Genomic DNA, 72,089 nt, shown 5'->3' on the forward strand with positions numbered 1-72,089 from the left:
CAGCAAGCTGCTGTTTTCTGGATAAAATGAAGAAGACAATACCTGAGTAGTGTTTTGACAAGCATCAGTTATAAATCCGGACAATCAACTGAAGAGTCCTCAGACCAAACGTAAATCCTAAGAATCAAGACAAACCAGTACAAAGCAGAAACATGAGGCAAGAATCTAAATACACACGCAAAAAAAGACCCCATACGTTTGCATTGATTAAACAGGAGTAATATTCAGTATTTTTGTGATGCGTGAAGAGAGTTTCACTGAAACAAATCTACTCGGTGAAGATGTTCCCATTTAAACCCGTGCTACACAACAGCGCCCTGTAAAGTACCGCGTCTACAAGCAGCGGGAGGGAAATACGACACATAGGGTGTTAAAATGTTGGGTTCTTTTTACCACCCAGCTGTCACTTTCATGGATGCTGTTTTTAAACACAACACACTGCGACCAAACTTTCTCACTTGGTTAGCTTTAAGGCTGTAACATTACTTGGTGAGGGTTAGGGTTAGAACACGATTATGGTTAGGGATGAAATACACTCTTTACGATGCGACTGTCACCCTCATGGACGCCATCTTTACACTTCACATGCAGTTTCCTTTAGGACAATTAGAGGTCATACAATCTTCAAAATGGGGACGTTTTGGGGAGGATGACACTGTCGATACTGGTCTGTTTTTCAAATGTTCTTTTTTTACTGAAGAAAAAATACCAAACAATTATACAGCAAGTCCAAACTTACAGTAAAACCTGGATCACCACGGAGCTTTTTGGTGTTCAAAGCAGATGGAAATGATTCTGTTGTCTCAGAAATCATGGCCTCAGGTCTCAAATTTTGCTCACATGATAGAAAAATCAAGCGAGTCAGACTTGAATTTGGAACTTTGACTTTTTTTTTTTTTTTTTACATCCATTGTGTTGATTTTTTTGCTGGCAGAAGACTGATTTGGTGTCGGTACCCCTGCCATAATAACTGTTGAATCATATCCCTGATTTCATATAAGAGATGCAGACAATGGGACCCTGTGATGTGGGTTTCCACCATGTTGGATTTGTTACTCTGAAAATCTAACTCTCAAACAGTCTCAAAAAATGGATTTTTGTCATTCCCAGCCAAATTGAAAACTGCAAAGAAAAGTGACAACATATCTAATCAACAATATGATCAATGAAAATCAAACATGGTGCATAAGGATCCTCTCATTCCTTGACTTTTCCCCACCTCATGTCCTCTCTCCTGCTGCAAGTGATTGGGATATTGATCTCAGAGCTACAAGCAGGGATGGACAGATCTATTCTACGTTTACACATTATGTTCCATCGTAACCTGAATTAAATGTAAATGTATGTTTTCACGAACCCCGATAATCCTCATCGAACAAACAAACTATGAACGCATGATGCTGCTTTGCCTCGCACCAGTTTAAAAAGACAGCTCTGAAGAAAGGACACCTCATTTAATTAAATTCCTCTCGACTCGCCTTCAGCTCACATCTCAGGTGGCGTAGACAAAGACATGAGGAGAGGAAGTACAAGCTAAGAAATGAGAGAAGGGGATTGGCTCTGAGCCCTGTGTTTTTATTTTGTTTTATTTATTTTACCAGGAAGGTGCCATTGATCTCTTCTTCCAGAGAAGAGGAGATCTACAAACACAGAGGAAGATGCATCCTAAGCCGTACTAATAGTATGAAAGCGCTTCAGTGTCACTCTGAGTAGATGAATAAAAGCTGATTAATAAGTAAATGCTGAAATTTACATGACATCAAATAGTTTTTTTCCTTTGCCTAGACATCTGTGTTACCAGACTTCATGAGAGGAAGCTGCTGAGACGCAGGTCTCAAGCTAAATGAATTTCCTCTGACTCTTTGGTCTGAAAATTGCCAGTTCAGTGTAAAAATGTTCAGAAGACGTGTGCCATATCCTACCTGAAAAAGGAGACCCGGGAAATTTTTTATCTTTTCTTTGTTAAAATTTAAGGCGTGCTCCTCCACATTGCTGCTTTAAAGTGGTGATTAAGAAAAAAACATTAGCAGCAGGAAAGTGGAACTTCTCACAAGAAGACAGTTTCTTCAATCAAGCTGACGTCTAGCCTGAAAATCATACATTTAATAAAGTACTGTGGGTATTTCTGCATCAGTCTTTAAGTTGGATCTACCCTATAAACTCCAGACTGATGTTTGCGATTAGAAACCCACACGAGCACAGCATTTAGAAACGACAACTCCTCTCTGAAAGCAGTATTCGGGGACACATTTAAGTTCAATAATGGTGGTTTTATTGCAAACAAAAGAATAAACGACAACCTACCACCCGTTCATCTCGGATTCCTGTGAGACATCAATCATTCAAAGAACAACATGAAATTAATTGGTCACAAACTCTCCAGAACAAATAGAAAATGCAGTGAAAACAGGATCGCTGTACACATCACCGTCAGACAAAGAGCCACTCGCACGCTCATTGGATAAACTAATACTCTGTGAAAATTACAGACCTCATACAAAAAAATAAGAATTTTTTTCCCAATGATAATAAAAAAAGCCAGCATATTTACAAGACAATAATATTTTCTATGAATCTGGCTCGCCTAAATTCCCAGTGAAACGTCGCTTTATTACAATTTTCTCAGTAACCAACTTGTTACACGTGTCCTTTCAAAGTGTACAAGGCATGATAATCAACCTTTTGTCTATTCTAGAGCTTTGATAACAGCAAATCTTAAATATGAAGATGGACTTCACGTCAAAAGGGCACACCTGCCCTTCTTTTTAATGATATTAATACCCTTTGTGTCAAGGTCTTCAGCAAAGTGTCCGCTTTTAAAGTTTCTGTGCAATGCTCAGCCCATTTAAGGCACCAGCTATTCAGTAGGGGAGTCCAAAACAAACTGTACACGAACAACCGAGAGAACAGCTAATCCCACGCTAATCCCGTCCATAATATGTACATGTATATAAACATTAATGATGGGAAATAATGAGCGTTGCTGGCAGCAAATAGCTGGACACGCAGCCAGTTTGTGAGTGACCATCAAAAAGGACAAAGAACATCAGTTCAGCTCGTTTTGCTTTTATCAAACAGTCAAAAATGAAACCGAGGCTGATGAAAAGATCATATTTAAAGCAGGTTTGCACAGAGCAACTTTAACAAAAAAGAAACTGAAGCTGTCATCTAGGAGTAAACCATATTTGAAAAAAAAAAATTTTAAAAATGCAGACACGACGTGCTGTATATCAGAGTCCAAGCACTTCTGCTGCCAAATGTGATGAAGAAGGATATAAAAGTTGATTAAAAAGCTGAAGCTTTGAGGTGAGGACTGCTCTTTGAATGTGGGCTGCAGTGGCAGATGTGTGGCGACCGGGTGTGTGTGAGTGAGTGTGCGGCGATGAGGGTGAGAGCGAGCTAAAGAGATTAAAGCAGTTTATTCTAAGACATCTAAACCTTTGACTAAAGCCGTGGCATGAGAAAATGAGGGTGGAGAAGTGCACCCAAGATCTATAAAACCCCCCCCCAATAAGAAAGGAGACCTCAAAGTCGAACCGGCCTCCTGCCCTGATCTGAGTGTAATACCCATGTAAGATATTTTTTTTGGCGACAAACACCCTGACTGACTAAAGGGGGACGCTTCCAAAAGGGGTGAGTTTTCCCTTTCACGCGAGACTGAGCAAAGGCCACTTTGATCCATGCATCATTCCTGAGGAAACTAAACAAAGCACTAAGTGGAAAAGTGCGAGGTCAAATCAAGCAGGGAGAGATGAGATCACTGATGATGTCAACTCTTTTGTTTCAACTTAATTTCGCTGGATTTGTTGTTTGTGGGGAAAGGAAAAAAATATATACATATATCTATGCCTTGGGGAGCCATTACACAGACAGCTCTGGCCTACATGGTTCAGATTTTCTTCACTCGTGGAATTGAGTTTCTTGTTTCCATGATCACTGCGGATCCTCAGAGGAGCCAAACCCCAACATTATAGCCAGTTCAGCAGTGATGTCAGCTGCTCGCACGGTTTCCAGCTTTATGAATAATTTGACTTTACAACTAAGACAGAGGGATCGTTTCGATGTCGATCCTTCTCCGTTTGTTGCTTATTTACGATCGCGAGCGACAGTGGAGCCTCCAACCGGTTGCAGTGAAACTGTCGGTGGTTTACGGAGCCACATAATATGCGATGATGACAGCTGCTGTAGTCCCATCTGGTATTCATAACACGTTACTTTGATGTCATGTTATAAAAACCTATAATGACCAATTGGTGTTGGTCTCACAGACAGAAATCAGAGCATACTGAGGAGGGAAGATGGAAAAGACAGCAACACAGCCTGTTATCATGGCAAAGGCAAGAGGGCCGAAGCCTGGCAGGCGTTCTTTACGTTCACTGACAACTGTAATCACAGAGCTGTGCTCTGAACTGCATGAATGTGACTGGATCAACACATTCTGATACAGATAATAGTGGACTTGGTTTAGGTTCTTATCAAACCTCAGTTTTACTTACAGTTAAGATGGAGCCCGTCAAACTGTTTCAACATCCACTGCACGCAAAACTGGTGTGTTGGCATAGCTACACATCTGGCTCGAGTCAACATGCCTTTCATTTCCACGTCGTCAATTGATAAGGGAGAATCCAAGCTCTTCTGCTACAGAATTCAATCAAAGAGCTGTTAGTGAAGCTGGAAAATGAGTAAAACAAGCTGACAGTTCAATCTGAGATCAGGTGAAGACAACATTCACTTTCTACTTTTTCTTATCCAGTCGTAATTTTTCGCCGCGCATCTTTCCCAACGTTTACTGCGTCCTGCGGTTGTGTTGAAAACGATGTGAGCGGTTGGCATTAAATCAGACCAAACTTTATCTAAGCAACCTGAGTTTGCGGGCTTTTTGCATTTGTGACACAGAAAATTCATCTGGTCTGAAAGCTCACTGACTGTAGCCATTTGTGAAGAAAAACCTGCGTTACAACTTTGGGAACAGAGATATGTGTAAAATATGTGTACTAGTGAAGCTGAGTGGAAACGTGCTTCTAAAGGGAGGGACCCCTCTTAGGTGGCATGTTTACAGCTTCATGACTGATTTACAGGAGATACTGTGATTTGGCAAAAGCCACAGAAGAAATGTACCAAAAAGTTTACACGAGGCAGTGTTTTTATGAAATGAGCTCCCATTAATCAGCTGGCTTTCCCTTGGTAAAATGCCCGTGCCATTCTCCCTTTTAATCTTGTGACTTTCCCTTTCACTTAATGATACTTTTGTATTTGAAAAGCATGCAGTACAATACTGGTTGAAATACTGGTTGCAGCCATGATGAACATTTCATTTGTGTAAAACTGCTCAAAGCAATCAAGAAAACCATCTCTCAAATGCCCCGGACGCTGTGAGATTTTATAGCAACAGAGCTCAGTCAGTCAGGAGTATAAATACTTCAATAAAGAGAACGCCTGTCACCTGTGAAAAAGACAGGTGCAAACACAAACAAGCAGAAAACAGAACCTCATTCACATCAGCTGAAACACCACTGTATGCCACGGCAAACATGATAATATCACTGAGGCGTTCCAACTTATTTGTAGCTCTTAGAAACGCTACAAAAGTGTAATACAATCCACAAACACATCCTTAAGGTTAAGTGGTTACAATCGAGGCTGAGCAGTATTGTTCAAAGAGCCCATTGTGAAACTGAGCTCAGAAATGTCATTTATGCTTTAGAAACTGAAATGACACATCCTTTAGTGAAATATCTGTCACTTCTGACTTATTCTCAGTGAGTCAGTTGTCCATGTTTTTCTTTTTCTATTTCTTTCTTTGCTCAAACATACCACTCTCTGCGTGAAATCACAGATCCGTCCATGTGGGACACATAGTCGCTGTCTGTACCATTGTCAAAGCAGTCCTCCGGGAGGTAGGGGGAGCCGTTGTTCACAATGGGGCTGTGCACCGGAGGCCCGCAGGGATGCATGTTTTGGGTGTTGTAGTGATCTGGGTAGTAGTTTCCCTCCTTGATGCCCCTGTGGATGTCCCCCCTGTCAGCCCAGTCGTCCCGCTCCTTCCGTTCTGGGGTGTAGTCGGGGTAAATGATGTCCCCACCCAGTTTGGGTTTTAGCTCCTGGCTGCCTTTGCTCATTTTGTCCCCGTAGACCTCCTGCAGCTCATGAGGCTGCAGTACATCCAGCTGAGACTCCTTCTGCATGTCAGAGGGCCCCAGGTACTGTTTGGTGTAGTAGTCCCCTCTGAAGGTCCTGCGCTGGCGCATAAAACAAGCACCACCCAGGATCAGCAGGAGGATGAGGAACAGAACTCCACCCACTGCCCCGCCAACTATAGTGCCCAGGCTGCTGTCAGGGATGGAAGCCAGGGTGGGGGAGGTGAACAAGGCTCTCCGCTGATCCACAGCAGTGCCGGTTCCGGAGGTGTCGTGGAGGAGGGAAGCAGTGGTGCTGGGGGCTGTAGTGGTGGGGGGAGGATCTGTAGAGTGATGAAAACATTTGAATCAGATAGGACACACAGCAAATGGAGTGAGGAGTCAAAACTACGAGGACTTTACTTTATGTTCTGTAAAAGCTGACAAATCAAGTGTGAATCTTCTTTGGATTCATTTCTTAAAACAGGGAAGAGTTGGAGCAGAAAGATTGTCCAAATCTACTGGAAGACTGTAGAGCAATGAGGGACAAATGAGAGGCAGGGAGAGGTTAAAAGTGTATCATGTCAACATGTGTGAGCATGACAGGGAGATAGAAAGAGATAGGTGGACATGCACTTATGAGCATCTGAGGGAGAGTGATTAGCTCTTGCCCTCTTCTTTCTAAGCCCTGCTGTGGGGAAGTCATGTGAGAAGATGAAACGCTGCATGATCGATGTGAGGTTCCTGCATCTGATTTGTCCTCCGGTGGACGGCTCTTGTGATAGCAGTCAGAGCTGGAGAGAAAAGGGCTGCCAGGAGCTCAAGGTCAGGGTGAGTGCCTCCATGTTGACCTGCAGCCTCAGGGACTGGGAGCAGCCTGATAACACTAGTCAATATGTCTAAAGGCACATGAAAAGCTTGATGACACAGCAGTACATTTGGTGGTTTGCATCACCAAAAGGATTTTAGTAACTTGTCAAAACCCAAATCCCTGTAGAGCTATAATGATTTCCACAATTGGGTGAGTAAGACTCTAATTACCTGAAATTATACAGCGTGTGAGCCTGAATGATCAGGAATAAGTATGAGGCAAAAGCATGAGAGAAGACAATAGTTTGGTTAACTGATATACTTGCAGTTACGTTCTTTGTCAGAAAACATTAATCCCACCCTGAAGTGGGACAGTGTAACCTCGTGTAGGTTATGAGTATCTGAAAATGTGTAGCTGATCATCTGAGAGAGGAGCGGCAAAAGAAAAGAAATCACGAGCTTGCAGAGACAACTGGGAATGTGTAACATCAACACCAAACAGGGGGGATGGAGCAGTACTGAGCTCAACCTGGTCATCTCCACAGGGGAGAGAGGCAAGAGGCCGCATGCCCAAGACTTAATATTTGACAAGAGAAGTAAGATAATTGCTGAGTGCTAGTCCATCCTGGACAGGATGTCAGCAGTGCTTTCATTCGAAGCAGGACTCCAACAGCAGAGCTGTACACAGATGGAGCCTGACAGGCTGTTTTGGGACTCCTCCAGCTCTTTCCTCTCAACAGTGAGAAACCAAAAGGACTGTGTGTGTGTGTGTGTGTGTGTGTGTGTGTGTGTGTGTGTGTGTGTGTGTGTGTGTGTGTGTCCAAAAGCAGCACTTGCTTTGTTTGGAAAAGGATTAAAAGGAGTGGAGAAGAAATGAAAATAGAAAGAGATGCAGAGTTCTCAGGATCCACACCCCGGCTTTACAATAATGAACTTGAGCAGGGAAAGCACAGACAGTCAGAGGTGGCAGACAGGAGCAGCTCAGTTTACTGCATGTTTTCTGATTTATATCAGAGGATCAACAGCTTCTAATCCAAATGCAGGAGGAGCCTGGGTGATGAATCAACAAAGCCTCTTCTTCTTCATAGTTTAATCTATGAGTTTGTTGAATTTAGCTAAACAGTTTGTTCACATTTTGTGCACCACTGCAGGAAAGAGTGCATTTTACTGCTGAGGAGCAGTTTTCCTCACAGAAATTCAGTGTGCTACAAACCTGTGGAAAAAAGGGTTACAATGTGTGCCTTGAAACCGCAACAAAGCACAGAAAAGGGCTACATGGATGCATGCTTTGCTGAATTAGCAGGGGCAAACGGCTTCTTCCTTATCTAAGATATCTAATGTTGCCAAAACCACAACATTGGAAACTTTTGGTACCAATACTCTGTATCTGCAATCCACGCTCCTCTGTTGCCAGGAATGTGTGAAAGTGGATCTGGGCAGGGACATTTATATTTATATTGAGGGTAATCTCTGCTAGAAGTCCTGATCTGTGGCCTGATTTGCTTAGAATACAATCTTACAAGAGAAGGACTTCATGAATACAAACACACTCTCCATTTTGTGTTGAGTTTTAAAGGGAAGTTATTTTATTGACAAGATGGTTAAGAATCTAACAAGATCTTGTGAAACTGGGTGAAAAAGTCAAATTTACCTTGTACGAAGAAGGTCACCTCCTGACTGCGGAGACCAATGTCATTCATCACTTCACAGCGATAGATTGCAGAGTCATTGCGCTCGAGAGGGCGGCTGAAAGCAAGGCTATTGTTTGAGATCACAACACCCTGAGGCATCAATCCATCCAGCCTGAACAGAAATGAGACATGACAGATATCAGAGTGCAAAATGTAACAGATCACTCTGTAAAAGAGTTTCTGCATCACATCACCACACTATGGTTGTTTTCAATGCATTTTGCAAAAAATCCATAACTTGTAATGACATTACTGCTTTGTTAGTTTAGTTTGCCTGTTGCAGCCATTATCTGATGACATGACTGATAATCTGAGCTCTTCCATCAGTCGAGAGAGAGCGAAAAGTTTCTATTTAAACACAAGGTTTCAAGGTCTGGGCAACATCAACTGAAAATGGAAATAAAGGTTTATTTGTCCAGACTTTACTGGTATCATCAGCCCAAATGTCACCATATTTCTTGCTTACAAAACATGATGATGACAAAAAGCTGCCATGGGCCAGTGTTGCTCTGATGCATGAACTGTTTGGAATCTTTTATTTATAGCAGGGAGTCCTCCCAAATGGTGCAGCAGCACATTCAAGAGCTCCAGTGTCCAGACTCCGAAGTTACTGGAGGTAATTTATAGACACAAGCTTCTTCACTTTGCTGCTCCATTTAAATTTATTCAAACCCAGTTAAGATCGACTCAAGAGAGCCAAGCTTTTTTCTAATATTAGTTTCTCAAACATGCTCCTTTTGCTGTGTTAATAATAAACAAATGTGCATACAAATAGACTCATCATCACTCTTTTAGGCATCTTTCAAAATACTGGCATAAATTGTTTTAACAGCCAGCAAAGTCACATGATTGTACGACAGCTTCTTCAATGGTGCAGATCCTGTTACGAGACATTAACCAATAACTACGTCAGGACAAATATTAGGAGTTTTTTCCAAGTTTAAAGGATATGTGAATAAACTCATTATAGTCAGTTACAACTGAGGGCAGACTAAGTTTTTCCTAAGCAGTAACCGGGACACCTCTTTCATGATTTCAGCAACATGCCAGTGATTTCAAACGTAAAAAGGAAAATTTGAAGTTTTCATCTCTGAATGAATAATTCTAAATAGCTTTCTCTGATTACTTTTTGGATAAAATTACAACCATGTGGTTTAATATTTACGGTGATAGTTACACTATCTAGTGTTCACTGGCAAATAACAATCAAGTTGAGATAAAAGGAGACAATTCCTAAAGAAAACATGTTTAAGCCACCTCTGCATTTGCTTTAGTAATCAGCAGTAAAGGCTGCTGCACAGTCTAGTCTAGAGTATGAATGTGTGGTACATGTGACTAGTTTGAAGATCATCATTAAGAACAGTTTGGCAGCAGAGAGACACAATGAACCAAAGTCCACAAATGCTGAGATGACAGTTTTGGATTCAGCCTTGTGCAAAGATCAACAAAAAAAACACATTATTCAGAGCAAAAAGAACTTTTGAAATTCATGTTAGTTCAACCAAAATTGTACATCAGAATTCACAAAACATGACTAACACACCTAGATAATGAGGTTGCTGATCAAATCACCCGCATGTGTATAAATGGTCAACAAATATAGTTGGTCAAATAGTCCACGCATGTTTCAAAGTTCACACCTTTTTTCATCTTGTTTTTAAAAAGTTTAAGTGTATGTTAATACAGTCAAATAGTTTGTTTTGTCAGACTGGTGAATGCATCAGAAATTGTGACAGAAAAGCTGACCAATAAGATTAGCCGCCAACTGACGGTCACTGAAAGCATTTCCAGGCTGTCGCTCTGCTCTAATAAAATCCAGATTTTATAACATGCAAGACTAAGTGTGTGTAGTTAAATCAGCTATACTGACAGAAAGTCAGAAGTGGTAGAATATCCAACTTTTTCCCCCCACACAGATATACTTCATTCAATAAGTCGATTCCTCTGCTGCACTTGTATACTGGGACAAGGAGGATGTATTAATAAAAATGGCCGAATTGAACTCTAACTGCAGCTTGACTTAACTGTGCATGTAACCGAACTGAATGACTGCTGAGGGTCGGGGTTACTGACCTGATCCATGTGAAGCGGCGGGCAGGTGGGTTGGCTTTGGCACCACAGGTGAATTTCACATTTGCTTGACCCACATACCAATTTTTGTCAGTTCCTTCAATTGATACTATTGGTGCAACTGTAAAACAAAACACAAGATTTTAATATTAAAATGCACAGAATTTACAATGAACACAATTTTCAGAATAATCCTTTTTTTTTTTAATAAAACTGAACATGGCATGATCATTCCTGGTCATTTAATTCTTAATCTTGGGTACCTACAGATTAGCTTCGTACCCATCTTAATTAAAACAGTTTGTAATCATATTAGAACAAGGGAGAGCTCTATCTAGGGGAAAGCTTTTTATTGAGAACAAGAGGATTTGAAGGGAAGTATCTTCTGATTGGCCGGATGCCCGTAGGCTTGCCCAGATGTTGGTGACTCCTGAACACACACTACAGAAAGCTTCAACTTGTAAACAAAGGAGAAACTTGTAAACGCCACGTAAACGCTATACGTATTCGAGCCAGAATCAAATTCTGAATGTGAAAGAGAGCAGCACGGTGAACCCATGATGGTACAAAATGCGTTTGTAAGCCTAAAGCCAACTCCATAAAGACATTTACCCGTTTCACTCGCTGCTTGAGGTTCACACTCATGTCCTTTTAGTATTGAAATAGCCCCAACTTTTAATTTTCATGCTGGTTCTTGTTCGTAAAACTATCGTTAGCGAACAAATCCAAGCATTATCACGACTGTGGTGCTGTCCAGGGAAAAACTGGTTTCCTCAACATTTCAATATCTCCAAAACAAAAGCAAAGTCCTGTGCTCTGAGACGTAGTGGTGTAATCACTTGTTTCTTAAGGCGTAAAAACGTCTGATATTAAAATGGTCTTGGTGATGCACCCTCTGGCTGGGCCGCAGTGCCTAGAGGAATTTAGCATGAAAGGAAATCCTGCCTTTGACTCACTGTGACGTATGTGTGCATATTTGTAGAAAAAAAGTCTTGCTAATGAGAATTTGAGACCAATGGATAAAATGAGTTCCTTCCACATGAAAAACTAGTGCCTTCTTTTTGGAGTTTTGGGTGACATTTAAGGTGATAGTACATCATTTAAGCCTTCAGATAAGCCATAAAGGATGAAACAGCCTGGACTTTGGGACCTTTAAAGGTACTATTCTTTTTTTTCTTTTACCTCCTACAACAGGTGTTCTATTTCATTTTTTCCAAAAAGTATAAGACTTCATAATAAGTCACTGTGTTCCAGCACCCTGATGACAAAGGAACGTTTCCAGGAGGAACAAAGCATGTATTACAAGCACAGAAGCGATGAAAGGCGAAAGAAGGCTGTGCAGGACAGTAACAGGGTACAGGATCTGTTGGTCAAATCGAGCCAGAGAACAAACAAATGAGTCTGTGTTGGTCGGAAGTAAGAAAATGACAAACTCGCTCAGGCTGTAGACGAACTGCCGCTAATAATAAACTCTACTTGCCTCACCGTGTGTAATAACACATGACAAACACTGACTCATATCAAATTTTTCATTTTGATTTCTCTGGAGGACAAATGAGGAACTCATTACTGCACACAGAAAGATGCCTCGGCTCACTGTTCGCTGACCCGTTTCACACAGTTCAATGTTGAAATTGTGCTTCTTTTGCACTTAAAATCCCTTGCCTCTGCATTTGACATGATTTATTGAACTAGAGAGACTCTTTCTTCCTTTATTAACCGTGTTTTTGTGTGTCTCCATCCGTTGCCTCCAGCAGCCTTCCGCTACTACCGTTGCTGTTAAGGCGAGATCAATATGTCATAAAATACCTTCATTAGCCCGCACTGTCACACAGAAAACACTTACTAACGTACTGCTAGCTGAGTTAGTATCATCAGTGATTAAGACATTAAGAGGACTCCTGAATTGCCCCTTCATGAGTGAGGAAGAAAAAGGCAGCCAGCAGGCTATTCACAAACTAAAATAGCAGTGTGGGCTGATATAAAAAATATTCACTGCGACATTTCAGGTTTCACAATTAAAGCTATAATAAACATTTAGTCATATATTTAAATCCAGATAATTCAAGTTTTCCTTTAAGTCAGTTTTTAAGAATGACTTCTCAAATAAAAGACAGTTGAGGTTTTTCAACTTAGCACTTACACTGAATGTTTAGCGTGTAGGGTATGCGGAACTCTGTTTGTAGAGCCTGATGGCGCACCACACAGGTAAGCGTCTTCCCCTGGGCGTAGCTCTGAGGCTTCCACATGTAGTGCACATTTACGGAGGTGGTGCCGTTGGACTCGTCCTGACTCTGCCTCTCAGATCGCCCATACAGCTCCGTATCCCAGAAAACCTCAGCAGCGGGGCGTCCACGCTCTGCTATGCAGGTCGCCACCAGTGACTCGTTCCCACCATCCAGCAGAGCTGTGGGGCCCGCTGACACGTACACCTTTGGCTCCACTGGTTACAGGAGAGTGAAGAGGAGGAGGTGGAGGAGGAGGAGGAGGAGGGGAAGAGATTATAGAATGGAGAAGAGATGACAAAATGTATATTGATCTTTTTGTGTATATGTATGAATAAATAATGTCCAGGGGTCTCAGTATACTTAACTGCCAAAAGAGCACAAATTGACTTCTTTCATTTCACCTACATGCATTAAAAATGTATGAACTATTCTATGGAGTCATATGGGATACTTTCAGTGGAGAGCTCTTTACTGTTTGGGCCAAACAGAGATGTGCTTGGGAAAAGCTAAAACACAGCAGCAGCAGCACTATTGGTCTTACTGCATGGTTCTAGTAGTCATATACAAATGATTTTAGAAAAAAGATTGCAGAATGTGACTTCGCAGACAACTCTATACGGTGTTTATATTCGACTTTGTTGTACTGGATGACGAGGAGTCGAGTCACTTTACAGTTCTCAGCGCTTCAGAGCGGGGCTAATGTTACACCAGCTCCCTGAGAACGACTGGAGGTTTAGACGTAACAAGGATTTTTTTCAACAGAGAGGCAAAACAGATCCATGTCATTCATTCATGAGAGATGTGACCAGAATAATGCAACCTCTGCCTGTTGTGCAAAGAGGCAAAGCTGTTTATCTTACGGTGCTATGGAAAAAAAACAAAAAACATAACAAGCATTGACAGTTTATGGGAGGAGGACACACTTACTGCAATGGTGACAGTTTTAAAGGTGATACATGGGCGCACTTGCGTACAAGGCAATCATCTTTAAGACATCTGTCATCCTCGTCCTCCCCGACCATGCAGGAGGTCCAACAACACATTTAAATAACTACTGGCACCCTCCTCTTTCCAAAAATAACCCACCATCTCGTGTACCCTTTGCAGGGGCGTGGACGTCATTCTCAGCGCCCCACCTCACATTCTTCACTCACTTCTCTCTGCCCCTCCTCGCACGGCTCTTTAAAAACAGTAGCTGCTCTATATTGGGAGTCGAGCCGGCTCGAAAGTCAGAATAACTAACTCGGATAGACGTGTTAATTTAGAGTTGCTATGAAAAAGGGAGGGGCACCGTTTGGAAGAGTGGAAATGTGCGAGGAGGAAATGGGTAACGATTTCCCTTCAACAAACTGGCTGCATTGGCCCTTTCTGGCCCACGAATTCACACAGAACACTGACGTCAGAGTGGAAATCTCTGCAGAACATGATTTAACTGGACTTTCAGTGGCCATTAATCACCTTTTGGACATTTTTGTTCTGTGATATTTTGCAGCCAAAAAGTAAAAACAGGTACTTTTCCTTTTTAAAGACTTCATTTGGTATCGTTATTTGACGAGATGAAAGTCTGCAAGTAAACAAAATCTATAGCAACATGAAAGTAAAACACGCTTTACAGAGTCTGGGAAAGTCCAGAATCATTTTAATAGACTGAAAGCAGAAATGAAACCGTTGGCACTCTTCAGATTTTAAGGAACTTAAAACCTTAGCACTACGGGGCTAATCTCCCCAGTTAATAACTCAATGAAAGACTTGGTCAGATTATTGAGACATCTCCAAATGAATGCTGTTGTGGTCATATCAAATTCTTGGAGCTTACAGTGTAAGACTCTAAAGTCGTTTCTTATCAGTGAAATCTAACTTGTAAACTTCAGTGCCATCATGTTTTTTGTTTTTATTAAGTCATTTTCCCTGTAGATTTCCATGACCTGTCAGCAGCTGAAAACAAAGGGTCACTGTAACTCATTCACTTTGTGTAATATTTTCTTCCTCTGGTGCCTTCCTTCTGCTTACATGTGAGGATCTACTTACTGGAACACTGTTTCTTATGTGTTTTCCTGTCAGTTATTGTTGACAAAGATCCAAATAAAAGAAAGCAGGTCAGATTATATACAGTATATATGTATATATATATATATATATAATATATATATATATATAAATATTGTGTTTGTGTGTCTCGTGATACTGTTCACATTCTACATATTTACATGATGACAGCAATCTCTGAAATTCTGCCAATGATCACGGCACCTGTTCATCATTACAACCTGTTTCGTGACTTTGGTCTATTTTTCATGGGCTGGGATGTTACTTCAGTCGATTTAAAAGGAATGAAAGCAGTCATGTGCTTTTCATTATCTTCAAAGAAGAAACTTGATTCAAATTAGGAACCTTGATTGATATCATTTAAAAGAAAAGAAGCTGAAAAGAAGCAAAACACTATGTAAATCTAATATTTTAAAGAATACAAAGATTTTTTCTTATTATTACTAGCTCTTAATCTTAATTTAGAGGACTTACTGAAACAGTTTGAATGGTTTAACATTGAAAAATGATTTATCTTTTCAGTCGGTACAATGATCTGTTTAAGCTCCTGTTTCTCAGAGACGTCTGAAGGTGCATCCAAACTAGCTGATATTGTGAGATGTCTGGCAGGAACAGTCAGTCAGAAGAAGACGGAAAGAAGCCTTAAGTATGATATGCCTAAATCAAAATATTATACACATTTAAGCAAAATGCCATAACTCCTCTGAGTGCAGTGGCTGGGTCACAGCCTCCTTGTTACGCTCACAGTCCATAGTCCTTTATGATTTAAAAAAGAAAAAAAGAAAGCCTTGTTAAAAGATAACGAGGCCGTTTGAGAAAATAAACCTGCTGACAATAAGTCTTGTAATTGCTTTGCTATTTCTCTAACAAAAACACCCTGTGGTACATGATGTGTATCAGATGGCAAAAAATATATACTTTTACCATCGTCACACTTTAATTACATCTGAATTGTGAAGTAGGTGTGTTTGCATATGGGTGTGCATGTGTTTGTATGAGCCAAAAAACCAAAAGCCAGAGAAGCTGTTCAGAGGAGACAGTAAGGTGTAATTGAACTCTGTGAGGTCCCAGACACTGTGGCTGTTGCAGCAGCACTTAATGTACCACTCATTAGACATCAGACTCCTCCTGTCTCTGGAGGAAGACAAGAAGCTGCTGTCTACAGTGCAATCTCCTACTCGCAGCACTGGTTCCCATTTAGAGCTTGAAACATATGCTGATCATTGAGAAAGCTCCTCACATCAGAGAAAAGGCCTTGTTATGTCCTTATATTTATGTACACATGGTGTAATTAGAAATTAGTTTGGGTCAAACAATGGCCTCCTTGATAATAAGTTACTAGACTTTTAACAGTCATAAATGATGCTTTTGTGTCTCAGATACATGGGCCGGGGGGGGGGGGGGGGGGGGGGGGGGTGTACAGCTCCTAAAGCACCTCCTCTTTCTACATTCTTCATTAGGGATGGAGATAAAACAGCACGGGGTAAGCATGTCGATCAAAAGTAGCAATTTAAAAAAAGAACATCTTTGTAAAGCATGGTTTGGATTTTTTTTTTCTTTATTATGGTAGATAATTATTATTTATCTTGATATTCTAAATTGTTTGAGGAGAAGCGAAGCAAATATTTGATACGGCCTTAATGCCACGATCCCAGAAAATGTCATTTGTTACACTTTGTAAACTACATTTGGAATAACCTAAAGTATGATTTCATAATTTACTGTAAGATGTAAAGAAGGACAATTATCAACAATCATCATCAGCGTTGAGGAAAAGAGCTGCAGATTGTAGTTTTAAGGCCACTTCTACATCTGAAACCTTTTCAAACAACTTGGTAAATTGCAACTCAGTGTTATGAGATTCACTCTGCATCACACCCTGCAATTAAGTTGTTGTTGCATAGCAACTATGTTGCATCAAGCTGGGACAGTCTGAACTCCCTGCATGCAGTTTACAAGAGACAGAAGATCTCATGGAAACCCAATGGAACATTTAAATGAGCGTTTCTAAGAAGTAGTGATAAAGTTTGGCCAAATTTAAACATGTCAAAGTGCTTTTTTTTTAAGTAATTCTATAATGAATCAGATAAGTGAGACCACACCACAGCAGCTTCTCTACAGCTGCAGACTCCTGCAGGGACTTAAGTGTACATGGCACCTTTCCAGGTTGTTGTTTAGATGTTAGGTGGCTTCAGGGAGCAGTTTGTTTCTCCAGAGCAACATTTAGTGGCCACTTAAGCTTTGCTTAATCACAACAAACAATGCCCTCCTTTGAAAAGTGAGATTTAAGGACAATATGACAAACAACTCTGTAAAGGAAAGAAGACGTAAAAGTTCTACTTTACCTAGTACATTTACAAAGGTTGATGCTTGTGTATTTCCCAGAGGAAATGTTGCCACTTTGCAGGTGTAAGACCCAATATCTGCAAATCCAACTCCTTCAAGAGTAATGGTGGCATCCCGTATTGAAGGGGAAACAAATGAGATGCGCTTTCCGTAATCTGCCGAGTATGACGTTCCATACACGGGATTGAACACTGCCAGGGTAATGGTGCCCGAAGGAAGACGACGTTCCCACGAGCTCTGAGTGAGACTCAGGTTGGAGCTCACTTCTATTCTGCAGCCAAGAGTGATGTTCTTTCCCAGCACTGCATTCACTTTCTCAGGAACAACCACCTGGTTACTGCTTACACCTGCTGAGAGAAAGGGACAAAGACTGGACTCAGATAAAAGAGAAGAAAAGTGCGACATCCTTGTTGCAGCTGTAATTAAACTGGAATATTTTATGACTCGTGTTTTAGTGCTGATGAAAGAGAGATTAGCTTTTATTTCTCTGGTGTGAAGCAGTGGCAGAAAACATGAAAACATGTTTTTCCTGTACACTGTGAGAAATTTTACCACAAAGAACAAGACCTGCTATCACTGGGGGAAAAAAACACTTCACTGCACCTGAGAGAGGGATGAATGTGGAGAAAATTTTAGCTTTTGTGGAGCACTCATCGGTATTAAAACTGGGAAACAGGACGTTAGCATCCACTAACAGGGCACATTATATCTACCTGTAAAGAGAGACAATTCACCAATTACACATACCAACTATATCTTTTCTTCCCATGGTAGCAGCAGCAGTCATTTATTTGTTACATTTTTTTTTCTCTGAGGTTGAAATAAGACCATATTTCCTCTGGGTTCCTCTGTGTGTTCTGCTTTTCTTCTTAATAAGCAACACACTTTCACCACAGGACCCTCCGACTGTTCCTTTTGCTAATTATCAGAGCACCTTTTAAACTAGCAAGAAAAGAAAAAAAACATCCCTGGAAGGAGATGAAACAAAATAAGCAACTGGATGTTTTTTAACTCCTGCTTTTTATGAGGCCTCTAATTTGACTCAAGGCCCACCGCAGGTTTTTTGAATTTCTTAAAACATGTAAATCTGGCTTTGAACATTAATAGCAATTTGAATGTTGTAGCTTAAACACATGAGGAGTATGTGGCAAGTTATGTGACTGTGTGTTCATATGACATGTATGTAGTGATCTGTATAAGTGGGTAAAGAAAAACAATTTTTTTTATCTCCTGTGACTCTAAAATGACATAAAAATACCAGAATTTGATTTTTGTTTGTTGGTGGCACAGTGGTCAGCACTGACTTGAGAACTGATTCTGAATCAAATCACAGCATGAATCAGAATGGGGTCACGTGACACCAAAGACGCACACTCCCAGTAATACACACATGCTACGTGGTTGTAGCACAACAAACAAAAACGTCCAGTTCTGTGTGAGCGAATGCCGTATCTTGGAAGACTAACCTGAAATAAATCCTAAATTACAGGTTGCTACTCCTGCTCGGAGTGAAAACAAAAATCTTTCCAAGGCTGTTTTTGTCTTCTTCTTTTCTTTTTTTTCCTGAGAAAATCATTGATATGACTCATTGATAGAAACACAACTGTTTATTTTTAAGAGTCTGTGCAACAGATTTACAACCGTGTTCCAGACTGAAGGGCAGAGTAGATCCAGTTTAAGCTTTATGAATGAAAGTTTACTTTAAAGAAAAATGTTGATTTCATTCAAAATATTCAAACAGTACATCTCAGTTTTCTCAACATGATGTCAGGTCATGAGTAAAATATATTTGGGAGCCATAAAGTTCCACTTTGTACAGAGTCTCGGATGTGTATGGAGTAAAGCTTATAAAAGTGGTCCACTGACTGGTATTTCAAGTCTTTGGCACAAATATGAGTGGTAAACCACAGCAATGCTATCATGGTTTGTGAGCAATATAGCCAAGAAGGCCGAAGCTCCCTATGCTCCATTACGTCCCCTGTAATTTACACACACACACACACACACACACACACATGCAGAATCTCTCTCTTCCAAAATGAGAAAAAAAAGTGTATGACCATGTGTGGAAGAGTCAAACCTTCTGTTTGGATAGCTGCTCAAGCTTAAGTATGTGGAGCATTGTGTTGTGAAGTGCTCAAATATCAAAACTGGATTGTCCCGTTTGTTTTTTTTTCTCTCTGCTGATGCACGTTTTCAAGATATTTTACCGATGTTTCTTTGCTGTGTATCAAAGCCATTAACCCATTACCATTTACACACTGACCTAAACTTTCCTTATTTGCAATCCACTTGAAAAGACATTTGGAAAAGCCACTTAGGATTATTATACTATTTCATCATTATAATTTCGACAACCACTTATTTCTTTTTTTTCCACCTTTGATTCATGACCTGGTCTAAAAAAAGCTGGTGGTATTATGATGTGCTTTGCAGTGCATGTGTTACCCTGTGTTTGCATTGCTTTCAGTGCATTGGTGTGGGGGAGTATGGGGGTCAGGGCCGTGTGGGTTTTACGTTCTTCACTTCAGTCATCTGAGCTGACACGACAGCTGTTTGTTGTCTCAACTTAGTTGTTTTGGTCAGAAAGAAAATACGACTAAACTATACTACAATGGCAAAAGCTACACAGTGATATAAAGATTTACAATCCATCTATAACTGGAACAAGAACATTTAAGGCTGTGTGATGAATAACGCTGCATGGCACAGGTTGCCTGAGTAGTATACCAACATGGTTGGCATGCTTCACATTGTATAGATGTTTGCAGACACGTGTCTTAGGCTAGACTTCTCGTCAACATGCTCTGCATACTGAAGCTACCTGACACGCCGCTCCAACTGCCACCATACGTCGCGTGTCTACCTCAGTGTGTCAGCTTTCAGGCCTGTCAAAGCATACAAAGAAACTAGACTCCATCCATGCTATGTTCTGTTTGTTTTACAGTAAAGCATTTGGAAATAAGGAGGAGAAGGGAGAGAAAGGGGGAGGAGGGTTGTGTAAAGAGGACTCCACCCTTACCATTGCAGACGGGGGTGAGTGGGGGGACAGATGGCCTCTGCATGGGATACCTACAACTAGGAGGAGAGTGGGGAAACTTGGCACTGGTAGCTGCAAGCATGAAGAACACAGCCAGGCCTCCAGAACTAGAGCACCGTGACATATTATCTAAAATACTGCAGGCAAATGAAATATAAGCAGGGCGTGAAACAAAGCTGTCCCACAGTTTCATCAGAGGAACAGACATAATGCTGCAGAGCAGAGGCACCGCTCAGGAGTGTCACAATATCTATTAGTGGTTATCCATCTTACCCTGTAGACAGAAAGGTTAGGATTTTTTTTTTGGAACGTTTTTTTCCTGGCTACCATAATGTCACTTTTGATGCTTATCCTCCAGAAAAGGAAGAGCCCTAATCTAAAAAAATCTGATATGACCGACAAGAAGTAGGCTGCACTTTTGCCCCCTTTTCATTGAGAAACACAAGGAAAGAATGAACTCATGGGAAGGAAATGCTTGCTCTTTGAAGAAATGTTTCATATTTGTTTCTTTCCCTTCTGACATCACTAATTGCGACAAGCTGCTCGAGAGACGCAATGGTAAATCAAAACCTTCCTTTTTGCCTGGCAACTGGCGCAAACATTCCACATTTGCCATTTGATGAGCCAAAATCTCCACCTACCCAGACCTGACCCAGCTTTGGCCCTGACCTCCCCAGGAGAGGTCGTCTCCTGGCTTAGGATCCTCCTAACGAAGCCTGCAGTGCGTGTCAGGGCCGTGAGAGACAAGAGAGACCACGGCCAGAAACATTAACAAGCAGTAACAAAATAGACAATATGTCATGTTCATGTAGACAAACTCCATGCATAGATTATCATGTCAAACAGCACTCACGAGGGAACTGATCTGAAGACCTCACAGGAGAAGAATGCAGACATGAGATCTGTGCAGGACTGAGTGTGGTTTAGGACTAAAGCAAGAGGAAACTGAGTTTAACAGAGGATGTATGAGGACACATTGCAAAAAACTGGGCAGGTATTGAGAAAGGAAAGAAATTAGATGGGCAAAACAGTCTGGAGTAACTGTGAAAACTACAAAAAAGGATATCAACATGCTATGTACTGAAACTATTTAAACATATTAGGGCTACAAAATACTGGAAAAACTGTCCTTCCATTCTCTTTTTTTTACATATTGTGTTACAAATTGATACAGGATTTTCATGAGATGACTGGTTATTTGAAATCAATTAATTATCCTAAAGTGATATGCATTGCATTTGCAGGAGAGGGAAAAAAATACCTTTCACACTAAAGACTCAAGTCTTGAAACTAAAGACCATTCTTTACTGAATTCAAGTCCTATCCAACTGGTTTTAACGGACCAAATTCTGGAAAAGAATCTCTCCGTGACTTAATGATACAGGTTGGGTTTCCATTCGTAGAACAGAAAATCTGAAACGATCTTTTGAAAAGCTGCGGAAAAGAAATGTGGATTCAACAAGTTTCCATTCGCTGGTTTCAAGTAAAAACAATAGACCATGTTGTGCCGCCAGTATGTGGCAGTGAAGGCTACGTTGCTGATATTGTAATTCAGTAAAAGTAGTAGCGGTCCTAGGTGGAAACAAACCTCAAGGAGGAAAATTCAACAACTACTGCGGTGGACACCCACAAGAGGAAAATGGAAGGAGCTGTTCATCGGGAATTACTTTAATCTTTCGCCACCTCCCCTGTGAGTTTTTTTGGGCACGTCCAATTGGAAAGAGAACCCGGGACAGACCCAGAACTCAATAGAAGGATTATATCCTTTTGGCCTGGGATCGCCTCTGGAACCCCCAGAAAGAGCTTCGGTGTCACCGGGGATATCGACGTCTGGGTTTCAAATCTTCTAAATACACTTCAAAAACAGAACGGAAAACTCCTCTGTTGTTTCCCAATTCTTAACATCTTGACTTATCTAAATTGGAACCTCCTATGGGTGACCTGGTTCAATCATATGCTGCCTTTGAGGTCCTTCAACCAACCTTAGTCCTAGATATATTTCTGATGTTTATTTATACATTTTTTAAATCGTTCAACTTCAGTTTCCTCAGCCGATACTCAATCTTAGATGGCTCAGATAGGTGCTGGGGAAAAAATAATCTTGATTGGGATATCCCTAATGTAAACAATCATAAAATAATCAATTTTGACGTTGTAAAATAAACTCTTCTCGGCCTTTGCATGGCTTCTCATATTACTGGCGGAGTGCCACAGCTGTAAAATTGTATAGAAAGCAAAGACGCCTTCTTCTGACTTAGAAATCAAATCACTGCTGCAAAGCCGACGACACTCTGAGTGATAAAATAACACGAACAAGAAATAACAAGAAAGCTGTCTGACCAAAATGGACAAAATACCTGTGCGCCCTGAGCTGGCAAAAGGTGGGTTTGTTACTGATGGAGCTAGTGTACAGCCAAGTCCTTCATCTCCTCTCTGTTTCAGTGATTTTCAAGTGAGTGTGCAGGCAGGTTGAAGGGCAGGGTCTCATTACGCTTTAATGAGTGTAGTAATTCATACTCCTTACAGGCTTTGAAGTCCCACAGACTACAGTAGGCAAATGGATATGCTGGCTGTCTATTAAACTTTCATTAGATTATCAAGGTTATTTTCACATTTCAAAAATGTTCACTGACACGTATTTGACAAGTTTCTTTGCAAACCATGCTCCATAAAAAGCAACAGTCAAATTAATCTATGACTGTGGAATAATATAGGGTAAAATATTTAGAAAGGGTCGTGCAATAGCTAGTTACAGTATTAGTGTTTCACATGCCAAAACTCACAAGACCAACCGTCCCCAACAAAATGCAGAAGAAAGGAAGCACAAAAGGACAAAAACAAACAAAAAAACAGTAGCAGCAAAGGGAAAATTGCAATTTCACTGCAGAATTTTATGACTTGCATCTAAATTTGACTCATCTATATCTTTAAAGTCAGCAAAAACAATGAGGTCAGTAGGCAGAGTGGAGCCATTTGTTTGGCATTGTTGGCTTCTAAAGCCTGGGGTCAGAGGACATCAAACAATGACTATACGCCTAACTTCGACCTCTTAGACCTTTGCTCTATTTTTGTGCGGCCTATAACTCTGTCTTAATCAGTCAGAAACAGGATAAGCCAAGTGGTGAATTTCACGTTTTATAGCGTGCCTTTATTGTTAGAAATATTTGTGCAGGGTGAAAAAAACAAAACATTTGTTTCTACACCAGCTCTAATCTACCCCCTTCCTTCCTAGCATTGTATCCTGTGAGGGTGTGAGGTTTTTTTAGTGGGCTAATTGATGGCGGAGACAAACACAGTCTGACAGGCCTTTAAATGGGGGAGAGGCAGGCCTCTTTCACATGTCACTGTCCTCTTTAAAACCTTTTTCTCTTTGCTCCCCCTATTGCGATGTGGACTTGTGTGCCCTTCTCATCTTAGTCACATTTGATTAAAAGATCAGTGCTTAAAAGAAAAAGATCAATAGTGTTGACAAAGACAGTGCCATAAGTGGTTGCAACCTCATCAGAGTCAACTATAGCTATGCTCGAGGACTTCTCAAGGACAATGTCTGCCACTGTGTACCAAAGTAACACAAACATTCCTTCAGAATCCGGTCCTAGTGTGTGGGATTTGTTATTGTTTGTTGTGGGGGTTTGTGGTATTTAGGTAGGTGTCACAAAGCTATATAATCCGAAACGGGCTGCAATGTTATGTTTCCATACAAACACGAAATGTGCAAGAACAGCAAGAAAAATTTATCATCAGGAATGAGGAGATGCATCTTTGTATGTACTGTGAGAAAAAGCAACTTCATTGTTAAAATTTCCTTTTTAAAGGGAGAGGCTAGAATGGAAGCCTTTCTCAATAAGAGGTAAATAATGGGACATCCCTGACACGCACATCCTAATATCACAGAGACTGCTGTGGACTTACTATTTCTTCTTATAAAACAACCAGATAAAAGCTCAATAAATAGCTAATCTGCATGTGGTCACTGTGGGAAAGTGAAGTCAGTTTCCATATATATATAAAATCCTAAATGGACAAATAAATTTGTTTGGTTCAACTCAGGGAGTTTTATTTTATTTTTTTGTGGTAAAAAATATAGTGCATAATTTTTTTCATTTAAGTATACAGCATTATAGAAGAATCCAATGCTACATCTTAAGCAGATGTTAATCAAATGGAAGTACATAGTGTTGATCAGATCTGTCACTTTTCAGGTCTAAAAAGCAGAATGTAGGCGTTTTTCCTTTTTACTTTGTTTTTGACGTGCAAGATTAACAGCTTTACTTAAGAAAAAGGTTATAAGAACCTCTTCCACTGTTGCCAATAGCAATATTAATGTTGAGAAAGGCAACAACATAAAGCAAGACAGCGTTTCTCTAGCCAAGATAACCCCAACAACATCTAGACGATCAAACTAAAACAGTCGAGCCTTAAATGGTGAGAGGTGGATGTTTTCTTTTTCATTTTTCTCATAGATGGAACATAAATACATTTATCACTATGAGATGAAATGTCATCCAATCAACAGCAGGGAAGCACACAAAGCATCCAAAATGCTTCAGTGGTTATGCAACCCAAATATCGTACAGACGATACCCAACTGCATCGTACAAAGTGTCACACAACAAGCATTTGTTCACTGTTTTCTAACACTTTCTGTAGCCTGGAGTCTCTGTTGTCAATATATCAGAACAGGACAGGGTCCACCAACACAGCAAATTTCATCTGGATGATCCTAATTGGAAAAGTGGGACTCATTAACCTGGGCAGGGCTGCTGCTGTCTCTCACACAGACGCTACATGCCTCTACAAGCTAAAGGCTGATTCATACTCGGCGCAAACGCGCAACTGTTCTGGCTCGAGAACCATTAATGACGTCATCGAAAGCGCCAGCCCCTTCACAGTTCCTTCAGCTCATAAGCGCAGTTTGCGCCGAGAATGCGTCACATTTGCAGTTCTCTCCAGACCAGCGAGCGTCACTGTTGAGGAAACAAGCTGAAAAGCACACGAAGAAAGCATACACAATGCCACCTGTGGTGTCACGTCAGCAGAGGCTGGCACATCTGATGCGGAATGAATTTACTCTGGGTGTAGAACTGTATATGTATCTCAGAGCTAAGCGGCTGCGGCAAAAACAGAAGAGATGGTGGAATGTTCGTCCTTTGCAACAAGACGAACTTTGTCAAACGTTGTCCCAGTGTAACTTCATAGACGTGTCGTACAGATGTTTGTAGAGGCGCACCCTCTCGGTCACCGCGGTCTCTGCAGTGTTCATTTTTTCTTTTTCTTGGTCAGCTGTTTCCAGTTGAGCGCGCGCGAAGTCAGAAAAAAAGTTGTGTGCGCGACCTTGCGCCGCGCGAGGATTTTCTAGCTTGCGAAGGGGGGCGTGGCGGAATTTTGGGACACGTGACCGTTTGCGCCATTTGCGACCAGCTAGTATGAGCGAGGTTGCGCCGAGTATGAATCAGCCTTAAGGTGTCAGTTACTGCTCAATAATCAACCACTGCTAAATATGAGGGGCACGTTTTTTTGTCTGTGAAATCACCCACAACAAAAGCATGTAGAAGTTTATAAGGCTGTCCGGCTTTGGGCCACTTTATTTAAATCAAAACGGACAGGGCTGGGTGCGTGTTTCAGCACAGGCAGCTAAAAGAGTGCGAGAAGTTTGCTTAAACTAACACAAAAGTGCACTGGATTAGATTGAATCACTCTACCTTGGATGCTCTGTGTGGATTATAGCCTGCTAGTACATAACACTTAGCTCTCTCCCTCATTATCATGAGTGATGTCTCTGTACTGTATGCGTTCCTTGCATACTCAGAGAGAACAGTAGTCGGGTAAAGGCCAACAATCTGCTGGCTGACCAATCATGTTGTTTGGGAACTCAGGTGTAGTCACACATTACATATTTGACATATCAACATGCTACACCTTGTGATGTTGCATGGGTGGGATTTTATCCATTCATTATATAGAGGTCTCGTAAAAATCATGTTACAACAACTAAACACATACTGATTATTGATTACAATATTCTTCATCGATCCGGTTCCAACTTTCTTGTATAGCGGTTACAGATCAGCTTTGCAGGATTGGAGCTTTGTCATGGACCATCTTCTTCAATTTCCACCATAAATTTTCAATCGTACTGCGATCCAGAGTGTTTATTGTCACTGAGTAGCTATGTCTTTCCTAAAGAAAGGCTCGAACGCTCTTTGCTCCGTAACAACATCACCAAAACCTCCATTCAACTGTTGAGAATGAAAAAAGTGTCCAAAATGTCAATATATCCACCTCTGTGTTGTAGAGTTAATGAGTGCCATCTCCCCCACCTCCTGGAGCTAACATCAACCCTTTATCTTCCGTATTTCCTTTAGGCTGTAATCGTTATACGTTTCATTGGTACCAAACAGCATCATTTCCTTGCCATGTGCATATTGGTGATTCATCATCATCCAAAGTCCACGACTGCTTCTCTTTAGCCCACAGGATTTTTGTCCCCTTCTGTTTATTTGTTAGTGATGGTTTCATGTTTAGCTTCCCTGGATGGGTTGGAACTCCCACTTCCTGACCCATTTCTTTTGTTTTTGCATTTTCTTCTCTCAGGCGTTTTGCTTTGACTTTTCTGAACATCCAACAAGTGTGGTGATTCTTTATCTTTTATTAGGGCTTTATCCAATCCAGGCATTCGACAAAGTTTGCCTTACAATCAGCATTATTGTTCCAAAACTTCGGTGTGAATATAGCAGTCTTCTTGTTCTCAAGTGTAACCCCAGCAATAAACCTCACAGACACACATACAGACTGATAAGACTCAAGAGTCTCAGCTTGGTTTCAGACACATTGTTTTCACTGTTTTTATATATCTTTGTCCCCTGAAAGTTGCTGCTGTGCAGGCTACACAGAGAAGAGAATGAGTTCTGTACTGAGCGCAGACTCCACTCGTCATTGTCAGAGTCTAAAAGAGCTACTGTACTTTCATTAGGCTGATCTAATACAATACAAACATAGTTTCCCACATGCTGCAGAGACCCCAGAGGGAATTTAAGCGTTTTCCTTTAAAATTATTCTCATGATTGTCCAATTTTAGATTTCTTGCGTGACGCCCTTCTCTGCCAACAACCAAAACATTATGTCCTTTTTCTGTTAATGTAGCCACAGGATACAAAGACAGACAACAACAAAAACCCAAACAAATGTGTCAGAGAAGAAATATTAACACATCAACCAGTGAGATATTCTCTAGAGAGATGGAGCGGTGACCAGAATCAGAGGATTTTTAGCTTGCTTGACTACAGTGAATGCAGGTGATGCCATCAGACATGTGATTGTACGCAGCCCTCTCAATGGCCACAGACTATTTGACCATTTCAAAATCACAAAACATGTCTGTAACAAGGTTATAAAGTGAGGGGGTACATGACAAAAAAGGCTAATTAGAAACCATAATAAAGAGACAAAAAGTGTGCCCCCAAAACATGTAGCACATGTGCTTCATAGTGGATTTTACGTTATAATTTAATTCATGTTTATAGTTTTATCAAAATAACTACTGTTAGTATGACCTTGTCTGGATATAACCAGAAAATTGATTGAGCTCTTAATCACATTAATTTCGCTGATACATCCCACTTTGAAGTACGACCAGACCTCCTTCTACATCCTTTAAGGTTTTGTTTTGTGAATTTTCCAAGCACACAAATGAGGTACCGTACATATGAATATCAGGAAATCTATCATCTGGCCAAATGTTCATTTCCATGGTCCATAGATTCTTTGCTAGGTTGTAAAGATGACAGTCAAGAACAGAAGTCTTTCATTTAAGATCTCAATAATTTGTCATACTCCTGATCCCATGACTACCAGTGGCAGTCCTGTTCACCACTCAGAGGATATGTCTCGATAGAATAGTAACATGGTAACATAATTCCCTCTATAATTATTGATGGGTGATCACTACATGAAACAACTTGGCATCTTTGCTAATATAGTGGCTGCTAAATCATCTTACATTGCCAAATTGTACAACCATCTAAAATACTATTCTACAATGGCTTCTTCAATTACCACTGGAAGATCACTATGTCACCAGTTCAACCTACAAAAAAAACTAGTAAATATAAGGGCAGTCTGAGTCGGGCTCAATGCACACTGGCTAAATTTGGATGTCAAGAAAAATATTTGTCTTTTTATAGCTCTCACAAAGCAAGTCCTTCAACTGACGAACTTACAAATAGATGACTTGTTCCCTCAGTTGTCCAACCCGAATGAGCATGCCCAATTTAAAGAGGCCAGTAAAGGTAAATCAGCTAAAATAGAGCTAACAGGAGATCAGTCAGATACAAGAGCAAGCCTTGTGGGTGTCAGGAGTGAGGGAATGTATACAAGATCTGTTGCACTGGTTTTATTTTGAGAAAGTACAACATGGTAGAAAAAAAAGGTTAAAACTTTCAGTCTTTTATTATGAATATCCAGTTAAATCAGTGCATCTCTGATATTGTTTCTTGTCATGTAAACAGCTTCATCAACAGGAAAAGCTGCTTTAGACTTTTGAATGATCAGCACCACCACCCATTGATTCACAACACTGTGAGGAAGTAAAGCCATCCAATAAAAATATTACTAAGTAGTTTGGTCACTGTGGCATCTCCAACATTAGGATGGACAGGAAGTTCATACTTTCCCAGCACAGCTACTTATCCAGGCACATATTATCATCCCATTTCTGCAACAAACTTCAGTTGTAATCATAATTCACATGGATCATCCACTGAGAATAGTGAAAATAAAGAAAGTCAGGTGCCCAGGTTACTCAAGAATTTTGTTTATCAAGCAAAGCGGACTGGAACACATCCTTAGTTACCTCACAGAAAAGACAAAAAATCTTCAACAGATTCAGCCTGCTGCTCATATGAAGACACTGACACTGTACAACTATGCGGATACTTGAATCGAATGGGAACAAAAACCTCTTTGGAATGTACCGAACCAAACATTTCCCTCCAACAATTGTCCAAAAAGTATCAATTTGCACAAAAGAATGGACAAACAAGTGCGACAACATCTAAGTGTGTTTTATTTTCTACAGCTCAGGTTACATGTCTGGTTTGAATTACTGTCCCCAAAACTTTTTTTTTTAACCCACAAAGGCAGTAGTAACCCATTTATTGTCTAACAGGTCTGAGCGGTGGGGTAATTATGTCCTTAAAGTGTGATGCCCTCCTCTTTTAAATGTTATCTGCCCAATATCTGACATTCAAACACTCTTTCAGATCCCGCAGTGGAACTGGACAGATGTTTTGTTGCAATCCAACCGGGAATTGAAAATAGTAACCACGCTGTTTTTCAGAAGTGAACTCTAATCTGTCCCTGTGTGACAGAACAGCTCAACTACTTAATAAAAAGTCTGTATACAGACACGTTTCACTTTCCCTCATCAATATTAAACAGTAACAAAACCCAAAGTCTGCTTGGTCTTCTTTTATACAGCTTTGATCAGGAAAAGGAAATGTATTCAGATTTTAGTCTCTCTGGAAAAGAAACTAAAACACAGGCTGTGAAAGTTAAGAACGGCAAACTACTGTGTGGACAATAAGTGCATCAATGAGAGGTCTTATTTTCCTTGGATTTCAGTACCTGGTGTTGGAAAACGGTAAGAACGCTACATGAAACCATCACTGTTTTTCAGGTCATGGTCAATATCTCCACCTGACACGCAGCAATGTTAAAACACTCCCCTCATGAATGCAAAGAAATAGTTTGGGACTGTCAGTCGTGAACACATTAATTACCTCAATAATGCATGCAGGGAACATTTCCTGCTCACTTACTTATACATATATAAAATTAGGTTTAGAGTGACTGAAGATGAGGAGAAATCTAACAAATAGAACTATTTTTGACTGACTAACTTTATGATTAACTAAATGTCTATTTTCCTTTTCTGTGCACATCACAGATTTGACTGTTGCATAAACACAGAGTTAGAGGGATTTGAAGGATGTAGGTGCATGCAGCACTGATGTAACATCCAAGCTGGACACAGAGCACATGAGGGATGAGGCAGGAGCAGCAATTCTCTTCTTTTTGCTACAGAATAATGCATCTCACTGTTCTTTGTGTACTTCCAGATGAGACAACACTGCAGATAGCAAGGCCCAGTATTTGACTGGTGGGTGTTAATAATCTCCCACTTGGGTGGTAGGGGGTGGGCCAGTGCACACAACTGACTGTGTGCCCATCCCACAGCTGAAAAGACTGAAACAAATAAGACTGAGTGGTGAAACTCAGCCACACCTGTTTCCCATAACCTTTGTGCTCCTCTCCTGGGGGACTCAATCGCTGACTGTGCACATCCTGCATGTATACCTCTTTAATATGGACTGTAAAGCCAGTGTGTCCAAATGACCCCAACCTCAATCAAAAAGTCTGATCTATTATTGCAGGGAAAAACCCTGATTCCTGAAAACAGCAGGCAAACACAGTTTATAAAGTTTCCCTCTGTCCATTCACAGTAGGTAATTAACCATGGAAATATCTGGAAGCCATTTATATAGCGTTGTTTCCTATGACTCAGTGACTGAAATAGTGAGTTCCTGTCTTTTCAAGATTTATTCGGTAGACAAGACACACTAGCATTAAACACAGTGAAAAATAGCACTGCCAATATTAGCAATCCTAAGTATTTTCCCTTTTCCTCCCCTTTCTAAACGGCTAATTACTCCCAAACTTTCGTTGCAGTGACTGTTAACTCCCAGCGATCGAAATAAGATGTAAACACAAAACATCATCCACCATCAGAAGTGCTACGATTAGCCCTTAAAACCAGACGGTGGCTGGTATATTTCTATTTTTGTACCCTTATTACTGAAAACCCCACCCAACTGCCCTTACCTACCTGCGCCTTTCCATTCCTACTGAAGATGTAAATCTTTAAAAGTCAGAAATCAAATATAAGGCCAATTTGGTTTGTAAAAGCTGTAGTTGAACACAGCTTCCAACTCATGCAAGTCATCCAAGTTCATGCATCCTGAAGGTAGGATGACTGCAACATAACCAGAAGTTTCCCACACATTTCTTGACAACAAGAAATTTTTCTATCATTACCTTCCCTGTTCGAGTAGACATGGAATCATGCCTGAATACAGCAAAATCCTTAAGATGTCTGTCAAACTGGGACAGAAAAACCTTATACTGCACAATGGGGTCCCAAATGACTCTGTTTTTTTTTATCGTTGAGGTTTAATATTTGAAAAACACTCCAAAAGTCTGGAAATATTTTTTTTTCTGTGCTTGGGACAATCAAGCAGGTAAGAGACTCTACTGTGCACGTATAATGGTCCATTTATAGGTGAACGTCCAAAAAACCTGTGATACTTTCTCATTTCTCAATTTTAATCCTTACAGAACAACTTCGGGAAGTTGAATGAATGATGACACGTGATAAACGGAGGACTTCAAATTAGAGCTGTAAAGTTTCAGTGAAAAAAATTATATTCAAATATTTTCTTTTTTCGTCAAATGGATTTTCACAGGTTTATATAAATTGGTTTATTTGGAAAGCCATTTCCCCCACTAATGGTGCTCCGTCAACAGTGTGCACAACAGCACTGAAAGGTGGAGCCTCATAGCCAATGCAGCCCTTTCTTAGAGTTCTGTCAAACAAAAGAGGTAGGAGGCGGCTAAGAGGCACAAACTGAGTAGACATCAGCTTTAAGAGTGGTGAGACTGGGGCATGGACAGAAGTTGGGCTCAACTTAATTCCTCTTACTGGGAGGAGGGAGGCACAGGTGGACCCCGGCAGGAAGGGATGCGAGGACACAAGCTGCCAGACGGCTACTACATTTCTGTCAGTTTAAGAGAAATCACTTTGACCTAGTGAGTGTTTCGGCAGCTGTCGCCTGTGTGAATAGATCGACTCGCTTCTCCATTCTGCTCAGTTTCTTCTTGCAACCAAACATCCCATCTCTTATTTTCAGAGGCAGGATGTCCCCCACAAGCAACAAGCTCTATGTTTTGTTAAAGTTTAAAAGAACATCTTTGGATATCCCGGAGTAAAAACTAAGTCAATAACGCTTTAACTGACTAAACTACTACTGTAGATTAGTTGTAGAAAATGAGAACTGGCAAGAGTCACATCACATGTCTGGGAATTGTAATCAGTGATCTCCCTAAAAAAATCCTTACTGAAGCATCCTTAAAGTTTACAATGGAATGAATGTGAATGAAGTGCCGTCCTCTGAGTACCGAGCATAAAGTATAACAATCATACAAGTTCCTGAGTTAAATAGAGGGTTTACAGCTCTGAATTCATTGACAGACCTCTGGGGAGTTCTTTGCTATTCACAGCATCCGACAGTCGGTCACATCTGTCGTGGAAAAGGAAGCAAAGGGTGGAGTCAACAGAAGCTGGTGACCACAGCCTGCTCCCACACAAAACCTGCCTCACAACAAAGCCCCACGCTCATCCGCTGATGGCTTTCCTTCAAAAGGAAAACACGGCCTGCGTTTAATGTGATTAAGAGCATTAAATCAGCGGCGTCACAACTGGGTTTTAGGATCAAATTAGGAGGATCAGATGGATGAGACAGCCATGTCCCACAGATGTGCATCCAAATGCTCAAACTTATCTAATCTGCACATAATTCTGATGATTAATAGTCATGAATAAACCCTTAGCTTCCACAGGCATATTTAGAAAATACAGACATTTTATTCTAGTTTGCTGAGTCATCTTTAAAGTTTACAACAATTTCAGAAGCTTTAGTGACAAAAGGAGTGTTAACATTAACAATATAATTGCCCTGTAAAGCCAGAAGGGTTGGCATCTGACTAAACATCTATATTAAGTTATCCAACAATCTCCCTGAACAAAAGGTCTTGACCTCGTCCGCCCTATGCCATGTGGTGACAAAGCTATTAACCTCTACAAGGATCAAATCTGCTCAGCGCATTACTTTTTTCAAATCTATTTCTGTTTTAAGTCTGTAATTTAGGTGGCTCCATTACTACATTATTTATTTAGATTGTGAATCATGCGGCCCCTGGAGAAGAAACCACAAAACTATGGTCTTCAATTACAGACCTCACAGTCTGTAGCCACGCCTTGAATGAATCCCCTCCTCACAACCCTGTCTACACAAGAAGGGAATCTGAAAATGACACAGTTTAGAAACCTGACATCAAAGTTGCGTGTCACAAAGTCCCCTTTACTCCTATGCTACATGAGCTCTGAAGTTAACTAAAGCAAAAAGATCTGTGCACATTTCCTTTCCCACCAGGCTATCCTTTCACTGGCTAATTTGCCCTCTGTGTTGATAACAAGCAAAATTGGCTGTCTAGGTGACTAATTGGACTAAAAATCTACAAATACATGGCGCCAAGTAGCACGTTTGGAATCGAATAAGCGTAGATTGCAACAATGTGTTGTTTATCAGTTCCCCGTGTTGATTTATGAACCAGTGTTTTGTGGGTACAGACAGAAAAAGTATGGTATGAGCACTCTGCAAAAACATGTGTTGAAAGTCTGCGTGAGTGTTAGCAAGAGGGGTGAGAGGAGTGCAGCAGTAGAAACACCACACACACACACACGAGTCACTGTATGAGAAGATTTTATGAAAACAAAAATAATTTCTTTGGGTTTCTCTGTAACATCACATGATCTTAAGCTCTGGGACACTGGACTCAGCATTTTTCACCATTTTCTAAAGCTCCATAGACCAAGTGATGTAGAGAGACACATAAGAGCAGATTAATCAATAATCAAAGTAACTTTTGCAGGAGTGTCCAAAATGGTATTAGCACAGGGCATCTTTTACAATACTGTTATGATGGGACAATAGCGCATATCACATATCATAACTGAAGAAAAAAGGTGTCCTTTTTAAGAAGCTGTTGCTAAATGTGCATGTCTGAAAAGCTTCAGCTGCCTTTGGATTGATGGAAAAAACTAATGGTGCATTCCTGGGTGGTATTTACTTTAGCAGCCGTCTGTGTTTGTCCCCTCTTGTGGGCCTGTCATGTACTGTAATCCCAGCTCAAGGCTTGGATACGGCAAAGCTCTCCAGCTGCTTTGCCCAGGACAGACAGGGACTGAAAGGTGCACTGGCTGGCATGCAGCCCAACTGCAGGTCAATACCTCCAGAGACTCTGCGACTGCAGTGCGTGCCTTGAAATATGTCTTCATTTCCCCCACCACCCCTCACGCCCAAAGTGGAGGAGTCTGCGCTGCCTCTCCTCGCCTGTATCACACAACGTTTATCCCCCCCATCTGCGACCAACTCCTTGGCAAACTTTTCACTAAGGAGCTCCTCTTTGCTCACCATAACTGTCACGCAGATTGCTCCATTACGTTTCTATTTTTGTGCACCGAGAATAAGCGCTGCCCCTCGGAGGGTTGTAGCTTGCGAATGGGACAAAACCCAGCCGGTATTTTCCCTACACTCCCTGAATGATGTTAGCTGGGGCATGATGGGACACACAAGAAGCACCGCTTGCTACGAAGTGTGCGCATATTCACCACCAAATCAGCGCAGCGCCTAAAGTTGCCTCCTAGGTGAATGTGGGTCGGATATCTACTTGAGTTAGCTGGTATGTTGAAAGCAGTCGCATCATGAAGCACGAGCCAACGTGAACGGAGTTGCATTCAAAAGGGAAACGAGTTTTAGCTAACGGTCAATTGACGCCAGCGGCGACTTTCCTTCCTTCGTGACGTTACAGTTGATAGTTTTACTGTCCACAAACAAGAACTAGCGTCCAAAAGTTTGACTTAAATACAGCAGGGTTTGAGCAGGCCCAGTTCGGCACATAAAGGATAAACCAGTTCTGGTTCTGCCCGTCTGTATCGATGACTAATAACGGAGGACGTTCCGATAGCGGCGCTACTGCAACTTCTCTGTTAACTTAAAGAGTAAAATGAGCTAAGGAAACCGTTAACTCACCGGTAAGCCCGTAAAGGATGAGAAGAGAAGTCAAAAGTCGCAGTCCGTTACAGGGTAAAGTCCTCTCACGCGTTGCCCTTTTCTCCATGATTCCTGTGTGTGCGCCTCGGCACTTTCGGATCCGTCCTCCTCGGTCGTCCCTGCTCTTTCTGGCTGGCTCGCGCTTCTGGAGATCTGCTCTCCATAGCGACCAAGCCGCGTGGGCTGTACCACTTCAGCATGACAACAAACGTAACCTGCGTGCTGTATGCACGCACACAACCCAAACTGTGTGACTTCATTACTCAAATAACTTAATTGTTTGATATACAAGGTTAACGGTTAGTTGGCAGACTCGGATTAATCAAAACATTTATTTAAAAATAAAAACACTTTATGAGCTACTCAAGGGTAAGCAGTTGTAAATAGCCCCACCTTGTAACTTTTAATAGGCAACTATAGTAAATGCTTTGCTTACTAGAAGTATCCAAGATATATTTTAAATAATCAACTTTAAACTTCATGCAGTAAACATAAAAAAAACCTAAAGTAAATAGTTAGTCATAACACTTTGCATCCCATGTATGTAGCAGGGAAATTACATTTTCAATCCTAGCTCTATTTAGGATTTAAGATGTTTCACTGTTTTTTGGCTTTTCATGTAATGTCAGACTGGCTCAATGCAGCTGAGATCAGGTCTCTGTGCAGGACACCATACCATCTGATGCTGTCACACAAGATAGTTCTTTGTAATGCCACAGAATGAATACACTGCCAGACCGATCAGATGTCTTCCTGATGATACCATAATGACCCAAAACCGCCTAAACCTTTGTACAGTACTTGACATGATTCTGAAATAGTCCATTCAACAGTGTATAACAGTTGTAATCTGGTTAATTGAGTATTTGTTCAAAAATACTGATTCTGAACTTCTGAATTGATATCAGCTGACATTATTAGGGCCATTAGTAAACACTAGACTTAAAGGCTTTTCCTCTTCCATTTCATGTTGAGCAAAATCCTTGAATATATGCTTAATCAAGTTATTTCAAAAGTAACAAGTAGGAGAAACAGGACTATTGACAAAAATGGCAACGCAGTGCAAACTATAATAATTACAAGGGAAAAAAGTACAGTTTTTTTGTGCTTATGGACTGACTTTACCCCTAAAACAATGAAACACAAGTAAAAGTGTGCTTGCATCAGTGGGGAATCCCCTGTTCCAAAGGCACACTTGCAAAACCAGGCATTACAGTCTCACAAAACTACTTTAAAACCATTGTTCAAACCATCATTTACTTTTTATGCATGATTATGGCTCTCGCGGCATCGACTGAACAAAAAAGGTGAATCGCATTGCTTAAGAAGCAACCAAACCTTTATCTGGTTTTTGGCAGGTCCCATTGGCGCTGTGAGGATCGGACCAGAAACCTACTGATTACACTGCAGTCTCTACCAGCCGAGCCCAGCCTATTTATAGATTACATTTTCATTTGCAGGTTTTGTATTGTAAGCCGATATGACTGCTGCTTTCCCTTTACACATTTGCAAGGGCTCTTAGAATACAGCAGGAGATTTAATCACTCAATCATATTTTAAATTTCTTATCTCATAATTTAAAACATATCTCGCATATTTGTCCAAACCAGAGGAATGGGAATTTTTGTACATTTATGAACCATGGAGCAGACCTAGTGCACTATGTGATGCTGAAAGTCAGTGTTGAGGCACATTTTTTGTAGACAATGTGTAACCAGTTGTATTCTGAAACTGTGGGCAAAACAAGGAAGTCATGGAAGTTAATATAAACCCGGGAGATCATCTATTGAAGGACAAAGCAATCGCACACCAGTGAAGCGCTGAAAACGTGTGCTTCCAACAGCTTCAGCACAGACACACTGTGACTTCTCTATCCTAAAACAAAGTGGTAATGAAGACTCTCTTGCATTGTTCCTTTCTTTGAGATAATTACAGCTTTTACTCATTCAGGAATCCCACGCTGCATGCAGCAGTGTTATTATCATGCACTGAAGCTTGAACTGATAAACCTGCACTCTCAGCAGTTTTAGGCGGACATCATATTCATTCACCGAAGATAAGCAATGCTCGTCTCAGCGAGGTTTCCCTCACGTTGGACCACCAGTTTAATTCTTAAGCGACGTCCTCGTAGTCCATCTTTGCTTCAACTCCACATCAGGAGATGTGGATTCTGCAGGGAGCCTTCCTCTTCCAGCACTGCAGCTCAGCTTCACTGTGATTAAAGCATGACCCATGATGTGTCACCACAGTATACCCCCTGCTTTTATACCCTCTGGTGGGTTATTTATATCCTCAAAGAGCTATAAATCCCCAGGTGAGAGTGCTGCCCTTTTCACCAATCAATCACTCCTCCTGGGTCACTTTACATTAGAACGGTAAAGTTGTCAAAAGGAGGCTGGTGTCTGTCACGTCTTATTTGCTGACACCAAACATTAATGTGCTAAAAGCATCACCAGTTTGGGTGAAAGTGTTCCAACGAGCCTTATTTCACACCATTGGCGCAAAATACATAATGCAGCAATAATGCTCAAATCCCCTCAGTAGCACTAAATAGTTTAGAAGCATTTATGGCGCATGACCTTTGCAATTGTGGTTACCTCATTTGAGGTTTTGTGCTGCAGAAATGCTGCTCCATGGATAGGCTGAACTGGCACAGTCTCCCCTGTGACCAGTGGTTGCACATCCACACAAGCTGTCTGGGAGATTTGGTTTTACAGTCTGTGAAAACAGCCTTTGTTAAACACAACATTCCTCACTAGTCACATTTGTGAGCCAGTCCTTGCACACCTCAGAAACTTCCCCCCACCTCCTCCCCCTCCTTGTAGCTACAGTCACAGTCCTATCCCCTACCAAAGCTCGGCCATCTAGAGCAGGGACAGGTCACCTCACTGCTGACGCTACACACTTGTGTTTGCAGCTCTACGTAGGTCTTCCCCATAATGAGCTCCCTCTGAAACGACCCTCCGCAGTACACACTGACCTTTAGAAGGTAGATGTGAAGTCAATTAAGACAGCGTACCTGATATGGATACTGACATTATTAAAGGATAAAGACTGATAAATGTGTCGCAATAAACCTGCAGGCTAGATTTAAATTTTTGTTTTTTTGGGGTTTTTTTTTGTTTAAGCAGCATTTACTGGGATGTGCATCCATGTGGGAAATTACAGTGAATTAGTTTTCAGTTGAAACTAATTAAAACAAAACTAATTCAAATTAATGCCGTCTCACCGTACAGCCTGTGCTCACGCTGGTTTGGAAACAGATATTGCAGATACAAGATATTGTATGATACTGCAGCGGACTCAACTGAAGAAGTTACAAATAAGCGTTTAGTAATGGATTTAGATCGCCACCTGCTGGAGTAAAGTTTAGAGGAGAAGAGAGGGACGGATGTTTCTTCCAAATCCTGGCAGAGTAACTCTGTGAGTGGAAGTATAAATTGATAAATTACACGTTTATTTGGAAAAATATGTCCCAAATAAAAACTAGGTCCAAAAACTGAGGTCACTCTGTGTTAAATCTAATTTTCAAGATTGACCGGCTGCCCACATCTCAGCAGCCTGCTGGAAACAAGTGTTCCAATAATGAAGTGTTTCCCATTTTTAAAAACCTATCATAAAAATATAACAACTCATCCAGGTATTAATGGTGCCCAGAGGCAGCACTGCTTGTTTCCTGTCCTGTGTTGGTGTGGAAAGATGTGATGAAGTGACGACAGGAGGGGAGCTGAGAAATGGCCTAAAAGCTCCACAGGGGAGAGTCAGGACATGGCTAATTTGCAGTGAGGGTATAGTTGCTGAGTGAAAAAGAGATACAAATAACAAGACCAGGAACCGTTTTTTCGAGATGATGTTTTCAGATTAATACAGTGGGATGTAAAGTTTTTCACAGAAAATTCATCATTTTAAAATGAAGCAAAATTTCATCATTTGATGTAAAAATAACATATTGTTTTCTCATTGTACAATCTTATGATGAACAAAATGTCTACTCTCAAATAACTTGTACCAAGGTCCCAGCTGCCATTGGCAGGGGCCACAAACAACAACACACGTTCACACTCACTCCTAAAGTCGATCTAGAATCAACAATTAACACAACATGAATGTTTTTGAACGGTGGGGGGAAGCCAAAGTACACGGGGAGAACATGTAAACTCCGTACTGCAAGGCTGTACCGAGGTCTAAAACCCTAAATAGCTTTGTAAAACACTGTCTTCTCACTAGAAAAAAAAGAACAGATGAGGCCGGTTTCAGAGCTTTTTTAAAAACTCAAACTCCCCTTTCCAAACCAGCTGCATAATACTCCATAATACTACATAAAATTAAAATAATTGATGCCCTCAAGACAGAGTAATTAAGAAATGGCTATTAACAGGAACAGTGGAGGCCAAGATGAGGTTCAGAAGACCAATAAAACTTTCAGAAAGAATAACTTGCAGATTGCTAAAAATGCCAATCTAAAGTCCAGGCTTGTGCTGCAGCCAGTGACTTGAACAACGCTATCAGTTCCTTGAAGCAAACTCCACATTGTATGTGGAAAAATGAAAATGAGAAGATGGTGATGCCTTTGATGACAGGATGATGATCGAAAACACCTAAAAATCCATATTTGACTGCTTCAAGGGGTGAAAACTGGAGTTCTGCCGTGGTACTCACAGTTATCTGGTCTACAGTAAACGTTCTGCAGAACGGGCCTTTTGCAGAAAGAATAAGGGAAAATCCGAGAAGCGCGAGACTCTGAGCTGCGACAAAAAGTGTTTACAAGAAATGACACTTGTCCAGGGGTGTGGTGCTCAGCATCGACCATGCTGGGGGCCCAAATCTTGGCTTCATACATCTTTCTTTTTTATTGTGAGGTCTGGTTTGCTGTTTGTGAGGTGGCTCCTGACCGTTACAGAAAACTGAATTTTTCCAAAGATGCACAGAGGGGATATTTTTTTCACATTGTTGGCACAGACACGTGTCATGTATCACATCTGTTCACAATAACAAGAAATTCAGACCAAATGTGAAAAGCGCTCCCACTCTAAAGCAACGAAGTGAAGTGGATACATTTGTTTATTCCTGCTTTCCTAGAACAACTTCAAAATGGTTCAGTTATTTAAACCAAAATGCTACAAAAAAGCCCCCAGCAACACAAAACATATCATCACCCAGGTTAAACATTTGATCTAGAACACATTAAATGTGACTGATGCAACGAGTGAACTGAAATCCCAAGGGGACATTGTATTAAGATCTATAAGAATAATAAGAATGAAGTTTGCATCTTATTTTTATTGTGATGACTTTCAGCAGAATTATACACAAATCCTGATTGTTGGTAAAGTAAAAAAAAGCAACACGCAGTGGAAGGTAAATAATCTTAAATAGACAAACATTTTAAGAAAGGGTCTGAAATACGAAGATGCTACTTTCTTTTCCAATTCCTTTAAAAGAACTGTGGTGCATGTGTGCATGCACACATAGAAATTTGATCATGAATGAGTCAAGTCAAAAAAACGAGATGCTGTTTTGATGACAGACATTATTGTTATGCGAGTATTGGTTTCAGTCTTCTCTTAGATAAGCCTCAGGCACTTCCTCCTCATCATTACTGCTCTCTACGGTGGCAGCATGTTGTGACATCCTTTGAACCTCCATCACTTTAACCTCAGCCAGCTTCTTCTCTGCATCCATCGAGAGTTTCCGGGCCTCCTCTACCTGCGACTGGGCCAGCTGAATGTTCGTCCTCACTGTGACGGACGCGTGCTCAGCTCCTGAAAACATGCAGATGCAAACACAAAGTTCAAAGATTGTCCTCGCAAAACCTCAACTTCAGGCATCCGATGTGGTCATTAGGCAGGCGTGCTTGTCCATCTCCACTTTGTTTGACTCAAAGGCCCGCAAAGTGGCAGCAAACGATCCGTCCACTGTGTAGTGCAACACTGACAGCAGATGAAAAGGAGCCGGCAAAAACTGCAAAGCTTTGAGGAGATCCACACATGAGCTCTTTGAGTCATCATTACAAAAGGCCTGAGAGAACCTGCCTCAGCACTGCAGCTGTGACATCCCAACTATCTCACCATGCAGCCATAAAACTCCCAACACTTAGAAATGATCTGTTACACACCCGATATGTACGATGCCTCTGCCGCCGTCTCGCACAGTGTCACTGCGATGACCCAGGTCGACTCGAAGCGCTTGCATTCCTCTTGATGTTCATCAACCTGTCAGGGATTAGGAAACCCAAGTCACACGCAAACACATCTACAACTTCCTGTTTTCTTTTTCTTTGCAAATCATATTCAATGAGATAAAAAAAGAAAGAATTTCAAAATAGGAGGAACCGACCTTAGCACGTTGGCCAATGATGACCTGCCAGATTGCATCCTCTTGTGCTTGAGTCAGTTTTCCCAGTGAGGCCAGATATTGTTTTTGCAGGGCAATGAGTGTGTGCACAGCCTGTTAGCACAGGGAGGATAAACAGAGAACACATTTTCAAGAAAATACCTATTATGGACACAGAGCACCAAGGAAGACTTTCTGCTTTGTAAATGCTGAGTGAAATGTGTTGCTGCATAAAGACATGATTAAGAAAAATCTTGGATGTGTCCTTTTCACTCCAGCTGTGTTTGACTGACAGTTCTCTGAGTACCAGCGCTAGTTTTATCCTTCTATGTTCAGATCAACGCAGAGACTAAGGCGGTGATGTTTAGCCAAGCTGTGGTCACGCACCTCTCCGATGCAACCCTCTGGTCAGTCTGCTTTGTAGGCATTAACAAACCGTAGTACTTTGCTGAAATATAATGTCCTTGTGTAACACAAATATAAAACGTAACTGGCTTTAACTCAATCAGGCTTGCTCATATTGCTGGGACAATAATCAGTATTCTGCCTGCAGCCGGTCCATGTACACGCTCAGTTCAACACTCAAAACAGACTACATGTTTCTAACATCTTCCCCCTCTTCTGTGTTGGTGTAGTTTCCCTAAAAGGGACATAGTTCACTACACACTCAGAGAACCTCTACTGTATCCAGCAACTTCTGTTTTGAGTCGATTGTTTAAAAAAGCAGCAGAAATCTCCACAACCATTTAGGGCTTTGGGGGCATAAACTGAAACCCGTGCAAACACGTATTGCATGAGCCTAATCGCTCACCAGAAACTCCACGTTGACTCTGAAGCATAGAGAAAGCTTTGCAGCTCAGACTGTAAAATATGAATTAGAATTCAATAGGAATTGAAATAATCTTTTTTTTTTTTTTTTTTTTTTTACATAGAATTAAAAATGCAAACAGCATGGTCTTCTTGGATCTTATATCACTGGTTGCTGACATGGTTAGGAAGCATGGAAGCAACCAGTAAGGAAGCATTAGCAAGAGGACAAAGTGGTATTCGCTGTTGTGAAGTTGCCTTTTCTGTGTTTTTAAAATTAAAGCTTTTATCGGAAACGATCTCTAAAAACCCGGGATTCTTACGAAGGACTTCTCAACTGTCGTCAACACTTCCTCAGGCCTTTATTCACCAGCCTCTGAAGCAGAGAGGAAGGTGACATTTAAATAAAAGGTGTACTTAAACTGCAACCTTACATATTCAGTTATACTCTTTACCCTAAGGTTTACCAACATTTGTAATTATCACGTGTTCTGACAACAAGGAACACAGCACTTCAGACTTTAAAGGGAAGCAGATACATATACTACATCAAGTCTTAAAGTATTCGAGTAAAACTGAAGTGACGTAAAAAATATACGGTATAACTGAAAAATCAGATAAAACAGCCATAAATACAACAAAACGAAAATTCTAATTTAAAAGAATCTCAAAATACTATACTTATCAAGTAGAGAAAAGAAGAAAAAACCCTAAATATAACCAATAAAAGCCCCTTCCTTATGGCTTTTAATCTATCAAGCAAATGTGTAAGCTGTAGAGGACAAAAGTGAAATTTTCTTTAGGTATGATTTTACATTCTGATCCACCAAGAGCTCCTACACAGGTTGTATAAGTGTGTCAATCATTAGATGCCTCCCACAAAATATGGACGTACCTTTGAGTACTCTATGAGAGCATCTATGAGAGCCAAAGTGGTCTGAGAGAGAAAAGTGCTTGAACTGTCTGTCACCAGAGAGGCTGCTCGTCTGATCATGGAGTCATGGGAGAGATTTTCAACCTGCAGCCGAGATAAAGGGTACACTTTATGATGATGTAAACTTTAAATTAGGCTGTCGACTCCGCTAAGTGACAGGCTAACCTGTTTAAATGGTACAGCACAAAGTCCACCACCGACGGCTAAAGACGAGTACAGAATATTTGTCCATTTGCTCGGTTTACGGACCGCAGCTTTTCCGCTGAACAGGACCCGAACAGAACTCCTGAACGGAACAAATAAAAAATTTCAGGTTATCAGCCAGGTAAACTCAAAAAACCACTGCCATAAAACCCAGAGTCGATTGTGAAAAAAAACTGAAACTAGTTAGTTAAAAATATTTAACCATTTCTGACGGGATAGAACCGTGTTGTCCCACTGAACAACATGAAGAAATGTCATAAATGTCATAAATATAAATATAATAAATGCACATAATATAAAGGCGATAAACACAAACACAGTTGCTGATGTAATAAATTTTGTTGTCGCAGACTTTGTGAAAAAAAAACAATAGTTTCAATTTTTAACTGATGGGTTTTGTTATAAGACACTTTAAATTAAACCTAGAGTGTGTATTTTAAATATTTGGATTGCGCCAATGTCATGTTATGTAGCTGTAATTTACTCTCTACCTGACAACACTGAGATACGTAGCTCCCCTTCTGAGCGCGGCCATCTTGGTCCGCCACAATATAATGTTCTCCTACTGACCAAAGGTTCCTCTTCTTCCTGATATAGTTTTTTAAATGGTGGTCAAACAGAAAATGACGCCATGGTATCAAGACTGTAACTTTAACTCGTTGACAATAGAATAAAATAAAATAAAATAAAGCATTACCCTGAGTTTATTTTCCTCGGGTATAGAGGCAGAAAAAGGCCCGTAAAATACAAACGTATGGAAAACGTACATAAAAACACGAGGTAAACAGCTTTAAACACAACTTTACACTGAATTAATTTTACTCTCGATTTGATAACTGCACAGCTGAAGGAATAACAATGATATTCAATATAATAACAGAAACCCTTAATGGTAAGACTTGTATTGATACCTGCAGGTGATATTAAGTTAATATCACAGTGAAAATGTAAGTGAGGTTAATATATGAACTGCTAAGAGAGACACACAACTCAGATGTTGGTCTTTCCTGGGGAGGGATGGATGCCAACATGCAGGTATCAATTCAAGTCTCCAGAACTGGAGGGAGTTTGGCTGAAATAACTAGTTAATATATTTCATTTCCTCTTCAGAAATCCTATCATGACGAAACCTCCATGTTCAGTTATATGTGAAAGGCTCCAGGAAAGACCTCTATCCGAATATACCTCGGATAGAGATAGATATGGTGTCTAGTAAACGCATTCAAAAAATAGAAACAATTCAGTCCACAGTGAGAGAAAAATAAAAAATAAAAACCAAAATAAGCTATTTTTACAGTTACAAGTTGACAGCAATGTTAAGAAAAAAACATTCACCACTGATTTCTCTTTTTTATGTGAATATGATATTTTGTGTAAGACTATAAAGATGACGATACATTATGTACGTATGATAATTGAAATGTATCTGATTATAATGTTCATCTGCTGTTGACTGATTGTAAAGAGTAAATTGATGTTGCACTATGTCACTAAAAAATATTACAGTCTCTTGATTACTGTCAAGCACTTCAATTATTAACACACTGCTGCCCTCTGGTGGTGAAATGGCAACATTATCCTGTGATTCGCTTGCTCTTTGAGTTTAACCTCTAAACTGTGTGACAAATCACGATGGGGTCACAAATCCTATTTTTTTTAGCTAGAGCTGAGAGATAAAACCAAACGGAATAAAATGTTGGATGGTCTCATCAAAATTCATCAAGAGATTAATTGCAAATCTATAACACTGACACAAGACACCCAAACTAACAGAACACTATTGTTTATGCTCATTTGGAGAATTTTTGTAGCCTTAATGTGTCTTTGTGGTCAAATTGCATCATTTTACAGGAATTTGATATGTCTTTAGCTCTTTTGCATTTCTTCAAGTCTTTTCTTCCTCTCTGTGCATCTCTTCGTTGCACCTTGATTAAACCTTCCGACAATAGATTTTATGCCAATCGGGTATGCAGATGAAATTCTTCACAAGCATTATCCTTTTTATTTCAAATTACAGGCAGGTGGTGATCAATCAGTACTGTGCAAATATCAGGCCTTAAGAGGGCCTTTGTAATCTTGCTGTGACCACAGCATGAGGAGTGAGGAGACAGCAAAAGTCAATTAATGAGTAATTTATGTAGACACTGAATAGCTGCTGATGTGATAGACTGAAGCGGCAGTTATGTTGGGTGATGACTGCAATCTAATTTCACAGAAGAAACGTTGCACAAGGAATTCTCATTTTAATATTTATGGACATAAATCCACATGGTTTGATGCGACACCTTCTCTTTACCAAACAGCAAAATGTCCTCATTCCAAATCTTTGGCTCCCTGCGTGAGGAATTGATAAGAAACTGTTTAGCATGGGCCCAATTCTGTTTTATTATTGGCTGTAGTTAAAATGTTACTTTTACAGCAGTTTGGAAATCTTTTAAGTCATCATTTAACCTTTCGGTCATTAGTATAAGTATTTATAACAAGACTTTGTTTGAATTTATAGCTTTGATTAAGACAAACATTCACAGTGGCATCGTTCTGACAAACTTATGTCATGTCACAACATTCATTTTAGTTCAGAGTTGCATTCATTTTGGACGATGTTGATGGGAGAGTTGGAATGCTGTCTAAAGTCCTCTCCAACATATCTCAAAGACTCACAATGAGGCTAAGGTCTCAGCGGGGAGTGTATTTCATGAGTGGATGCGTGTGCTGTGCGAGTGTGTGTTTATTTATTTATTTATTTTCTATTATCAGTTTTTTTATTTACTTTTTATTTTATTTCTTAGTAATAAAATACGGTCCACGATATCAAATAGAATAAAAGAGAAATCTCTCCATCCAAAGCCAAAAACAAATGACCATGATCTTTTGGCCTCAGGCAGCGCTGCATTAAAAACAGACGTAATTTTAAATCTTTATGCATTTAGCACACGCTTTTGTCCAAAGCGACTTACAATTGAAAAATTATATAAACTCAAACTGGGCTCAGACACTCCTGTAAACCATTATCATTGAACACAGTGTCCAGTTAAACAAAAGCTGCATTCCAGACAACATCTGTTTTTTTTAGGGAAGATCTTTCTTGTTTCGGTATGACGATGCTAAAACACAAACTGCACAAGTATCTGAGCAACAGTAAGAAAATGAGCTGAGGAAAGGCGCTTCAATGCTTCCTTTAAGATCACCTTTAGCATAGCATACTACACTTATATAATTCTGTCCCACAATTCCTTGTGGCTGCAACTTTTATAGCGACGCACAATTATCTTTATCCAGCTTTACTTTCTGTGATTCGTGTTGATAAACATGACAACAGGAGAGTGAGAGCAGCCTGTGACGGCATAAATATATATTTAACTTTTTCTAATTTCAAATCTTGATTGTAAAGCAATTCTGTTTTTATCTCTGAGAGATATGAGATAGCCTTTGTGTGACAACGAGATAAGATTACATTAGATGGAGGATCTAAAGCTCTTTTTGTTGAATGTTTATTAATTCTTGAAACCCACATCACAGCTCTGTAAGTGTGGTTGGATTCTCATCGCAGAGTGGTAATCTTTTCCGAAGTCCTCACTCATTTCTCACCATTCCTTCACCCCATGACGATTTCCATCAAGGTCAAGGAAAAGAACCAGGGAAAAGGCGATAGGAGAATATTTTTTGGACCATGCGACCTGACCCAGGTTTTTAAACCGGTCTCCCTGCAGTTCAGACCTGTCATCTAATGCGCATGAAGCAGAAATATGACAAATGAGGCCCTGGTGTGTTGAACAGCTGAAGTACTACATCAACAATGAGAAAACTTTACACTTTCAAACCAACATAAACAAGCTCTTCGGTCCCCAAACATTTAGAGAGTTGTGAAGTGAAGAGATGATGGAACACAATGACAAACATGCCACTTTCACAACTTCTTTCAAATATTTGCTGCTCCTTTTATACATTTCATATAGTTATTGTGTGTTTTTCAGTTAAATACGGGGTTGACATGATCTGCAAATCATTGCATTCTGTTTTATGTCTATTTTTACACAGTTTTTGTTCCATTTTTAGGTCCATACAGGCACAAACTGTGCCAGAACCACCATGAAAGATGAAGATGGTTCTTGTTCCATCCACTAAAACAATAAAAACCTTTAAAAAAATTATGCCTTTAGAGTTAAAATAAAAGTTCTCTCTTCATCCCTGTGAGGTTGTTTTTCTTCTGTAAGACAAACATTCACTGAGACCCAGTAAACAGTCTGTGAATAATTGATGATATCATTAAGTATTACTTGTAATTAGTGTCAGAGGAACCTAATTATTCACACAGGAATACAGACAACAGGCTAATTATCAGCATTGTCATCATTACTATAGAAAACAACATCTGATGTAAAACAGGCAAATACTTCAGACAACAAGCACAACACTCCCTCATGATGACATCTCAAAGTGAAGATGCAGAAGTTGGTGACTTTACAGGCCACACTGTGAGCAGTCAAGCATCAAAGTTAGGAAATAAAATATGTCTAATGATGTTTTATTTCATTCTATGTGTGTACGTAAACATGTCAGTACACAACGTATTCAAACAGACAGTTTTCATAGCAGTTCCTTTCTTACTCGTCTATTCTTTTCAGTTTGTTCTGTGAGAAAAAGCAACAACTGCACAAAATAAACACGAGCACATTATATTATACGTTCTATAAATGCTCATCATATAAGTTAAAGCCTTATTAAGGGGCTTCTGGCAAATCAAAGCAGGGTCATATCGCCTAGAAGTTCAACGTGAGTCAATCTTCACGACAGAGCAAATAAAAACCGTAAATAAAATATTCATAAAAATATATATTTTTTCCCAATAACGTGAGCATTAAACATGTTTAGTTTCATACAAAAACACGACAGTGCTCAGAATGAAGGATAAAAGTTTGTTGACTTTATAGCAAATTTATAGATTTACTTTGTCAGAAATTAAATAAATTAGATTAAATTATGTGAACTTTACTTTCATTATGAATGAGCTTGTTACGTTTCTCTCTACCATATTTCTATAAGACTGAGGTCTTAACTTTAACTTGGTCAGTCCCAAATATCAGCTTTATTCCTCTTTAATTATACTTTGGTAGAACAAACCACGCGCTCAGCGTTGTTGCTGTATGAACCACTTTCTCTTTACGTGCAGTTCCCAGAAAGATATCACAATATTGTCTGTTACAGTGTGCAGGACTAATTTTGAATTATTGTTCCATCAGTTATGAAGTTGCTGTGGCCCAGAGGAAGGACCAAAGCATGATGTTACCATCACAGTATTTGACAGATGAGATATGATCCACTAAACATTTTACCAATGGGCCTATTTGTATGTTTACATGATCTTTACCAAACTGTAGATAGGTAACAATGATATTTTATGGTCTTTTTTTCTTCTTGCAGACTTTCTCACCATTATTGTTCATCACCCTCTTGATGGTAGACACAGAGAGACCTTTATTTTGTTCAGAGATTATCCTGCAAACCTCTATATTACTTTACCATCAGTGTTCATTGCTTGTCGCTCTTGGTGAGGGGAACAAAGCTCTATTGCTGGATTGCTGGAGTCTTTAAAGATTGATTTGTAATAGTTTCCAGCTGAGTTAGCATTAACCACTCCCCGACATTATTTTTGTCCATTCCATGATGCACTTCCACGTGCATGTAGTATACGACCAGGTTGTGAAGATCAAACTTTGGGAGATCTCTGTTCATTGATACAGATTGAGGCTTTGACTCATACCTGATTGTTACCTCACCTTTGAATTAATTGAGTGTTTTTGGATTTCACACAAATCTAATTTGTGATAACTACATGTTTAATCAGATCATGGTGAGAAGATTCAGAGGTTTTGAAGTGATGACGACATTGTGTTAATAGACTGGAGATCTTTAGACATTTATATAAAGTGTATAAAGGGTTGAGCAGAGAGTATTTGTTTTCTGTCAGACATGAGGCCACAGCAATGTCAGGAGCTTTTGGTGTCAGGAATGATCTTATACTTTTTAACTGTGTGTTTGTGTATGCAAATGATTTCAGATGAGTTTTTGTTCTGATCAAAAGTAATTCCACCTATTGCAGGTGCTATAAGTTTTTCATACTAAGTAACACAGTTTAGAGAGCAAAACTTGATTCAAGAGAGAGATTAATTGTGGGTCTGTATAAGATTTTTCTGTATTTAGTTTCAAGATTCAAATGACTAACAACAGCTCAGTAGATGGTGGTACACCTTTGATGAGAAAGATCACTAATAATGTTATTTTTGTTCAGGTTTTTTTTGCACTGCTGCTTTGCATTAACTTTATGTTGATCTCAACCTTTTTCATGAAGGACATCTTCTTCAGAACCATGTGCTACATCTTATATGCCAGCACATACTATCTAATTGTCTCATGTTGATAGTAACAGATCTGTTGCTGATCCTCACCTTCTTTCGCATTTCTATTCAAACGTTTTTGTGTCTTATTGTAGTCACGCTGCCATCTCTGTACACTTTTGTCACACCACTTACTCTGACAGCCATGAGCCTGAAGCGCTATGTGGCCATTTGCATGCTGCTGCGTCATGCCGAGCTGTGCTCCACATCCAGGGCTCTGCAGGGCATCCTCATCATTCACTGCATCAGCTTTATTCCCTGCCTTGTCATTCTGTTTATCTTCTTTTCATCTGTCACTGTTAGCTTTTTCAAACAAAACATGATCTGCTCTATGGAGATGTACATTATGCACAGATTGCATGGTCACATTATATCTGCAATAAGTCAGTTATAGTTGTTGCTTTGGTGCATCACTATTGCTGTCTCATATGTTCAAATAATGAAAGTGGCTAAAGGAGAGAATAAAATCAGAGAATAAAAAATCAACATAGAAAGGGCTCTGAACTGGGATTCTTCATGCTTTCCAGCTGCTGCTCTGTCAGTGTTTCCAAGTCCTCCTGCCCTGCATGTTTTACAGGTTTCCCTCCTCATACACACCTGATTCAAGCAGATAAATCTTTACCAGGTTTCTGCAATGCTTGATGAAGAGTGTCTGAGTGGCCCCATTTATCTGAATCAGGCGTGTTGGAGCGGGGAACATAAAACATACAGGGCATGGGAAGCAGGGAAGCAGGATTGGAAATCACTGTTGCTCCCTCTCCCCACCACTGTTGTGGTCTAGTTCATTTTGTTTTGTTTGGCTGAAAACTATCAAATCTGGTGGTGAAGGAATGAGATGAGAAAGGAAAAAGAGAGAGTAGATGGACCTTTAGTGTTGTCAGATCTGCTGATTAACAACTTGATACTAACCCTGAAATCTTATCTGATGATCCCACTTATAATTCAGTCCCCTTACCTTTTTTTTTAAATGTCTATTTATCTATTTATTTTTGCATTCTGTTCAAATAAACACATCAAATTACCTCTGAACTTATTCTGCTGCGTGTTGATTTTGTTGAATTAAATGCATCAGTTTTTTTTTTTTGAGTATATTGAAAATAAAGGTTTCTTTTAATCTTGAAACTCATTGGAATATTTTTTTAGCTAGTAATGTATGGATATGTTTAACATTTGGTTATGAGAAGTAGAAATGGGCAGAGATATGATTTTAAATACTGATCCTGCAGTTTGAAAGCTGAAAGACCATCCTGAAGTCAGTGTTCAAGGTACAAATAACCTCCTAAGAGCAAAAGAGAGCACAAAAGTGCACATTACAATACTCTCATCCTATGATACAGTGATGGACATTTTCTCCTCCTGCATGCGAGGATTTTCTCTCAGTATTCTTCCTCCCACAATCCAAAAACACACGTTGGGTGAATTGGTGATTCTAAACTGACCGCGGGAGTGAGTGTGAGTGGCTGTCTTGTTGGTCTCTGTGTGGCCCTGTCATGGACAGGCTACCTGTCCAAGAAAGGTGTTACTTCCCTTTCGCCACATGGTAAATGGTCTGTTATACTCTACAAGCCACATTCATCCATTCATATAGCAATTTTCACAGCACGTCTGTTACAGGCTACACGGTGCTTTTTTTTTGTATCACACACATTCAAGGCAAGGCAAGGCAATTTTATTTATGGAGCACAATTCATACACAGGGCAATTCAAAGTGCTTTACAGCTACATAAAATCACAAGAAGGCAATAAAACCATTAAAAAGGAATAAAAAAAATAAAAGAAAGAAATTAAAAAAGAAAGAAATTTAAAACCCATTAAAATAATCATTAAGTAATTAAAAAGTGAAGAGTGCAGATAAAATACTTTCAGGTGTCATATGCACAGCTAAATAGAAGTGTTTTCAGCCTGGATTTAAACATTGTCAGAGTTGAGGCCTGTTCCAGATTTTAGGGGGATAAAACTGAAACGCAGCCTCACCTTGTTTAGTCCTGACTCTGGGCACCAGCAGGAGACCCCTCCCTGAGGTTCTCAGAGCCCGAGTTGGTTCATATGGCTCTAACATGTCAGAGATGTACTTTGGCGCTTGACCGTGAAGAGACTTGTACACAAGCAGAGCTGTTTTAAAGTCTATTCTCTGAGCAACAGGAAGCCAGTGCAGAGACCTGAGCACTGGACTAATATGGTCGTATTTCCTGGTTCTAGTCAGGACTCGAGCAGCAGCATTCTGGATGTACTGCAGCTGTCTTACAGCCCGTTTAGAGAGCCCAGTGAGCAGGCCGTTACAGTAGTCTAACCTGCTGGAGACAAACGCATGGATCAGTCTTTCTAAGTCTGGTTTAGACACTATTCCTTTGATTCTGGCAATGTTTTTTAGATGGTAAAAAGCTGCTGATGTTACAGATTTAATGTGGCTGTTAAAGTTCAGGTCTGAGTCCAATATTACCCCGAGATTTCTAACTTGATAGTTAGGTTTTAGAGAGAGAGTCTCAAGGTGACTGATAACACTTTCTCTTTGTTTCTGTGGGCCACAGACAATGATTTCAGTTTTGTCTGAGTTTAGCTGGAGGAAATTGTTTTGCATCCACACACTGATCTGTTCAATGCAGCGACACAGTGTATCTACAGGCCCGTGTTCTCCTGCCGTCAGTGACACGTAGATCTGAGTGTCATCTGCATAATTGTGGTAGGACACATTATAGCTGCGTATTAGCTGGCCTAGTGGAAGCATGTACAGATTGAACAATACGGGTCCCAGGATTGACCCCTGGGGAACCCCACAGGTCATAGCCATTTGGTCTGAGACACAGTTACCAATTTCAACAAAATATTTCCTGTCCTCCAGATAGGACTTGAACCAGTTTAAAGCACGACCAGAGATTCCCACCCAGTCTTCTAACCTCTGTAATAAGATCGCATGGTCAACTGTGTCAAAGGCAGCACTCAGGTCCAGCAGAACTAAGACTGTGACTCTACTTGCATCTGTGTTCAGGCGGATGTCATTTGTCACCTTGATCAGAGCTGTCTCAGTGCTGTGGTGGGGCCTAAAGCCTGATTGGAAAGTATCAAAAGCATTGTTAGACAGGAGAAAGTCACTAAGCTGTTGGTATACAACTTTTTCTAGGACTTTGCCTAAGAATGGCAGGTTTGATATGGGCCGGTAGTTGTTCAGTACTGTGGCATCAAGATTGCTCTTCTTTAGAAGAGGCTTAATGACAGCAGTTTTTAAGGCCTTTGGAAATGTTCCAGTCTGGAGTGAGATGTTGACTAGATGAGCAAGTTGTGGTAACAAACTGCTCAGCACAGACTTTAGGAATCTAGTGGGCAACTCATCAAGGCAGCACGTTGATGAACTCAGACTGCAGATGGTCTCTTTGACTGTTTTGTCAGTAACAGGTGTGAAATGTGTCAGCTCTAGGTGTCTAGCTGGCTGCAGAGTAGTTATTTGTGTTGTGGAAATTATTGCATTTTTAATGCCTTGAACTTTGTCATTAAAGAATATTGCAAACTCATTACACTTGGATGTAGAAATGAGTTCTAAAGGCAGTGAAACTGGAGGGTTTGTTAATCTGTTTACTGTAGCAAACAGGACACGAGAGTTGTTACTGCAGTTTTTGATGATTTCAGAAAAATAACTCTCCCTTGTTCTACGCAAAGTCTGGTTGAACACACATAGCTTTTCTTTGTAAGTCTCATAATGAACCTGGAGCTTTGACTTGCGCCATTTCCGTTCGGCTCTCCGGCACTCCCTTTTCTGTGCCCTGACCGACTCTTCTTTCCTCCATGGCGCCCTTTGCCTACTTTTAACCATTCTAACCTTGACAGGAGCAATGGTATCCAAAACATTTAAGAGACTTGATGTGTAAGAGTTCAACAGATCATCAACATCAGAACACAGGGTGTTCTCAAACCTAATCATTTCCATAAACTGTGTCCCTGTTCTGTCATTTATGAGTCTTCCCCGAACAACTGCAGACCCAGCTGGTGTTTTGGGTAAAGTAGATAGGTCGAAGAAAACACAGAAATGATCAGATAAAGCAACATCAACGACATTCACGTTTGAAATAACAACACCTCTTGAAATGAGCACATCTAGAGTGTGCCCTCTGTTGTGGGTGGGCTCAGTCACATGCGGAGTTAGACCAAACATTTCAAGGACAGCAGTGAGCTCTTTAGCTTCCTTGTTATGCGCTACGTCCACATGCACATTCAAGTCCCCTGTTATGACTAAACAGTCAAAAGCAGTGCACACAATTGAAAGTAGTTCAGTAAAATCATCAATAAAACAATTCTGTGGTGGTTTATAAATGGTGATATAAAGTATGGAAGATTGTTTTATCTCCATTTTGAATGACACATACTCAAATGATGAAAAAAACCCAAATGACAACTTGTGGGTGGGTATATTGTCCCTGAACATGGCACAAACACCCCCACCCCTCTGGTTTTCTCGTGTTTCAGACACAAAATTGAAGTGAGGTGGACTAGACTCAATCAGGACTGCATTTGCTGTGTTTTTGTCGAGCCACGTCTCAGTTAAAAACATAAAATCAAGATTGTGAGAGGAAATAAAACTATTAATTAAGAATGATTTGTTACTTAAAGATCTGACATTGAGTACTGCGTGTTTGAGATTAGTTATAGTTGAACTGGATGCTGTGTTCTTGCAAGGGATATGGATAAGATTTCTCTGATTGGACAGTCTGATTGTCCCTCTCTTCACTCCATCCTTGGACCTCTGGTTGAGATGGTGTTTACCAACACAGAGGCCCTTAGTGTCCTAGACAACAGCATTGACGCTGTTGGAAATTCACACACCGATAGATGAATCGACGATTGGGTTCAAAACACATTATTTTTACAATGTGACCGTTACCGTCATGGATACCATTTGCTGGTTACCTTGGTAACATGTAAACACAACATACGATGACGAAACATTGTCACATTCCAATTGGATTTGGAAAATTGCTATAATGGGTTTGGGTTAGAAATAAAATTCCTTGGACAGGGTTATATAACATTCATGATTGGGGCTGAAAACACTCTTTTTAACATATGACTGTGCCATTTACATGAAGTTGCCACGAGAGGTTGCGTATACTTTGAATGTAATTATTGACCATATTTGCCTGCATGAACAATGCCACATGGTCACGCTTTGAGGAGGAGGAAGAGGACAGTCTCCAATATACAGGGATCACCTTACAGAAACAGTGAAGAGAGAGCTGAAAGAAAAAATAAAAAAAATAGACGTTTACTTTTTATGTCCAGCCGTATATTATCATAAGTGTCAAATTACTATAATTGTATACTTATTTGTCCTCTTCCAGTTCACTGACACATATTCTACTTAACACTTAACACTTTACACTTAACAACATTCTTGAGGCAAGTTGTATACACAATTTTCTTTTTAAAGGCCTTTGCTGCATTGTTTGTCTGAAATTTCTGTCTGTATAATTAAAGTTACACTTATTTCAAACTTTTATTTATTGTACAGAATACTGATGAGTTGAAGTGCAATATTAATGTTCGAGTACAAGCATGTTTATCAAAGTTTTGATCACAACTTCAGGGGAAAACAGCTAAAGCTTTTTCCACTTTCTCTCAACTGGGGATATGGTATTAATAATTAATGAACCAATCTGGCCCTTTAGTGAGTTTTACTGGAGGTCATTAGCCATAAGAGAATGGTGATAATCAACTAATTAGCACCACTATTCTGTTTGTAGTCTAAATCCATGTGTACAAAAACAAATCACAGCCATGGATACAATAATCCCAAGACACATCTGCATTCCCCACTGGTGCTTTCTGAATGCACAGGCCACGGTGACAACAAAAACAACTTTGACTGCAAAACTAACATAAAGATACAGGCTTTCAAACTTTATTTTATCTAAGGGAAGATATAATTTCTGAGCACAATATAAGTAAAAAAAAAATCACAATCTGTGCACGCGGACCAATCCACAGCCTTCAGGCTATCAAGCAGAATAAGAAATACGATGGTCTCCCCAGCTGTCCCGATGGGGCATCCCTGGGCCACAACTGGGGCTGTATGGGACTTTTCAGACCTCGTCTTATTTTCGAAATGTTTCTGATGTAAAAAAACTCCAACCTCGAAGATTTCATAGTGGTTTGAGCAAGCGTTACAGTTTTTATCTTTGCACCGAGTCACAAGCAGTTCTTTACTTTCTCAGTACATTTTGGCAAATGCTCCACCATGTGGCAACATGGACCATGCAACACGGCCCGGATCCATGGGGGGGTTAAGGCCTGTAAAGACGCGGATATACTTGCATTGAAACCGAGCTGAAGCCCAGTTAAAGGAGTAGCCATGACGTGATTCGGGGATCTCTGACAAATGTAATACAAACTGTAACAGTACTGTGGTGGGTCACCTAAGGTGTTTTTCCATTATATAGTATGGAATGGTTCAACTTGTCTTTAACCTTCCATAACTTTCCTCTAACGACAGTCAGACAGTATCTTGTCTATCTTGTTTTTAGGAAATCAAATAAAACAAACTGCACTCAGGCCCGTAGGCAGAGGAGGTTCGGGGGGTTCGGACGAACCCCCCCACAGTCCCGAGAAGTCCGGTTTTCACTTGCCACTTTTCATGGCAGGTGCTTGAAGATGCTTCTGCAGCACATCATCTTTCACTGCCATCAGCTTTAGCAATGATAAAAAGTTTCCAGGGTTGCCGGGAGAGATTAAATCTTCCTTGTCGCCTCGTAGCGTGACGCACTGCCTGCCAGAGAACAGTACTGCTCGGGAAATTGATTTCAGGACCTCTCGTTTATTTTGGATATTAGCTGCCTTTCTTGCATCAATTTGGGCGGTGATGCTGGTGTGTGGTCGCTCTATTGTTTGCTTTAGCAAGACAGCCTTTTCCATTTCTTTGTCGTGGTACATACAGTGCTCGGGATCCTTGACGCTACGACTCTGACCCCCATCCCAACAGCAATGAGTGGGAAACTCAGCCACCACGGTAGGCTAATCACGTAACGTTTACCGTCTGGTATAGCCTAATTAAGTGACATGGCTATTAAACGTCATAAAATGCACGTATAGGCCTATAGACTAAGGCAGCATCTAGGTTGATATTGTAAACTATTTGCAGGATGTAGTTGGAAAATAGCTAAAGCTAGATAGGCTAAACGTTAAGCTTAGCATATCTAACGAAAATAGACCCCCTGAAGAAGTTGTATTAATGTTTTCACATGTGTTGTATATCTGCTCATTATACACCGTTTCTCGAAAATCATTTTGATCGATGAAATACTGTGTTCATTGGTGTTTTCATTCAAACATATTGTGCAACTTTTAATGTGTGTAGCCTATTGTACATCATAAGTTTGGGGGATTAATAAATATATAATAATATATAATATATAAATATATATTATATATATTATTATATATTATAATATATAAATATATAAATATATATAATAATATATAATAATATTGGGGGATAAATAAAGTATTTTTCTATTCTATTCTATTCTATTCTATAAGTAAATTTCCCTCCACTATTTAAGCTTGGGCTCTGACTACGTCTTAAAATGTCTCTTGGCATATTTAGTACCCCGTGAAGTCTACGCTACGCTATTGAGTGAATATCATCTTGTTAGTATGGCTAAGGACACATGCACAGTCAAATACATATGTGATGAGTTAAACATGAAAATAGCTTAGTGGGTAGGCCTGTGAGAGCCCAAAGACCTTACGGTGCAGGCCCGTAGGCAGGGGGTGTTCTACAAAGTCTAAAAAGATGCACGTGGAGGCATTACAAAAATGTATATATTGAATAAGTATTCTTCATCGAAAATGGATACATTCTTTGAATACAATACTGCCTGAAACAGTTATCTACAGTCTCCGTTTCTTACTTTGAAATCCTCTCAAAAACGCAGGAAATTCCATTTCAGAGGGTTGAATTTTCAAAATTCCCCAAGCAAAATCCTGGCTACGGGCGTGGCACTACATCGAGGTGTACTGTACCATGCTCTGGAAAACACCATTAGACGCTGGTAATGAAAAGATGATTTTCATGTTGAAGAATGTTGTCTAACCTTTTGAAAGCACTACATAAAAAAGGAATGCGAACTAATAGGGCAGCTTGTACAGTAATAATGAAAAGTGTCTTTATGTGGTTGTAGAGCAGTTTGAGTGTGAAAGACACTTGTCATTACATTGCCACAGAGCTACTTCCCATCAGCTGAGGATGTAAACGCTGTCAAACCTGAGCTTGAGTGAAACTTTAGACAATGAGTTAGTTTGTTTGTGATGAGGATCCTCAAAGCTAACAGCATTTGGCCTTGACACTGGCTCACTCCAGAGTTGAAACAAGCATTTCTATAATGTAAGGTATACAACCACCATGGGTGATAAGGTGGGAAAACATACAAAGGTCACCGTAATGGCACTTGGTGTATATGACTTTGGTTTCTATGATTTACAAAGTGCATTTGCAGCAGATGATGTAACTATGTTTAGTAAGCTTTCACGTGATGTCCCTCTTGACATCGAGTCACCTTCATAAAGAGTTCATACACAACTTTTTCTCAGATGGCTGAAGAGAGCTCAGAGGAGACACTGACGGTGCAGCCATGCAGTGATGGTTTGGTAAACTGGGACTCTTTTTCTGTGCACTCTTTTTCTCTCTAATTCTATTGAATGTTTTGCTGCTTTGTTGCCACTATTTATCAGTATAGACACTGTTCAGTCAAGTTCTTTGAATTTAGATCTGTCTTTAAATGAAGTGGGGCAATTTTTAAACTTTCAAACGTTTGCTAAGAACAAACAAATAAATGGCATCCAATAACTCACTAAGCGGTGGTGGAATATCGGTGAGGAGGGTAAATTATAGGGTCATTTTAGTTCAGGTTTTGGTCTCAGCTTTTATTTGCATTAACCTTTTTTTGATCACAACTTTTTTAATGAAGGATTTCTTCTACACAACCATGCGCTACATCTTATTTGCTGTTACTCTGTTTTCTGACTGTCTGTTTTTGTTAATAACCAATGTGCTGCTCATTTTGAGCTATTTTGGATTCACCATCCAAACGTGGTTGTGTCTGATTATTTATATCGTTTTGTCTGTGTACACATTTGTCACACCAGTTACTCTCACTGCAATGACGCTGGAGCGCTTTGTGGCCATTTGCATTCCCCTGCGCCATGCAGAGCTGTGCTCCACACGCAGTGCCGTGTACCTCATCCTCCTCATTCATGGCCTCAGCTCTGTCCCCTGCATTGTATTACTCTCCATTTTCTTTGCATCAGCAACTTACAGCCTCTACAGCCAGGACGGAGTATGTTCTGCGGAGAAGTTCATCTTGTACAGCTGGCAGGGTCATCTTAGATTTGCAATAAGTCAGTTTTACTTCTTGATAATGTGCATTATCATTGTTTTCTCCTATGCTGAAATAATGAAAGTGGCTAAAGCTGCATCAGGAGAGAGTAAAAAGTCAACATGGAAAGGACTCAGAACTGTGATTCTTCATGCTTTCCAGCTGCTGCTCTGTCTCATTCAGCTGTGGTGCCCCTTCATAGAAGACGCTGTGCTTCAGATTGATCTAATGTTATATATTGATGTCAGATATTTTAATTATATAACTTTCATTCTTGCTCCAAGATGTCTGAGTCCTCTCATCTATGGTCTCAGGGACGAAATGTTTTTTAATGCACTGAAGTACTATGCCCTCTGTGGCTTATACAAGAAGCAAGCGGCAGGTTAAAGAAAAAAATACTTTATCTATATTCAAATTCCAATGTCATTCAAGTTGTTCCTTTAAGTGTTACTAGGTGTTTTCAACTGTTTTGAAATTAAAAGGAATTAAGCTGCGTACATTACATCTATGTCTGTATTAATAACAGTGTAGCTTCTGAATCTGTTAATCTACAAGATATTCTTTCAAACAATTTCTTCCCATCCTTTAAAGGTTCAAGGACAATAAGTTAAAAACATGTCTCTGCCATGTGCACCGCCGGATATTTAGAAGCATTGTTTGTTAAACTCAGCATTCCTCACCCTGGCCTTTGTTTGGGAAGAGGATGGCCTGTTGCACTGAGACATCCTCTGATCCTATGTTATGGCTTCATATGCACAAATGTTTAGATTGTTGTTGCAGAGTTCAGTTTTCTAAAATGCAGCAATTCCATAGAATCACCCCTTTAACGAGGTGGACGGGTTTGAGAACATTATGCTGTTGGGGGCGTTAGCCCATGGTAGGGTCTGCAAAGGCAAATTATTCTCAGGGGAGGAGTCAGACTAAGAGCATGTCAAAGATTTAGACGGAGCATCACCAGTTAATAATCAAAGTTACCTCACTCAAAAAAGCGAAACTGGGTCGGTCACCCCCCTGGAGCCATGTCTGTGTGGGTGTCACCTCGCTGTTAGGGAAAGAGCCTGAGCAGGCGTATGAGGTTGCAGTGATATTAACTAGAGATAGTTGGGCTTATCTCCAAACACAGCAGGTGGGTGTTTGGATATTCACAAGCCCCCAGCTGAGTGCTATGGTGTTAGAGTTCTTGACTATGGCTGAAAGTCGCAGGAAAGAAGGCTCAGACTATGGTTTGTGCATATGCACCAAACAGTGGCAGAGCCAGGGGACTTCAGCGCCTAAATGGGCAATGATGGAGTAACCTGGAGGCGTAAGATTGGATGGAAGGGCCACCCTGATCAGAACCCAAGCAATGTTTTGTTTTTGGGTTTCTGTGCTAGTTATGGTTTGTCACCGTATGTTTTAGACAATTGGGTGAAAAGAGGGAAGAGCTCAACATCTGATGGTAAGTTGGACTGGTCAGCAGAGAACACAGTGAACACTACCAGATAGACTTGGTAAGCCTAAATGAGTAGTGAGGATGAATTGGGAACATCTGGCGGAGGCCCCTGTTCATGAGATCTTGAGATTGGGGTCGTTATTTCCACTTTACGGTGGTATCTCCCAAGGGAGACAATTCAAGCCAATAAGAGTCCAATTCATTGATTCAAGGTAAACACAAGAAACTTGTGCTAAAGAAAAAAAATATAAAAAGGACCAGACTCAGTGAATAATTCCCTATCCTCCCTATGATATAGATCAGTGAGCGGTGCTGAACAACACATCATTGGGGTCATCAGGTGGGGACCTCCTTTCATCAGTGTTTCGTCTAGTTGGGCCCACGACACCTCCAGGAGGCTAGACAATGACCACTGGCCTCCCAGAGTCACCCCCCTAAAGCAAGCCAACACTGCTCCTCACACCACAACAACCATCTTTTACAGCCACAAGCTACCTCAGCCTCTCACCAACTGCACACCAGTCACAGCGGGTTGGGGATGCAAACGCTGGTTCGGGTAGGGGGAGAAATAAAAGAGGTTAAGATAAGTAGGGATGGGATTCAAACCCTGGTTTGGGTAGGGGGTAATGAAAATATAAAGGGTGCCAGAGGTGGAGCCAGGACAAGACACACTAGCAGATTCAGCAGACAAACTCACCTAAACAGTCCTATAATCACTAAAAATGCCAGCAAAAACAAAGCCATACAACTCACTCAAAGCCAACTCACCCAAAATGGCTTCCTGGTTTCAAAAGGATCACATTGGCCAAACCCTCCACTTAAATATCTTGAACTTCTTCTTTGCTTTTTCAAAAGTCTGTTTACCCTAAGTGCTGCCCCTGCTGGGCCCCCAGCTGCTATTGCTTCTTCTAATCCAAATCCACTGACTGGATTTTACTGCTTCATCTGACACTTCCTTCACTATTTTCCTCACACTCTGTCCACTTACACCCAGCTCCCTCAACAATGAGACAACATACTTTGCAACAAATCCTCTACATCCTACTTCCACTGGACAGATTCAAACCTTCCATCCTCGCTGCTCTGCTTCTGCCCCCAACTCTACATATGTGACCTGATCCAGCAAAATGAGTCACAGTGACCCAAATGTCAAAATTGAGATTTTGGTATCAAAAGAAAGGAATGGAAATAAGCTTTAAAATGATACCATAGTCAAAGCATTCGTTGGATGGTTTTAAAAATATGAACATTTGATTTATGATCAAATGATTAGAAAATATTTATTTTTGTTCCCACACACACTGCTTCACAGCTCGACATAGCCCTCGTCACCCCATTAATATCAGTCACAGGTTGCTCAATGACTTCATCGTCATCTTCCACATGAGTGGTGAATTCTTGCTCCTTTTCCATATCCGAGTCTTTGACATTGCTGTCATTTTCTTCTTCAGAAGATATCACTTCAGCTCCAAAAAAATCAGGAACTAGCGCTAGCAAGTCTTGCTGTCCAGCAGCAGAGCTGAAATTGGACGCCACGAGAGTTTAAAGCTTTCGCGACTCTACTTTCTTTAGCGAATGACATTTTAAAACAAAAACACAGATCAACACACTACACTGTACTACACGATCCTAATATTGTAATATAAGACGATGACTTTTTTGACAATGACGAATATTGAGAGACTTTCTACGATTAGTTTAGGCTACACCAACACAGATAGCTAGTTTGACAGGAGTGATGGCTGGACCAATCGCGTGCACCAGTCACTCGAAACGTGACTTCCCGCCTATTGTTGGCCTTTGTGTCACTGTTTGTGTACATTTTTAAGCATTTTGATTGGTTTTATGAAGCGAGCAGAGATAGAGGTAAAGGCAAATCCTCAGAGGTAATAGGAACGGTAGACGTTAACGGGAGAGGAGTCGATGAATTTCTTCAACCTGTTAAATTTTAACGCATTTAATACAACTTGCAAGTCAATTTGAATTGTCATTTACGTGCCTTTCCTCAATTATATGGACTATACAACTTTGGGAGATTGTTTTTCAATGTCTATTCTTGGAAATTAGCTAAAAAAAAATTTTATTTTAATCCATTGTTTTTTCACGTTATCTGCCCGTACCTCAAAATAGAATGTTACGACTTCCGACTCATTTCGCCAGAGCGGGTCACATATCTAAGCTTTTTCCTTTCATATGCTTCTGCTACTAATTCCTCCCAAAGGACAGTCAGCTCTATGAAATAGACTCTCATTCTACTCCTAGACCACAAGACTATATCAGGCCTTAGATTTGTAGAGGCTATCTCCTGGGGAACAACAAGCTTATTTCCTAAATCTACTTGCATCTCCCAATCAAAAGCATCCTCCAAGCTGCCGTGCCTCCTTATCGTCTTATTAACTTTCTTCCCCTCTTGAACAAACTGAATTGCAACTCTCTTCACCTTAGACCCTCCTAAGTTTACCTGCCTTCGTTTATCTTCAATACCTGCAGCTAAGCTTCTTAATTCTTGGTCATGTTGCCATGTATACCGGCCTTGTGACAGACTAACCTTACAACCTGACAAAATATGCCTTAGAGTTGCAGTACCTGAACATAACGAACATAACGGGTCTCTATTTACCCAGAGTTTTAGGTTCTGGGGAGTTGGCAATACATCATATGTTGCCCCTATCAAAAATCTAATACTCCTTTCCTCCATACTCCACAGTTCTTTCCAACTAAGCTTTTTCTTCTCTACACCTTCCCAATTCAACCACCATCCCTGCTTAGCCTGAGCCACTGCCTTTGCACCCCTTAACATTTCCTCCTGTCTACGAACCTGCTCAACAACTAGCTTTCTTTCCTCCTTTGGACCTGCTCTACTCCACACTGGTTTGCCTGGGCCAAGCCCCAAGCCTCCCTGGCCTATTTGCACATTACCCACAATCTCTGCATGTCTAAGAGTTGCTTCTGCCTCCTGAGCTGCCATTCTTGGTTTCCACTTCCTCCCCTTGGTTTGGTTTGGAACCACCTTACTAACTACCACATCTTTACTCCCAGCTAACAGGAGCTCTGTCCTAACTTTAGTACATTTAAACTCCTCTACTAGACTAGATACTGGGAGCTGGAGTATGCCTTTCCCATACAGTGCCACAGTACTTAAGCATCTAGGAACACCTAGCCACTTCCTAATATAAAAACTAACTAATCTTTCCATTTTTTCTACAACAGATAATGGAATCTCATACACAGACAGTGGCCACCTAGGAAACAATCCAAACTGTAGACACCACAGCTTCAACTTTCCTGGAAGCTCTGATTTATCTATTCTATCCAGTCCCTCAGCAACATCTTTCCGAAACTGCACTGCCTGCTCTCCATCATTCATGTCTGCCTGGTACCACATAGCCTAAACTCTTTACTACCTTTTCCTTAATTAATGGAATGTTTTCTTCATCTATTACAAACTTTCTATCACTTAATTTCCCTCTTCTCATTGAGATACTTCTACACTTAGTAGGTTTGATTTTCATACCAGCCCACTTTAGATTTTTATTAAGTCGCTCAAGTATTCTCTTCATACATGGCACTGTTGTAGTCACTAATGTCATATCATCCATGTATGCTCTAATTGGTGTAAGGCGCATGCCATCCTGACGTATCTCTCCACCTACAACCCACTTGGAAGCTCTAATAATTATCTCCATCGCCATTGTAAATGCTAATGGAGAAATCATACACCCTGCCATAATGCCTATTTCTAGCCTCTGCCAAGCTATTGTGAAACCTGCTGTACTTAAAGTGATACTCCCGAGTAGATTCAACCTGGGGTCATTTGAACCGTGATATCCAGCCAAGTAGCCCACCCGCAGTTTTTTCGATATTGGCTGAACATCAGCTGAGTTACTGAGTTATCCCGAATAGCTTCGTACAAGGGTTAATGGATCTTGGTCCGTATCTCCAAAATTACCACACTAAAATCACATGCCATGACACTAAACTTCTACAGTAGTACAAATATGGTCTGTACTCACCAAACGATGCATTTGAAAGTTTGAAAATAGTCCAGGAGTTTATTATTATCAACACAAGCCTGATAGCTTCTCTGCAGCTAAAGCTGCGTCGACGTCACTTCAGGGAGCAGGGAGCTTCAAAGTAAGATGAGGGTTGATACCCCAGGTTGAATCTACTCCGGAGTATCACTTCAAGCACAGTCTAATATCCTGAAAATATGCTCTTACTAAGTTAACAACTATTACAGGCAAAGGTGCTTTTATAAACCCGGTAGGGGACACCATTTGGCCCCGGGGCCGACGAAGCCTTTGCACGCCTGACTACCTCCTCAACCTCCTTCCACCTAGGTCGTCTAACATCCATCTTATGAGCTATCTCTCCTAATGGTGGCATTTCAGGTGGAAGGCCTACTACTCTACGCTGCTCAAGATCTGAATGTGCATTTCTTAGATACTCTTCCACCTCTTTGTTGCCTTAAGCTGCCCTCCCTTTTCCTGGTTAAACAATCCTTTAACAAACTTGAATGGGTCCCTGTAAAATGCCGTCCTTACATATTCTTTCTTCTTTCTCTTTTTCCTAGGATTTTCAGCCCTTCTGAGTATTGCTAGCCATGTTGCCATGTAGTCTGCCTGTGAGTCATCTTCCGCCCCTGCTCTCGCTGACTCTAGGGGTATTCTCTTTAATCTGTCTGTAGCTTATGCTGGTTGTAACAAAGCTGCTAGGCCTTGCTACCGCTACCATGGATTGCTAGCCCATGGCAGCACCTTTAGGGTCTTTGCCTCCTGTCAGCTGTCTTTCCAATCTGTCACATGGTCTTTCCCTTGTTGTCAGCTGCCATATTCACAACAGTCACTAGCTAGGCTAGATTTAGATTCAAGGTAAACACAAGAAACTTGTGCTAAAGAAAAAAAATATAAAAAGGACCAGACTCAGTGAATAATTCCCTATCCTCCCTATGATATAGTTCAGTGAGCAGTGCTGACCAACATGTCATTGGGGTCATCAGGTGGGATTGTAATACAATCATAATCCAAACAAATCAAATTCACTTAACTCCAAATTAGTCACCAAATTGTTCGACTTTGGTTTCCTGCCCCACACCACAGCATTTGAGGGCTTTTGACGGCGTCTTTGTGGTCTCTTTAACATGACAACAAATTAATGTGTATGGCTTTACATTTCTCAGCTATAGTCATGTTGGATAGTAAAACTGAACTATTATTGATTTGACTTTTACAATTTTATTATATGCTTTTTTTTTTGCTCAAGCTGTTTACGTTAATGAAAGATTTTTCGATTTCTATGGAAGCCCAGAGCGGACGTGGTGCGTATAAACTTTTTTTTGATCGTTTTCTCAAGATAACAAGTTAATTTACAGATGTTTTTTTTCACTTTTTCTCCCCAGTCCGCCCCTGTTTACATGTGTTTATATGTATTTCTGGCAAAGGTGTACCCATTTTTACCCCCCTTTCATTGAAAACTGAATAAAGTAGCCTATGAAGTAGATTGTTCTCTTTGCAGTGTGTTCCAGAGCAATTGTTCTTCTCTCTGGTACTATACTGACATGAGGAGACCAGTTGCGGCTGCTGACTTTTAAAAAAGGGGAAGCCCATATTACGCGTTCAGGGTTGTAGTGGCTCGTGCCATCCCAAAGCAGAAGACAACAAAGTTAAAAAGAATTAGTTATAACATAGCTGTGTCTAGTATGACAAGTATGCCCAACAAATACACAGAAAGAAGGTATAGACTTTGAAAATTCACACAGCAAGGCCAAAATCAAGTATGATCGAATCTAAGGCCTGTAAATGGCTGGATCTGTGGCTGGATCAGAATCTGTGGAGCATTTTTCCCTGTCATAATGAATACTTAGAGTTTGATGGTGGTGGTAAGTATTCTTAAAAAAAGGTAACATTTGTGAATGGGCAGCATGAATTCTGGAAAGAAACAACTAAAAGTATTACAGCACTTTCACAGACAACCAGTCTCTTTCGTATCCGCTTTGGGACTGAAGTTCCAGCGTGCTTCTCCCCGCTTAAAAATTCGGCTGCCACAACAGCTCTCATGATGGACAAACACTAACTCCAATCATCACGACACAGCCCCTCATATTGACACGCCCACGTCTAATCTACCCCCAGAGACGCCGAGCAGCCTCGGAAGTGATGAATTTTTGTCGATTTAGCCAATGATGACCTAGAATTGTAGAAAAAAACTTGACTCTCCCGCCCCCTCCTCAAAGCCGGGCAGCCCTCGACAAGCATGTTTATCAAAGTTTTGATCACAACTTCAGGGGAAAACAGCTAAAGCTTTTTCCACTTTCTCTCAACAGGGGATATGGTATTAATAATTATTGAACCGATCTGGCCCTTTAGTGAGTTTTACTGGAGGTCATTAGCCATAAGAGAATAACCCCCATGCAAATGCATGGCAAGGCACCTATTACTATTCCGTTGGCAAAAGTCTATGGGATTTAACATTGAAAACGTGTCTCTTTATTTATTTATTTATATATATATTTATTCTTCCGTCCACATTAATCCGCACATCCCAACAATATATATATCAAAACGACCGGCTCGATGAGTTTTCGCGGGCTATTACTTTTATTGAAGATTGGAGTTACCATGGCGACGTAATAAGCAAAAAACAGCCCCCCATAGCCCCCCCTAGGAATAAACAGGGGGATGACCTGGAAAAATCCTAAAAAACCCTACATTTTGAGCAGTTACTGTGTCATCATGCATTAACCTAGAAACGCCATTCAAATGTCAGTTTGTAGATACTTCCGTGCTGTGTTCAGAAGTGAAGACGCCATGTCGATACCTGTTACGGATTTCCCACAGCATGCCTCCAAGCGACCCAAAGTTTTGGCCAAAATCTGAAAAATTTGAATTTTTAGAGCAGAACTGCCATTTCATTAGAGTGTAGGAAGAGCAAGAGTTCTGACCTAAGATTCATTTTCGAATCGCCCTCACGCCTACAAATATCGCTCCAATGCCATTATGTACTGTCATAATATAGGATATATATATATATAACAAGACCTCCCCTTGGTAAATCAGATCACAACCTTGTTTTTCTCTGTTCAGCGTATAAACCCCTTGTCCAGAGACTACCTGTCACAAAAAGGACTGTTAGAAAGTGGTCACAGGAAGCTGAAGAAGCCTTACAGGGTTGTTTTGATGCAACCGATTGGATTTCTCTTTGTAAGCCACATGGAGAGGACATTAATGCCATGACTGAGTGTGTGACTGACTATATAAACTTCTGTGTGGACAACACCATCCCCACCAGAACAGTGAGATGCTTCCCTAATAACAAACCCTGGATCACCAGTGAGCTAAAGGAACTATTGAACAAGAAAAAAAGAGCCTTTAGGGAGCGAGACAGGGAGTTACTGAGGAGTATACAGAAGCAGCTCAAAGTCAAGATCAGAGAGAGCAAGGAGGTGTATAGAAAGAAGCTTGAGAGTAAACTGCAGAGGAACAATATCAGAGATGTGTGGTCAGGAATGAAGAAGATCACAGGCCTCAAACAGAGGGAGGATCGGATGGATGGAAGTCTGGACAGAGCAAATGAGCTGAACACATTCTTCAACAGGTTCAGTTCAGGAACAAGCTCACCATCCTCCCCTCCTGTTCCCAGCCAAAGAGACATCCCACCCTCCTCTGACCCACAGCTTTCCTGTATCATCTCCACCTCCACCTCAGTCATGGATTCTTCTGCTTCCACTAGTTTGTCTTCAACCCAATCAGGAGATGCTGCTGTCCCCTTTGCCTCCCCCTCCCACTTTTCTGTTTCTAGAAGTCAGGTGAAGAGGCAGTTGGAGAGACTGAACCGGAACAAGGCTGCAGGTCCAGATGGTGTCAGCCCCCAAGTCCTGAAGGCCTGTGCAGAGCAACTCTGTGGGATTCTGCAACACCTTTTCAACCTTAGCTTGACCCAAGAGAAGGTACCACTATTGTGGAAGACATCCTGTCTGGTTCCGGTACCGAAGAAAACTCATCCTTCAGACGTCAATGACTACAGACCTGTTGCCCTGACATCCCACATCATGAAGGTCCTGGAGAGACTCCTGTTGACCCACCTGTGTAAGCAAACCAGCACATACCAGGACCCCCTGCAGTTTGCTTATCATGGAGTTGGAGTTGAAGACGCTATCATACACCTGCTTCAACAAACCCACTGTCATCTGGACAAAGCAGGCAGCACTGTGAGGATCATGTTCTTTGATTTCTCCAGTGCATTTAACACAATTCAGCCTGATCTGCTTCGTCTGAAACTCCAGAAGACTCAGGTGGAGGCCTCAACAATCACCTGGATTAATGACTACCTGACAAACAGACCACAGTTTGTCAGACTGAAGAATTGTGTGTCTAACCAGGTGATCAGCAGCACAGGAGCACCACAGGGGACTGTACTCTCACCATTCCTTTTCACTCTGTACACTTCAGACTTCCAGTACAAGTCAGACTCCTGTCATCTACAGAAATATTCAGATGACTCTGCAGTTGTCGGGTGTATCAGAGATGGACAAGAAGCTGAGTACAGAGAGCTGGTGGACCGCTTTGTGGCATGGTGTGGGAACAATCATCTCATCTTGAATGTTAACAAAACAAAGGAGATGATTGTAGATTTCAGGAGAAACAGGGTCAGATCAAACCCTGTTTCCATCATGGGAGAAGAAGTGGAGGTGGTTGAGGAATATAAATACCTTGGTGTTCATGTGGACAAATGACTGGACTGGAGACACAACAGTGAAGCCATCTACAAGAAAGGACAGAGCAGACTCTACTTCTTGAGGAAGCTAAGGTCCTTCAAGGTTTGCAACAAGATGTTGCAGATATTCTACATGTCTGTTGTTGAGAGCGTCATTTCCTCTTGCGTCATCTGTTGGGGCAGCAGCATAAGAACCAGGGACCTAAAAAGACTCAACAACCTGATAAGGAAGGCTGGTTCTGTTCTGGGGACGACTGTGGAACCTCTGGAGACAACAATGCAAAGAAGGATTTTGCATAAAATCAAGAGAATTATGGACAACCCTGAACATCCTCTCCATGAGACTGTTATCGGAAAACAGAGTCTCTTCAGTCAAAGGCTTCTTCAGTTTGGATGCAAAACGGACCGCTACAGGAAATCATTCCTACCCACAGCCATCAGCATCTATAATAACTCCTTGATTTAATTGAGCTACATCAACATTTAATTTCCCTCTGGGATAAATAAAGTATTTTTTAATTGAATTTAATTGAATTTAAAGGGACAGTTCACCGCTTTAAAGGGACAGTTCGCCGCTTTAAAGGGACAGTTCGCCGCTTTAAAGGGCCAGTTTGCCTCTTTATAGGGACAGCTCGCCGCTTTAAAGGGACAGTTCGCCTCTTTAAAGGGACAGTTCGCCGCTTTAAAGGTACATTTCGCCGCTTTAAATGGACAGTTTGCTACTTTAAAGCGACAGTTCACCGCTTTAAAGGGACAGTTCGCCGCTTTAAAGGTAGAGTTCGCCGCTTTAAAGGTAGAGTTCGACGCTTTAAAGGTACAGAACGCCTTTTTAAAGGGACAGTTCGCCTCTTTAAAGGGACAGTTCGCCGTTTTAAAGGGACAGTTTGCCGCTTTAAAGGTACAGAACGCCTCTTTAAAGGGACAGTTCGCAACTTTAAATTTAAACGGCTTTGATGCCGTTTAGGCTTGAATGCTTCTTCTTTAGGCCTTGCGAACCATTCCTGAGCAGCCGTGATTGGTTGAGCGATACGTACACTTTGGCAGGCCCCTTCTAAATTTCTTCAGAAATTTTCTAGTTAGCATCACTATTCTGTTTGTAGTCTAAACCCATGTGAACAAAACCAAATCACAGCCATGGATACAATAATCCCAAGACTGCATTCCCCGCTGGTGCTCTCTGAATGCACAGGTCACGGTGACAACAAAAACAACTTTGACTGCAAAACTAACATAAAGATACAGACTTTCAAACTTTATTTGATCTAAGGGAAGATATAATTTCTGAAAACAATATAAGTTAAAAAAAATCACAATCTGTGCACGCGGACCAATCCACAGCCTTCAGGCTATCAAGCAGAATAAGAAATACGATGGTCTCCCCAGCTGTCCCGATGGGGCATCCCTGGGCCACAACTGGGGCTGTATGGGACTTTTCAGACCTCGTATTATTTTCAAAATGTTTCTGATGTAAAAAAACTCCAACCTCGAAGATTTCATAGTGGTTTGAGCAAGCGTTACAGTTTTTATCTTTGCACCGAGTCACAAGCAGTTCTCTACTTTCTCAGTACATTTTGGCAACTGCTGCACCATGTGGCAACAAGGACCATGCAACACGGCTCGGATCCATGGGGAGGGGGGGTTAAGGCCTGTAAAGACGCGGATATACTTGCATTGAAACCGAGCTGAAGCCCAGTTAAAGGAGTAGCCATGACGTGATCCGGGGATCTCTGACAAATGTAATACAAACTGTAGCAGTACTGTGGTGGGTCACCTAAGGTGTTTTCCCATTATATAGTATGGCATGGTTCAACTTGTCTTTCACCTTCCATAACTTTCCTCTAATGACAGTCAGACAGTATCTTGTCTATCTTGTTTTTAGGAAATCAAATAAAACAAACTGTACTCAGGCCCGTAGATAGAGGAGGTTCGGGGGGTTCGGATGAACCCCCCCACAGTCCAGAGAAGTCCGGTTTTCACTTGCCGCACTTTCATTTTCTGCAGCACATCATCTTTCACTGCCATCAGCTTTAGCAATGATAAAAAGTTTCCAGGGTTGCCGGGAGAGTTTAAATCTTCCTTGTCGCCTCGTAGCGTAACCAGGCTCGGACTGGCAATCTGTGCGACCGGGCAAATGCCCGGTGGGCCGGTCCACATCTGTGCCGGTGGCCTCTGATTTTTTATTTTATTTTTTTTAAACGATTTTTAAATGTATTTATCTAGTCTACATTTGATAGCAGCCCGTTAATGGCCATGTGCACAGACTTTGCATCTTCAGGACAAGTTCAGAAGCAGGTGCGTGTTACGATTGCGCCCACTGCCCCCATCCATCAAGTGGATTTGTCCATACCGCCATTACAGGATCTCCGCGGATCCTTAAAAAGTATTAAAAAGTTATAAAAAAAAAAAAAATTTTAAGGTCTTAAAATGTCTTAAATTTCGCCGATTTTCGAAGAGTGGTGTTAAATTTCATCTAGAAGAAATGAAAGAAAGATATGCCTGGAGAGAGCTTTTGTGTGTGCGCCAGTACTTCCGGTGATTTGACAGCTAGGGCGTCAGGTTAGGGCCAGTGGCCGTAACCAAAGGTTATAGCCGAGAAGAAAGATAATAATATAATGTAA

The 72,089-nt window shown here is 40.7% G+C and overlaps 3 protein-coding genes and 1 pseudogene across 4 annotated transcripts; 2 read left to right on the forward strand and 2 right to left on the reverse strand.

Moving 5' to 3' along the window:
• Positions 1 to 2,249: 2,249 nt before the first annotated feature.
• Positions 2,250 to 35,444, reverse strand: nectin3a (nectin cell adhesion molecule 3a). 2 transcript variants are annotated; one of them, XM_075473135.1, is made up of 6 exons: positions 35,275 to 35,444; positions 17,307 to 17,654; positions 12,831 to 13,130; positions 10,691 to 10,808; positions 8,578 to 8,729; positions 2,250 to 6,460 (listed from the first exon to the last, which is right to left on the reverse strand). In XM_075473135.1, the coding sequence occupies exons 1-6, from the start codon at positions 35,360 to 35,362 to the stop codon at positions 5,805 to 5,807; spliced, it is 1,662 nt and encodes a 553-aa protein (XP_075329250.1). In that variant the 5' UTR covers positions 35,363 to 35,444; the 3' UTR covers positions 2,250 to 5,804. The 2 variants fall into 2 exon arrangements, with proteins under 2 accessions (XP_075329250.1, XP_075329249.1); XM_075473134.1 differs by having other exon boundaries at positions 17,307 to 17,657.
• Positions 35,445 to 40,555: 5,111 nt separating this feature from the next.
• LOC142388166 (diablo IAP-binding mitochondrial protein-like) lies at positions 40,556 to 44,127 on the reverse strand. The gene is made up of 6 exons (XM_075473136.1): positions 44,065 to 44,127; positions 43,535 to 43,655; positions 43,331 to 43,453; positions 41,632 to 41,742; positions 41,411 to 41,507; positions 40,556 to 41,057 (listed from the first exon to the last, which is right to left on the reverse strand). The coding sequence occupies exons 1-6, from the start codon at positions 44,106 to 44,108 to the stop codon at positions 40,849 to 40,851; spliced, it is 705 nt and encodes a 234-aa protein (XP_075329251.1). The 5' UTR covers positions 44,109 to 44,127; the 3' UTR covers positions 40,556 to 40,848.
• Positions 44,128 to 49,787: 5,660 nt separating this feature from the next.
• LOC142389031 (odorant receptor 131-2-like) lies at positions 49,788 to 50,582 on the forward strand (annotated as a pseudogene).
• Positions 50,583 to 58,784: 8,202 nt separating this feature from the next.
• LOC142389032 (odorant receptor 131-2-like) lies at positions 58,785 to 59,714 on the forward strand. The gene has a single exon (XM_075474584.1). It carries the CDS (start codon positions 58,785 to 58,787, stop codon positions 59,712 to 59,714), a length of 930 nt encoding a protein of 309 aa, XP_075330699.1.
• Positions 59,715 to 72,089: the final 12,375 nt, after the last annotated feature.

The sequence above is a fragment of the Odontesthes bonariensis genome, chromosome 9 (assembly GCF_027942865.1).
Source record: "Odontesthes bonariensis isolate fOdoBon6 chromosome 9, fOdoBon6.hap1, whole genome shotgun sequence".
NCBI classification, from domain to species: Eukaryota; Metazoa; Chordata; class Actinopteri; order Atheriniformes; family Atherinopsidae; genus Odontesthes; species Odontesthes bonariensis.

Bases quoted from the DNA above. Each gene is read 5' to 3' on its own strand.
- nectin3a (XM_075473134.1), bottom strand. From the start codon at position 35,362: ATGGAGAAAAGGGCAACGCGTGAGAGGACTTTACCCTGTAACGGACTG. The intron at 17,658-35,274 runs GTGAGTTAACGG...CCTTTCTCTCAG, and splicing joins CATCCTTTACGGGCTTACCG to CAGGTGTAAGCAGTAACCAG. The intron at 8,730-10,690 runs GTCAGTAACCCC...ATTTCTGTTCAG, and splicing joins CGCCGCTTCACATGGATCAG to GCTGGATGGATTGATGCCTC.
- LOC142388166 (XM_075473136.1), bottom strand. From the start codon at position 44,108: ATGGCCGCGCTCAGAAGGGGAGCTACGTATCTCAGTGTTGTCAG. The intron at 41,743-43,330 runs GTACGTCCATAT...CTGTGCTAACAG, and splicing joins CTCTCATAGAGTACTCAAAG to GCTGTGCACACACTCATTGC. The intron at 41,058-41,410 runs GTGTGTAACAGA...GCATGTTTTCAG, and splicing joins AGAGGCATCGTACATATCGG to GAGCTGAGCACGCGTCCGTC.
- LOC142389032 (XM_075474584.1), top strand. From the start codon at position 58,785: ATGGCATCCAATAACTCACTAAGCGGTGGTGGAATATCGGTGAGGAGG.